At 38.5% G+C, this 72089-nt stretch overlaps 1 long non-coding RNA gene across 1 annotated transcript; it reads right to left on the minus strand.

Annotated features, from left to right (window-relative positions):
* Positions 1-6021: 6021 nt before the first annotated feature.
* On the minus strand, positions 6022-35492 carry LOC135227280 (uncharacterized). The gene is made up of 5 exons (XR_010317446.1): positions 35296-35492; positions 9158-9279; positions 8098-8187; positions 6566-6641; positions 6022-6422 (listed from the first exon to the last, which is right to left on the minus strand). It is a non-coding gene; the product is annotated as an uncharacterized LOC135227280 (long non-coding RNA).
* Positions 35493-72089: the final 36597 nt, after the last annotated feature.

A 72089-nucleotide genomic window follows, 5' to 3' on the forward strand; every position in this document is an offset into this window, starting at 1 on the left:
CACTAATATGGCTTCATTAACATAAAAAAGAAGTTCTGTTACCAAATGGGATTACATCCACAAGTATAGGGGTTTAGGATTTACACATATTTTGGGAGACACAATTCATAAATTCATAATAAAGTCTTTTGTCAATGTTAGGAGTTTTTTTTTTTTAATCATATAAACCAAAAACACCAAACCTGTTGCCATCGAATGGATTCTGACTCATAGCGACCCTATAGGACAAAGTAGAACTGCCCCATATGGTTTCCAAGGAGTAGCTGGTAGATTTGAACTGCTGACCTTTTGGATAGCAGCTGTAGCTCTTAACCATTATGCCACCAGGGTTTCCTTAAATTGTATATAAAAAAATTAAATCATATAGCTCTTTTGAATTTGAACAAACAATTTTTAACATCGAAGGAGCGATCCTAACCTGACACTACAGCTCAGTTCTCTATATTTTGAGATGGAGCTCACATCGACTCATTTCCTCTCTCGGCATTCTTCCTAAAAGGCTCTGTGGGCTCCACATTCCCCTTCTGGTTATTTCCTAAGTGGAGGAGTTAGGGAAACATATTTCATTCCCCCAAAGTCTTTTTCTCAGGGCCTTCTCACCTGTAGGAGTCTTGTCCCAGACTGTGTTCTCCAGAAGTAAATGCCGAGCCAGAGGTTGGAGCACAGGAATTATGGGTCAACACCTGTGGAGGAAAGCAGGATCGGGCAGAGGAAGAAGTCAAATTGCAATGCTGGCCAGATATCCCCTGGGAGCTCTGGAGTGTATATAATCCATCAGAGTTGTCCCATGACCAAAACGGCCAGGCCTTTATGCCCTTGCTGCAATCAGTCACTGGATGTGGACCCCACTGGAAGGGTGTGGCCTTTGCTGAGGAGGGTCTTTGCATCTGGGGCAAACACAAACGCTGGCAAGTAGAGGCTGTTTGCTGACAGGACTACCAGCAGCTGAGGTTACACTTCCTTCCTTGAAGGGAGATCTGGGCATCATATCTACATGTGCACCACAATTTTTTTTTTTAATCTGGGTCCCAAGATATGAACTGGGATAACAAGCCCAGTAATTTTGGGGGGACGGGGGAGGAGGCTGTCATGTGTTTTGTAGAATATTTAGCAGCATCCCCGGCCTCTGTCCACTAGATGCCAGTAGTACCGAACCAGCCCCTTCCACCCCAAAGTTGTGGCAACTAAAAATGTCTCCAGACGTTGCCAAATGTCCCCTGAGGACAAAATCATCCTTGGTTAAGAACCACTGTGTTACTTTCATAATTTAAATTACCTGATATAAGTTAACAGAAAGGAGGAAAAAAAAACCCCACTTTTTGCTAATATGAAGAATCTTTCTTAATTACAGTGCTAAAGTACTTAAGGAAGAAAAAAGTCTATGGTTCAGGATGGAGATTTCTGGGCATTAAATAACATTAAATGCCAATAGAATGCTACTTTTTCTTCTTTCCTAAGTGTTCTGTAAGTTCGCTAGGATAGTCTTTTTCTTCTCTCTTTTGATTATGGCTGTAGGTTGCAAATTTTATCTTTCCTCTTGCTTCCCTGACCTGGCTTTGTTATAATATTTCATGTAGCCCATGTAAGTAATACCCTGAGTAAAGAAAAAGAGGGAGAAGAGGGGGGGGGGGAACCTCAAGAAATTGAAATAAAACATTTTTATTTTTATTTATTTTATCTCCAGATGAGGGTGACTTCAACATATATCTAGGCATCGTTTTAATAATCGATCTAAAACTGATGCTGATTTCTTATATATATTTTCCACGGTTGCTCTTAGAGCAGCTGATGTTTTCTTCTTATCGAACACTGAAGAATGAGGTATGAGGAAACAGTGTCTTAGGTACATCTAAACACCAGACATTAAGTTTCCATGAATGTTTTCTTCATGACTGATGTGGAATTCATGATTAAGACTACAGAATATTTTAGGTATATTGCAATAATGGCACGAACTAGAAGCCAATATACTTTCCCAAAAGGGAGGCACAGGCTTTTCTCTGACTGGAAAATTCACATTTGAAATATCTGTGTGAAATACGTAAGTTACAATATTTTCCTTTTGGAGCAGGGGAATACCTGGCAGATTAGGGAAAAGAAAATTGAATTAAGTAAAATAACTACAAAGAATTTTTATTTGATACAAAATACATTTTCATTTCAGACGGACCCCCCCAGCTCTATATCAGTTTTGTTGTTGTTGTTGTTAGCTGCCGTTGAGTCGGTTCCGACTCAGAGAGACCCTATGTACAACAGAATGAGACACTGCCTGATCCTGCGCCATCCTCACACTCTTGTTCTGCTTGAGCCCATCGTTGCAGCCACTGTGTCAGTCCATCTTGTTGAGGATCTTCCTCTTTTTCATTGACTCTCCACTTTACCAAGCATGATATCCTTCTCCAGGGACTGATCCTTCCTGATAACATGTCCCAAGTATGTGGGATGTAGTCTCACATCACAGTTCTTGCTTCTAAGGAGCGTTCTGGCTGTACTTCTTCCAAGACAGATTTGTTCATTCTTTTGGCAGTCCTTGATATATTCAGTATTCTTTGCCAATACCACAATTCAAAGATGTCAATTCTTCTTTTGTCTTCCTTATTCATTGTCCAGTTTTCACATGCATATGAGGCTATTGAAAAAACCATGGCTTGGGTCAGGCACACCTTAGTCTTCAAGGTGACATCTTTGCTGTTCATCACTTTAAAGAGGTCTTTTGCAGCATATTTGCCCAATACAATACATCTTGACTGCTGCTTCCATGGGTGTTGATTGTGGATCCAAGTAAAATGAAATCTTTGACAATCTCAATCTTTTCTCCATTTATTATGATGTTGCTTATTGGTCCAGTTGTGGGGATTTTTGTTTTCTTTATGCTGAGGTGTAATTCATGCTGAATGAACGCTGTGGTCTTTGATCTCCATCGATAAGTGCTTCAAGTCCTCTTCACTTTCAGCAAGCAAGGTCATGTCATCTGCATAACGCAGGTTATTTATGAGTCTTCCTCCAATTCTGATTCCCTGTTCTTCTTCATATAGTCCAGCTTCTCAGATTATTTGCTCAGCACACAGACTGAATAGGTGTGGTGAATGAATGCAACCGTGATGCACACATTTCCTGACTTTAAATCATGCAGTTTTAGAAAACGTAAAACAAGTTAACAGTGAATTTTGAAACCTTAAGTATTTATAAAATTTAAAATGGCCTTGCAGTATTCGTCCCTGTACAACTGTCAGCCAGTACCTTTCTCCTTCAGGGATTTGTGATTCTTTCTCAGTATTATCAAATCCCGTTAAATTGATTGGTATCGTGAAGGGTGTACAGTGATGTGGCTATAAGGCTAATACAAGACACCTGCTTAAATTCTTGAGCTTAAAATTCTGCTGCCAGAGTAAGGACCTCTCAAGATATTTGAAGTTTACAACAAATCCCATTTAAGACTTCTTGAGAATAGACAATAAGACCATTCTGATAGAAATAACAAGACATTTTTTCTTGCCTCAGTACAACTCACTTGTTTACAGCTGGCACAGGGTAAAAGCTCAGGCATTGTTATTCAAGGATCAAGCAGGTGATTGCTCAAAGAGTCTGAGTCTTCATAGCATTGGTGCAGAGAAAGAGACCCAGCCTACTGAGTATATTCTGCAAAGGGAGTGGGTTGGGAGGCAGGGAGGTGATGTCCCAATGCCTCACAGATATGTTTTTGTGGAGTGATTAATTTGTGTCAGCCTGTGGGCCATGGACCTCTTGGAGAATTACTGCAAACATTGTTACTAAATGAACAAAAGCACAGTGACTGTTAACTGGGAGTGTAATAAGCTTGCCTAAATTAGAAAGGGTCCTCATTCTGAAAAAGGTGGGACTCCACAGAGATTTGTGTAAGCCTAGAACATTATTAAATTAGAGGAATAAACATAATTTCTCTTCTGTCTTTGTGGAGAGCTTGGTAAGTATGGGAATCTGCACAAGAGGAGTTTTTTTTTTTGGATAATCCAATCAACTAATGGCCTCAAGTTATGATGGTTCAGTAACGTTTGCCTTCTTCCCTGGATAGTGCTACAGATAGTCTCTAACTCTTTTCCCACAGAAACATTGTAGACCTAAGACAATGAAAATCCATTTGGCATGATGAAAAGTTTTTTTTTTTTTTTGGAAAGTGTCTCAGCAAGGATGGGCTGGTAAATTTATTTACAAGGGATTTGCAACGACGGTATTGTCTGATGCCTTCCTGAATGTGGGCTCTGGTAACTTGTACCAGCTGCTGCACTGCCACCCTCCCCCGAGACCATCCCTTTCAATAACACCTTAATTTTTTTTTTTTAATACAGAAAACACATTCTGTTTTTTCCTTGAAATATGATTTTCTTAACAATATCCAGTTTATGTTGCTTGTATTTTGAGTTCTTCTGAAATTCTTCAGCCTCTTGGGTTGTGTCATTCCTAGGGCCATTATATTTTAGGTCAACATTTCCTTGATGTATAATATACATACAGAAAAATACATATATCATAAGTGCAGTGGGTTTTCACAATCTGAAAACACCCATGGGACCAGCACTGGATCAATAGACAGAAAATTACCAGTACCCAGAAGCTCACCACACTACCTTGCAATCACTAATGACCATCCAAGGGTGACCACTGTTCTGACTTCCGTTGGCATAGAATAATTTTGTTAAGGCTACAATAGTTTGAAAGGAGCTCTGATGGAGCCACAGTTAAGCATTTGGCTGCTAACCGAAAGGTCAGGGGTTCAAACCCCCCCATTGACACTATAGGGAAAGACCTGGTAATCTGCTTGCATAAAGATTACAACCAACTAAGACAGTACACAATACTGAGGAAGTCCTCACAGCTTGTCCAAGGCAAGGTCATGGAAGCTCTACAGGTACATCCAAACTCCCTGAGTGACCAAATTACTGGGCTAAGGACGCTGGGGACCATAGTCTCGGAGAACATCTAGCTCAATTGGTATAACATAGTTTATAATGAAAATGTTCTACATTCTACTTTGGTGAGTACCATCTGGGGTCTTAAAAGGTTGCTAGCGGACATCTAAGATACTTCACTGGTCTCACCCCATCTAGAGTAAGGGAGAATGAAGAAAACCAAAGACACAAGGGAAAGATTAGTTCAAAGGACTAATGGACCGCAACTGCTACAGCCTCCACCAGACTGAGTCCAGCACAACTAGATGGTGCCCTGCTACCACCACTGACTGCCCTGGCAGGGATCACGGTAGAAGGTCTTGGACAGAGCTGGAAAAAATGTGGAACAAAATTCTAACTGACAAAAAAAAAAAGGCCAAACTTACTGGTCTGACAGAGACTGGAGAAGCCTTGAGAGTATGGCCCCCAGACACCCTTATAGCTCAATAATGAAGTCACTCCTTAGGTTTACCCTTCAGCCAAAGATTAGACAGGCCCATAAAACAAAATGAGACTAAAGGGGCATACCAGCCCAGGGGCAAAGACAAGAAGGCAGGAAGAGACAGGAAAGCTGGTAATGGGGAACCCAAGGTTGAGAAAGTGAAAGTGTTGACATGTTGTGGGGTTGGCAACCAATGTCACAAAATAATATACACATTAATTGTTTAATGAAAAACTTGTTTGCTCTGTAAACCTTTATCTAAAGCATGATAAAAGATTTAAAAAAAGATTACAACCAAGAAAACCCTGTGGGCCAGTTCTACTCTGTCATATGGTGTCGCTATAAGTTGGAATCGACCCAACAGTGCTCAACAACAACAAGAAGATAGTTTGATTCTTCAGCATTTTGTTTCTAAATAGTAGTGTTGATATCGACCTTTCTGTTTTCCCATGGACTGCCTGTAGGTAGAGCACTGGCTGAGGAAGGTCTATCTCAACTGAATTTCCCCAACAGAAGGAGTGTACTCTGGGCAAACAAGAAATAGTAGAAGGATGGAACATGGGAGAAAGTGGAAGTCACAGGAGAGGGCTGAGAGAAGGACTTCAAAGAAATGAGATGTGCAGAGACCAAAGAAAAAACTTCTTTTTTCAAACCTTTGCTTAGGAAAAGCCCTGGTGAAAATAGTTCTTTCTTTTCACAACTTTCCTCTGGAGATCTCTGTATGGTTCTTATTGTTGACTTTGCCATTTGTGCTTGTTGAGGAAGATCAAGTGTTGCTTTCAGTACAAAACATCTTGGTGAGTATTGGAGTCATAAATACTGAGATTTGTAAGAACATTGTGCTCACATGAGTATTTTATTTTAGTGCATTTCTAGGCCATGACTTTTTCTGGGCTGGACAGGGCCCATATATTCAATTCACCAACAGATCATTAGTCACTAACAGGACGTACAAAGATCAGTCAAAGAATAGGATTGCATCATTAATGAGGGGATGGAGGGTAAGTAGAAACCGATGTCCACAGGTATGGATTCCTATTGACCAGTAACAATTGCTGAAAACAAAAAACAAGCAAACAATCATTGGATACCTTATAGGAACACCCATCATCTCTGACTTGTTAAGGGCTGAAGTAATTTTGTTTTTCTTTCTTTAAGAAACATTAGTCTAGAAGGCTAACTAAAAGTGGTGACTTACCCAGCTTAAGCAAGGGTGGGGGGCAGAACCTTCTTATCCCCAGTACAGTTCTTGGAAGTCCACTTCATAGAGGAGCCTGAAGGAAATGCCACAAAAGCTCCAAATGCTTCCTCTTTTATTTTAGACAGCTCTTTACCCTTTTAAATGTAGCAATGGCCTATGGTATCAGAATATGTGACCTGTTAAGGCAACTTAAGAGAGTGTTATCGTAAAAACATCTTGGTAATCTACTTCCAAAAATTGGCCAGTGAGAACTCTATGGATCACAACGGTCCAATCAGCAACTGATCGTGGAAATAGTACAGGCAGCATTTTGTTTCATTTTACATGGGTCAGCTAACAACAACAACAACATTGATTAAATTGTGCTCGTCTAAAAGTTATCTTGTAGTCCTAACCCCTGGAATTTATGAATGTGACCTTGTTTGAAAATATGGTCTTTGAGGTGTCATCAGTTAACATGAGGTCATACCGGAGCAGAATGGATCCTAATCCAATCTGAGTAGTGCCTCCATAAAAGAGAAGAGACACAGAGAGACAGAGGCCAAGATGGCTGACGTATATATGCCAAGGAATGCCTGGGACTACCAGAGCTAAGAGAGATAAGAAAGAATCTTTCCTAGAGCCTTCCAAGGGAACATGGCCTGACTGACACCCTGAATTTGCACTTCTAGCCTCCAGAACTGTGAGACAATATATTTCTGTTGTTTAAAGCCACCCACTTTGTGGTGCTTTGCTATGGCAGTCCTGGGAGACTAATAATATGGAGCTATTGTCGCTCCTACTTTTACATGACCCCTTGCATTCTTTCCAGCAGAGCTTGGATTTGAACTGGAGCCAGGTGAGATGGAGAGCTCTGTGCCAGCTAGAAGTGGGTTTGGATAGCCTATGAAGTCTTGGTAGTCCCTGGTCTGGGAATGTTAAGGGCTCTACTACTACCCAAAAGATTGGCAGTTCAAACTCATGCAGAGATGCCTAGGAAGAAGGCCTGGTGATCTGCTTCTGAAAGGTCAGAGCCCTGAAAACCTTATGGAGCAGTTCCATTCGCACACCTGAGGTTGCCGTGAATAGGAATCGACTTGATGGGAATGAACAAGAACAACAATAACAAGGTGGTAGGCCTGAGCTTTTCCCTTTAGGTCCCTTCTGAGCCCTGGAAATCTCACTGGGACCCATACAGAAAGAATTTTCTAGAGGACATCCACAATTACAGCTTGCCTTATATCATGCTTTCTTCTCTTGCACCTCAGTTCTCTCTGCATTCTCATTTTTGATCCATAGGCATTTTTTCCCCATTTTTGCTCCTACTCAAAGTCCTATAACTCTTATCCCCAATAGGTTTCTTTTGACTTCTGATCTGACTCTGTTCACCTGGTATTCATTTTAGCTCCCAATTGTGAAGTTAGATCTACCAAGGCTAAGCTCTTTGTTTGGCAAGTCCTTGTTTCTATATCCTGTTTATTCCCCAAAGGGATAATTCAAGCTTTACTTTAGTGCTGAGCAATTTTTCTCCCTCCTCCACCCCTCCTCACCTTTTTCTCTTCCCATCTGTGCCAGTTTATTAATTTATAATGCAAAACACTAACGTCAAGTTTCCTGGAGTGCTTATTTTGTTAGATTCCCTGTAAATAAAAGAAAATTTGCTTAGTGAACTTGAAATCAGACATACAGGAGTCAATTGTTATTTGATTGTTTGATGGCAGGAGGCTAAGAAGCCATTCGTTTCAGAAACAGGAAGTTCTTTCTACCTGGATCATATGCCTCTGCTTAAGAATCCTCCTACCATCTTGAATGGCACTGGTGTTGTGTGTGTTCTGTGGAGCTTGGGGGCCCTCCTTCTGGCATAGTGCAGGCAAATCTATATGGCTTAAACTGCGGCTTTAAATGTTCTTTCTCCTTTTCAAAGTCTTCTTGTTTCTCTGCCTTTTTTTCCTCCTGCTTTACTAATGCATTTCTACACGTCCCTCCTTCTTCCTCATCATCCTATCTCTCATTTCTTCCCCTGAACTCGCTCTTATTTATTTCTTAGTCCTTTCTGTTCACTCCTGGAACTGTACCTTCTCTCTGTCCTTCTGTCTTCTGCTTCTGTTTTCCTATGGTGGAGACTATTCACTTACCACAGGAAACCAGGTCATTATTGATGAATAAAGACTGGTATCCTGCAGAATCTGTTTCTTTGACCTTTCCTGGAAATACGAAAGTGTTGTCTCACCATTATTTCTTAATATCCCTGGCTTCAGCAATGTGGTGGAGCCCTGGTCGTGTAGTGGTTAAGAGTTTGGCTGCTAACCAAAAGGTTGGCAGTTTGAATCCACCAGGCACTCCTTGGAAACCCTATGGGGCAGTTCTACTCTGTCCTACAGGGTCACTATTTGTCGGGAATCGACTTAATGGCAACAGGTTTGGATATGGGTTTCAGCAACATGGCAGGGACCAAGGTACATCAAAGGCTTTTGGACAACCTTAGCTAGTTGTTGGTTGTGGAAGTGACCCATACAGGTGCTCCTTCAGAACTTTTATTGCGTCATTACTTCTTGGTGTGTTATACAATAATGTTTACTATAAAAAATTGAATTAGTTTATTTATCTTACCAAAGTGAGGAGTAGGGTAGGGTAGAAGGTGGGACATCTTCCTATGATCTGTTCTCAATTAGTCCACTTAGAACTTGTTCTCAGAACATTTTTCTGTTTTCGTGAGTAAATGAGTAAGTAACCTGATGGGAAAAATGAACCCAATAAGAATTAAACACGTTTTTAATGATATTGTGGTTTAATGATATTGTTATATTTTGCTTTCAGTTGTCCAAATGCCACATGTTCATTAACTAGAATGAAGGCAGTAAAAATGAATGAATCTAGAATGAAAAATTGGCAAGGTAGATATTTTAAAAGAAAACCCCTGTTTTCATTCTTAACAATGTGAATTAACTCCAATTAGCTGTTTACAACACATCGCCAAGTAGAACTCCTACCACAATTGTTTTAAGGAACACCAAAGACTCATGTGTTAGTGGTCCTGTTTTTTCCCCCAAGGAGAAGGTGAGAGTGTGTTTGTGTCTGGTTTATCATTCCCCCTGTAATGTAGCTTATACTGATTTACTCGGTCCTTGCTACTCCAAGTGTGCTTGTGGATCAGCAGCATAGGTGTCACCACGAGCTTGGTAGAAATGCATACTCTCAGGCCCCACCCCAGGCCTACAGAATCAGAATCTGTGTTAAAGCTTGAGAAAAACTGGCCTAGAAGATCTTATACAAAGGTAATTTATCACAAAGGTAAACTTTAGTCTATCCGTCATGGAGTTATCTCAATTCTGAAATTAGTGGGGTCAAAATTAATAAGCTTTTGTTGTTTCATTCCTATTTATAATTACATTTTACTATCTTGATTTTACTTCAAATTTTTATCAACTACTATCTTATTTCATAGGCTTATGCTATGGACCATTTTAGAGAGAAACATCTACTAAAAGCTGGAGTCACACTAAAGTCCTTTTTCAACCTATGCTGTATGGCTGGACTTTATCCATAGGATTCTCTCGAGGGAAGTTTTGACATCTTGGCATTTCCTTTCCTCTAGAGTATTGTATTTTTTCCTCTAATTGTTTGCTGGGTAATTTCCTCCAGCTCTCAGTAGAAAGCTATGTATCTTCCTTTTGTTTCCTGAATTAAGAACTTCCAACAGACTTAAACTTAGAGATCTCTCTTGATATATGTTCAATTGACTATATATGGAACCTATCTGATGAAACAGAAATTTCCTAATTACTGTAAAAGATATTCAAAGACCAATTTCAGCTTTTGTTTCAAATACAAATTTATAGGATGGTAAAAAAAAAAAAAAGAAAACTTTGCTTACCATGGTACACACCTGAGATTTCTTGTATTGACTTTGTCTTTTATCTTTGTGTTCTGAACAATAGATTTAAGAGATTCAAACACGTGTAAGCCAAAAACTATAAGGCAAAATAAAAACAGTACAAGTCGCATTTGCCCGACATCACTTTGAAAGAACAATTTATTGATCAATATGGGAATCCAGGTTCTCTCTTTCAAGATATATAATATTGTAACTATCTGTATGGCATCTTCAGCCCTACTTATTTATAAATACTCCCTGAAGTAGAAAGAGTTCAGGCTTACCACTTTATAAAAAGAAAAATTTTCGGCATTAATTTGTGTATGAATCTCAAATTATTGGAAATTTGGAATATAAACTCTTTGAAGGCATACATTTTTATCTGTCCTGTCCATTAGTATATTCTCCAGCACCTAGAACAGTGCCTGGCAAGTAGTTTGTGTGCAATAAGTATTTGTTGAATGAATGAAGAAATGAATGTGCTTAAAAAAGTAAATTTTCTTCCAAATTAATTTAAACAGTTGGGATTCACCTCTTTCTTTTTAAAATAATTTGTTTTATTTTTTGTTCTTGTTGAGAATACACACAGCAGAATTGGCCAATTCAACAATTTCTACACGTACCATTCAGTGACATTGATTACATTCTTCAAGTCCTGCAATCATTCTCACCCTCCCTTTCTGAATTTCTCCTCCCCTATTAACTTGAACTCACTTCCCCTAAGTTTCCTATCTAATCTTTCGAGTTGCTTTTGTCAATTTGATCCCATATAGATAGTCCTTAAAACAGCACAATTCTCAAGGCAGACATTCTTTATTAGTTAAGTTAAACTGTTGGGATTCACTTTTTATCGGTAACACCTTGCTAAAAGCATCTTTGAGTAAAAAGATTCTCCCTGGAAACAAGATCTATTTAAAGTCTTATTTAAAATAACTAAATGATACAAACTAGAGATGATACAATTATTTGAAGTGATTTAGGATTAAATGAAATAATGTGTGTAGAAATGGTCTCAACCAAATGCCCAGTGTACCTATATCTCATTTGTTACATGGCTTTTAAAGCATGTCTTTCCTAAAGTGCCTCTTCTTCGTCTTCCTTGATCTCAGCTTCATCATATTGACTTCTGGTAAAAAAAAGTTATTGCTCTGAGAGATCTTTCCACATTCCTTCTCTTTACTTCGTGGCTCTGAACCAGAACCAGTTGAAGTTGAGTCAATTCCGACTCATGGCAACCCCATGTGTGTGAGAGTAGAATTGAGCTCCATAGGGTTTTCAGTAGTATATTTTTTGGAAGTAGATTGCCATGCCTTTATTTTGAGGCACCTCTGAGTGGACTCGAACCTCGGTCTTTTTGGTTAGCAGCTGTGTACCTTAGCCATTTGCACCACTCAAGGAGTCCTTCCTTGCCCAGAGAGGAAGCTTATTGTCCCTTTTAACTTCTACTCTGGTGCCCTTCTCTCCACTTGGTTGGCTGGTGGCATGGCTAAGTTTATCTGATAGGTCCACGACCCCAAATATTTTCTCTCTTTTTTCTTCTATGAGAGGACGTACCCTCTGCTGATACTTGGTGTGTAGACAGGTAGAAAAGAAACAATGAAGTGAGCTTTTCCTTTTGGGGATGCTCTGGAGTCAATGTAACTTCTGTTCTCCCTGTTTTTCTTCTGTGTTCCAATGGCCCACAAACAAACCTGGCCTTCTCATACCACAGCAAGTTCTATAGCTTTTAAAATGGGTTCATTATTTTTAAAATTTATTTTATAATCTTAAAAGAAAAAGGTAACTCTGTTTGCTACTTCATTTTATTGCAAAATTAGTTTTCTGGGTATGTGATGATCAGCCCTACTTTTTTTTTTTTTGGAATGGCCTAGGAACCTTACCAAAATGTCTAAATTAATTCCTATGGAAAAATATATTGCTAATGTATTAGCATGACTTGCTAATGAACTTATGTAAGTCCATAAGCTGGGGACTATAATACATAGAAAAGCATATTTGTAATCTAAAACCATAAAAATTATGGAAAGAATTGGAGCAAAAGATAATCATTCTTTAAACCATTTTAAAAACAATTACTCTGTTAGCAAAACAAATTATTTGTAGCCTTTAACATAAGATGTGCACTCACAAGCAAAGTATATACGTAGAAGCAACCTAGCAGAGTGACAAATAGGTGTGGGCTCTATAGTCAGAATCCCAATCCTGCCACTTACAAGGTTTATGATATTAGCAGGTCATTTTACCCCTTGACATTTCAGTTTTCTCTTCTGTAGTATAATAGGTAATAATATAACTTACAGACTTATAACAATAGAACTATTGTGGGAAGTAAAATAATGCACATAAAATGTTAGCATAGTGATTACCATGCATTAAGTGCTACATAAATATATGTTCTTGTTTCCTTATCTATATCCAAATTTTATATCTATTTAAAAATTCAGTTGCTTTTGAATGAATCTAAAAATCAATATCATGCAAAGCTCTGTTTATAGTTTTCCATCGTGTGCCTTGTGAAACCACTGTATGAGAGGGGGTTGCTTAGCTGGAGAGGCAGCTTAGCTCACCTCAGCATCCACATCTTATTGAAGTTTGTCCTTTTCTATTTGATGTCAGGTGCAACAGATGACCCTGGAAAGGAAGACAGATGCTTTCGTAGGTGATAAACCAAAACCTGAACTCATTGCTGTTGAGTTGATTTTGACTCGTGGAGACACTATAGGCCAGAGCAGAGCTGCCCCATAGGGTTTTCAAGGAGTGGCTGGTAGATTCAAACTGCTGAGTTTTTGGTTAGAAGCCAACCTTTGGGTTAGCAGCCATAGCTCTTAACAATTATGCCACCAGGGCTCCATGTAGGTGACAGTATTGGTAAATCTGAAGCTGCATAGACACATTCCTTATGGGAGCTTGGAGTCTACTGGTTATATATATTTGTTATAATACTCTTAATAGTAAACTGCTCGTATCATTCCCATTTTGCATATAAATACAAGTAGCTTGAACCTTGTGGTTACAATACATCAGTTGTGGATCAAATTTTATAACTAGAGCATTTTGAGTCCTAGTTATAGAGGCAGATCCCAGTGGGGACAGCTAAGAGGTTCAAGGCACAGAACTGGTTGAGACATGGTTCAGGCAAACAGTTTATGCTACAATAATAGTCAGGGTGCAATCAGGAGATGGAACCAAGCCAATTATTTGAATAGTGAAAATTTAGTATAAAAAATTGTTATTTATTATTGAAACATTGAAAAGTCAAATGAGAACAGTAAGTTATCTCCACGGTAAAAATTGCAGGTAACAACTATCACCCCCCTGACTGAGTGGGGCTAAATGAACAGAGGGAAGAAGTAATTAAAACCTAAACACTGATTTTTCATAAGTATATCACCAGACCTTTCTTTTGAGGAACCGTTGGGTGAATTTGAACCTCCAACCTTTCAGTTAGCAACCAAGTGCATTAACTGTTGGCACTGCTCGGGGTCTCCATGCCACACCTAGTTTGGCATATTTTTCAATTCGAGTCAGCTGAATTAAAAGTTTTGGTCATTTACTATGTTTTTTTTTTTTGGCATTATTCTAGGGCCTGCAAGTATAACAAATAAGACAAGTATCTTATGATTCATTAGGAGAGACCAAGACATACGCATGGATGATTTAATCTGGTAAGTACCAAATAATGGATAATTATCTAATGAGAAGGAAGGAGATTAATGTCACCTGGACATGTCTGAGAAGAGGTGGGAAACCTTCACAGAGCACATGAAAACATTCATCTAGGGTGTAGAAATTAGTCAAGATTGAGTTGAGTCTTGAAGGATAAGTAGGATTTTAACAAAGAGGCTAAAGCATGAAAAAGCATGAGATTTTCAGTCATGAGAAAGAGTTTGCATGACTAGAAACTTGGGAGAATTGCATGAAAGGCTAGAGATGAGACGGAAAAGGAAAATGTGAGCCACATTTTAAAGGATCTTCAATTCAGCATTAATTGAACATTCACTAAAGTCCAAGCATGGAGCTATGTTCTGAGGGTACAAAAATGACTAAAAGTCAGTACCTATTTTCAACGCACCCTGAATTACATGAATGAGGCAGATACGAGTTGGATAGGCAAGCATCTCAGGCAGACAGAATTACATTAACAAAAACACAGAAGCATGAAAATGCCTGGTGATTTCAAGGAATAATGTTAACCAGCACTGATGGATGTGTGATAGGGATGGCTGGAGATAAGTCTTAAAAGGCAGCTGGAGATTAGGTTAAGAGGGTATTGTATGTCATATTTGGAGGTTTAGATTTTATGCTATGGTTAGCAAGGGTCTATGAAGATCCCACCACCTGTCTTTCAGTTTGTCATAATTTGGTGGCATGCATGTTGCTATGATGCTGGAAGCTATGCCACTGGTATTTCAAATACCAGCAAGGTCACCCACAGTGAACAGGTTTCAGTAGAGCTTTCAGACTAAGACAGGCTAGGCAGGAAGACCTGGCAATCCACTTCAAAAAAATTAGCCAATGAAGACCTTATGAATCACAACAGAATACTGTCTGATATAATGCTGGAAGATGAACTCCCTATGTTATGAGGCACTATACGATAGCTGCAACAAAGGACTCAAACATACCAGTGACCATGAAGATGGTACAGGACTGGGCAATTTTCATTCTGTTATACATAGGTTGCCATGAGCTGGAGCTGACTCAATAGCAACTAACATCAACAACATGACAGTTGAAAGTGGGGATTAACAAGGTTCATATCTGATTTATAACTGATAATTTTGGTGGTAGTACATATGCTGTGATTTTGTGGAAATGTGGGAAGAGATATTAGAATCCAAAAGACCAGATAAAAGTTATTGAAGTGGTCCAAATAAGAGGTTTTCTGATCTAAAGCATGTGCTTTGAGTGGTGCGAATGGTTAATGCACGTGGCTGCTAACCAAAATGTTGGTGACCTGAGTCCATCCAGAGGCACCTCAGAAGAAAGGCTTGATGACTTACTTGCCAAAAATCAACCACTGAAAACCCTGTGAAGCACAGCTCTACTCTTTAACACATGGGTTGCCGTGAGTCAGAATTGACTTGATAGCAATGGGTTTGGTTTTGTTTGGTCCTGACCTTAGAGAGAAGATAATTTCAGGAGGGATGGATAGGTCAACAACGTCAAATACTGAAAAGAAGACAAAAACTGAAACAAAATCAAACAAGAACCAACAACAACAAAAACACTTCTAAACTAAGTTCCTTGAGGTCAGGGGCCATACAGGTGTTTGTCACATATTAGAGACCCAATAAATATTTGTGGAATGAATGAATGGATGAACCTTCTGGATTTGACTTAAGGGACACATACTGCTTCTGTTCTCCAGTTTATTCTTGCTTGTATTTATGAGTACTTATTATTCAAATTGTAATTCATATTAGATATGAGTATTTCTCTGGTTTTCAAAGACTAGAGACAAAAGTAATCTAAAAAGAACATGATTATAATTTTCTAATTAAAAAATGAATTATTCGGCATGAAAAAGGTTTTTTCCCTTCATAATTTTAAAATAAATGATATATTATGCATTAGACAATGGAAGACGAAACAGCACATACTTAACTTCCTGTGTCATCAGCAGTATGTTCCTTTTGACCTTTACAAGTTAAATTCAAAAGTTAATTCAATTTTCCCACTAACAGCTATTAAGGTTCTGAGGCAAGAATTTAGGTTGGATTCAGTAAGACTTTAATGAGTTGGAAATGGATCAAAAAACATTTACTACTCATTTTAAAAATGCTCCTGATATATCATGACTTTCTCTATAACAATTTTGTAGTCTGTCCTCTAACAAAATTAAATCCTATTAGCAGATCAACTGCTATATTAATTTGAAAGCAAATAAATCTTTTTCAAGGGAATTATAGAAACAATTTATTGATAATTTTAAAAAGACATTTGGAAAGAATTTGACTTAATTCTTTCATTAAAGAATCTTCAAAACTTCTACAAACCTAAGTATGATTTTTGAATCTCCATTCATTTGTGTTCTTCTAAGTTGCACTTCAAAATTCACATGCAACAGGATGATGTTTAGTTTTATATTGTCTTTGAAGAAAAGGCCTATGAAAGTGAATAACAGACTATAATTTTAGTTGGTATATACAAACTAATTCAGAGAAAATTCTGTTTTTGAACATTACATGTACATATATACCTATATGTAAAATTAGAACAAGTCCATGGCAGCCAAAGTATGACGCTGGGTATATATCGCACCTGAATTTAGAGACTATCTTAAGAATAAATTTGAAATATTGAACACTAATGACTGAAGACCAGACGAATTGTGGAATGACATCAAGGATATCATGCATGAAGAAAGCAAAAGGTTATTAAAAAGACAGGAAAGAAAGAAGAAACCAAAATGGATGTCAGAAGAGACTCTGAAACTTGCTGTTGAACTCAGAGTAGCTAAAGCAAAAAGAAGAAACGATGAAGTAAAAGAACTGAACAGAAAGAAAATCTCAAACGGTGGCTCGAGAAGACAAAGTAAAGTATTGTAACGACATGTTCAAAGACCTGGAGATAGAAAACCAAAAGAGAAGGACATGCTCAGCATTTCTCAAGCTGAAAAAACTGAAGAAAAAAATCAAGCCTTGAGTTGCAATACTGAAGAATTCTACCGAGAAAATACTAAAAAATGCAGGAAGCATCAAAAGAAGATGGAAGGAATACACAGAGTCACTGTACCAAAAAGAATTGGTCAACATTCAACCATTTCAGGAAGTAGTATATGATCAAGAACCTATGGTACTGAAGGAAGAAGTTCAAGCTGCACTGAAAGCACTGGGGAAAAACAAGGCTCCAGGAACTGACAGAAACCAATTGAGATGTTTCAACAAACGTGGGATGCAGTGCTAGATGTGCTTATTTGTCTATGCCAAGAAATTTGCAAGACAGCTACCTGGCCAACCGACTGGAAGAGATGAATATTTCCACCCATTCCAAAAAAAGATGATCTAACAGAATGAAGAAATTATCAAAAAATATCATTAATGTCACGCACAAGTAAAATTTTGCTGAAGACCATTCAAAAGCAGTTGCAGCAGTACATTCATAGAGAGCTGTCAGAAATTCAAGCCGAATTCAGAAGAGGATGCAGAACAAGGGACATCATTGCTGATGTCAGATGGATCTTGGCTGAAAGCAGAGAATACCAGAAACATGCTTACCTGTGTTTTATTGACTATGCAAAGGCATTCCACTGTGTGGATCTTAACAAATTATGGATAACATTGCGAGGAATGGGAATTCCAGAACACTTAATTGTGCCCATGAGGAGCGTGCATATAGACCAGAAGACAGTCCTTCAAACAGAACAAGGGGATACTGCATGGTTTAAAATGAAAAAAGGGTGCATCAGGGTTGTATCCTTTCACCATGCTTATTCAATCTGTATGCACAGCAAATAATTTGAGAAGCTGGACTGTATGAAGAAGAACATGGCATCAGGATTGGAGGAAGGCTCATTAACAACCTGCGATGTGCAGTGACACAACCTTGCTTGCTAAAGGTGAAGAAGACTTGAAGTACTTACTGATGAAGGTCGAAGACCACAGTCTTCTCTATGGATTACACCTCAGCATAAAGAAAACAGAAATCCCCACAACTGGACCAATAAGCAACATCATGATAAACGGAGAAAAGATTAACTTTATCAAGGATTTAATTTTACTTGGATCCACAATCAATTCCTATGGAAGCAGTAGTCAGGAAATCAAAGGACGCATTGCATTGGGCAAATCTGCTGCAAGAGACCTCTTTAAAGTGTTAAAAAGCAAAGATGTTACTTTAAGGACTAAGGTGCGCCTGACCCAAGCCACAGTGTTTTCAATGACATCATATGAATGCAAAAGCTAGACAATGAATAAGGAAGACTGAAGAAGAATCGATGCCTTTGAATTATGGTGTTGGCAAAGAATATTGAATATACCATGGACTGCCAGAAGAAAGAACAAATCTGTCTTGGAAGAAGTATAGCCAAAATACTCCTTAGAAGCAAGGATGGAGAGACTTCATCTCACGTACTTTGGACATGTTATCAGGAGGAACCAATCCCTGGAGAAGGACATCATGTTTGGTAGGGCAGAGGGTCACTGAAAAAGAGGAAGACCCTCAATGAGATGGATTGACACAGTGGCTGCAACGATAAGCTCAAGCATAACAACAATTGTGAAGATGGCACGGGACTGGGCAGTGTTCCATTCTGTTGTAAATAGGGTTACTATGGGTAGGAGGCAACTTGAGGCATTTAACAGCAACAACAACTAATTATAGGTTAGTAGGGAATACAGAAGACTTTTTTTTTCCTTAGTGATTTGAGCTACTCTCATAGGTTAGTTTCCCTGGAAGCAGACTCAGAAGGAAGCATTTGTGGCCAAATAGTTTATTAAGTACTTCCAGGAGTCACACCCTGCCTGTCAGTTTGTCCTACTGTGGTAGTTTCTATCTTGCTTGAGGCTTAAATCTATGTCATCGGTATTTCAAATACCAGCAGGTCATGCACGGTGGACAGGTTTCAGTGTAGCTTCCAGACTAAGACAGACTATGAAGAAAGACCTGGTGATCCACTTCCAAAAACTAGCTAATAAAAATCCTATGGCTCACAACACAATACAGTGCTGGTAGCTGAGCCCAAAATACACAGTGGCTGAAACAATGGACTCAACATACCAAGGATCATGAAGATGGTGCAAGACGAGGCAACATTTTGTTCTGTTATACCTAAGGTTGCCATTAGCTGGAGTAGACTCAATGGCAATTAACAACAACTTCCACGTGAAGCTGGTAAGGGACTAGGAAAACATAGGCAGGGAGGGGAGGAGGCCACGCAAAGGTGGGATTCTCGGCAATGCCTTTCTTGGCCTTAGCCTGATCTTGTAGGGAAGCTCTGCGATATAATTTATACCTCAGAGTGTTCTGATTCTAGTCAAAGAAGCTGGGCCCTCCTAGTTCAGTACCATCTAGTTTGCTAAGGACTGGGGTAGGGATGCGGCGGGTGGAGGGGGGAAGGAAGGGAATATATTTCCAGAAACTTTCTTCTGCTGTATGTGGGCAAAGCAGTGCTTACAGTAGCCTGAGGGCAGACCTCTGGAGACAGTCTCAGGTGCTGGTTACTGGAAACAAAAGGGGTGGGTGTGGGGATGATAGGTGGGGTAGCCCAGAAATGGTAAAAGGGATCAGAGGTGATCTGGGTAGAGAGCCAACAATAAGTTACAGGTACTTTATGTAGTTGAAACCCAATTTCCCTGACAATATTACAATTTCCAATTTTCACTGATTTCAGCTCAATTTCTAATCTGAAAGTCCACACAGATGAGGTTTTATGTAACTACGTATAGTACATTTGTTGCTTAGTTGTAAGTTAAAAGCGTCCTCTTTTCTCTATAGACAAAACCAGGTAGAAAATCATTTAGAGACACTAACTGGTTAGAAGGAAATGTTCTTCACTGCTCCATTTTTAGAGAGTCTCTCTTCCTGTCCTAGTACAAACTATTCCATGTGACGTATTTCCGTAGTAGAAATAGGAATGTGATTCACCAAAATAACTTCCATATCACATTTGACAAGTGACCATTTTTCTCATTTAAAAAAGTTCATTTTTTTTTTTTGGTTTTGTTTTGTGCCCCCACTTTTTTTTTTTTTTTTATCTTGGACTCGTTAAGATATTTGTGATGTGAAGATAAAGAAGTCATGTAAGTGAATATGGTGATGTTTTAGGTCAAACCTACTTCTCAGAAATTTCTAAATCATTAATTTCTCTCTATTAAGTGTATGCGAAGTTAATGGTGGAAAAGCTTTTTCATGGTTTGGAGAAATTGCTGGGCAAGTTCTAAGAAGCAGTTTAAATGGTGCATTAGCTTTACTTTCATGGCAAGGGGGATATTCGAAACTCCTTTGGAAAAATTCAAATTTTGATGAAAGAAAATATCATGTCAGAGATCTTAAGGTAATAGTATTTGTTACTCCAAACGAGGGCACTTGGGTTTTCCAACATTTCACTATTTCATTGCCAACCCATGGTCAACAGGCAAACCATGCTGGAGACTGACAGACGTTTCCATCACAGAAAGGAAAGACAATCTTCTTCTGCCTTTAATTACACAAAACAAACCTAAAATGTAGGCTGACTTACCTTTCAGGGCAATTGAAAAATTGCCTTCTAAATATGACATTCTTTCCTCTTCCCCGACTTTACCTTTTCCTACAGTTTATCCATCCATGCATGAATGAAAGGGAGGAGAAGGAAAGAAAAGGAACTGAGTTTTCCTGGAAGCAAGACCTTGTCTTATCTACCAACAGAATTTCCCTAATTTGTTTTGTGAAGGTAGTTTAATCACTTATCTGAAGCAATGCATTTTTTTTCTTTTTTATCTGTAACTATTTTTTCCCACTTAATGATTTTAAAACACATCAAAAGTCATAGCCTGTTATTGCAAAAAAAAAAAAAAAGTAGGTGAAAAGATATTTAGGGATAAGGCAGAATGAAAATGATTGTAAAGACGCAGAGGATATGCAGACAGAGAAAATGGTACCACGTATCTAAAATGAGTGACACCTGGACAATTAATTTAACTTCAAATTCCTGGCATTTAAGGTGAAAAAAAGCACATTTTGGGATCTCTTCTAATTTACCCTTAAAATCAGATCACTTTGACCCAGAGGAATAGACCACAAACTGGAAGGAACTTGGCCCAGTTTATACCCACCAATTCTGCCCTTTTCTTTTTAAATTCCAGTTATAAATCACCAATTCAGAGGAAGATTTACAGGTCAAATGTATTTCATCTTAATACTTGAAGATTGAGCCCCAGAAGTGATGTGACTGCTAAAGAAGGAGTGAAATAATGGGTATGGATTTAGATGGCAACCTCCTCCCTCACCTTCGTCAACCTCCTAATTTCATAAACCAAACCAAACCAAGCCAAACTCATTGCCATGGAGTTGACTGTGACTCATGGTGACCCCGTATGTGCAGAGTAGAACTGCCATCCACAGGTTTTCTTGGCTGTAACCTTTTGGAAGTAGCTCGCCAGGCCTTTCTTCTGCAGTGCCTCTGGATGGGTTAGAACTGAAACCATTCAGCTAGTAGTTGTGTGTTTGATCGCTCATGCTACGTGGGGAGTCCTTTTACTTGCATGGTGTTAGAAAGGACAGTGGTCACACTGTGCTCTGAAGCCATGGTGGGACAGTGCTGAAGGGACGGAGAGGGGGAAGTTAGGCTGAGGTGACCATTGTTTTCCTCTCTGCCCTGGTCTCCACGCTTCATGGCTTTTTGACCTCAGTGCCTTTCCTTTTTCTCATTTCCTTGTGGTGATTTTTAAGGACCTTTGAAGAGGGAGATACTTTGACGACCACGATGTCGACTTCTGTGGCCAAATGGCAGTTTGACAACAGACAAATCCCTGTCCATTTTGAGCGTCAGTGTCTGTAACTGTAAAGCAAGGAAGCCAGTCATCGTCTTCTTGCTGCCTCATAAGATTTGAGGAGATAGTGTGCCTGGAATGTTTGAGACGTGCAGAGATCAGGAGCTGCATACCAAAGTTATCTACCTATCTCCTGCAGAAGTCACGAACTAAGTAAGACAATATGTGAAACATTTTGAGTTCCATGAAACACAAACAGCATATGCATTTGATCTATTATGATTTATCTTACATGTAGCTATAGCAGCCTTTACTTCTTAGTAGATTTATTTGTTTGTTCGCTAACTTGTGTAGAAGACTCCATGTGGGCAGTGAATCAGAAGCGAAAAAAAAGAAGGTGTTTGAAAAAATTTCCCAAAGAAATAACACAATCACCCAATAACTATTGCACATTCCTTCTGCACACCATCAGCAGCCTGTCTGTTGTGATTTATATTTTCCTTTGGATGAGAAAGGAGGTGGGAGAGGTGGAAGTGAAGGGAGAAAGCAAAGAAAGAAAGATGTCAGAGAGGTTTATAGTCAAGCAATTCCTGGTCTCCTAACACTCAGCATGCTGGACGTGCTCCTGAATATTAATATAATGAAATGTTTGTTTTTGAAATGACTGATCAGTGAAATGGATTTGAATTTCTCTTTGCTACAGAATAGATAGCCATTTATTTGCACTTTCATGGAAACCTATTTTAAGAAAAATGGGCCTTCTAGACCAGTCCCTTCCACAAAAAAGAAAATTTTTTTTTTTACAGCACATCTGAATTCCAAAGCACCATGAAAAATTGCTGTTTATTAAATGTTTAAAGTTTATTTCAATTAGCATATTACTTTTAGCCAGGCTAGCAGAAAACAACACAGACTAATCTAATCAACAAAAATATTTTGTGGGGAGGTCGGGTAGCCCACACAGTCAAGAAAGAGCTGAACTAACAGTCTTTGAGGAAGACAGGAACATCTCCAGCCATGTGAAGAGCAGGACTTGGATCTGACTGTTGATGGGGACCATCGCCTACATCAGTTTCTGGATTCTGCTCAAGATTCAGTTTCTTGGGAAAGAATATAATTGGATCGTCTGACTCAAGTGCCCACTTTGATAGTGGTGGTGGTGGTGGTTGTGAAGAGGGTCCTGGGATTGGCAGTCCCACCAGAGACATATGGACTTGGGGAGGGGCAATCCCCCAAAGAAAAGAATGTTGGACAGATGAAATCCCATATGCTATAGTTAAGTGGATTTCTTAAAATATGTGGTAGGTACATTTGATAGCATACTGGACTCCCTGGCAACTTTATGTTATGGTCATATCCATTGCTTAAAGCTTATGGAAAGGAGGCAATGTGGTGAAGTGGTCTGTATATTTGTGTTCTATCCTTGTTTGTTCTTGAGTTTCTTGTTGATTTGAGTTACAAAATTGTATTACCTATATAGTGTATGACATGCCATCATATTCTTTGAAACAAAGTCTAGTTCTTGTTTTACTTCATTTTCCCTTTCATCCCTAATCTCCTCTCTTCCTCATTCTTCACCCCTAATCTCCACTCCCATTCTTCTCACCCTGTTAGACAACAGATCTAATATTTTTAATATATGTTCTTGTATATGTAAATATATGCTTTTTTTTTTTATACCTGTATATATACACATAGGAGGATCCCTGGTGGCAGAGGGGTTAAGCACTTGGCTACTAACCAAAAGGTTGGTGGCGTGAACCCATCAGCCACTCTGCAGAAGAAATATGTGGTAGTCTGTTTCCGTGAAGACTATAGCTTTGGAAACCCTGTGAGGCAGTTCTACTCTGTTGTATAGGGTCGCTATGAGTCAGAATCTACACAATGGCAATGGGTTTGGTTTTCGGGGTTTTTACACACATACATTTTAAATGTTTGTAACTGGTATTATGCTACTGAATTCATTTTGTTTTTATATTAAAATAGTTTTCATGCCTTATTATATCTTTAAGGTCTGTCTACACTGGATCTATTTTGATGTTTCTAACCATCTCATGGAATTTCATAACAAGTGCCCACTATTTATCTATGTATTTTTCTATTCACTATTTATCTATTTGATATCATTAATATCACATGCAAGTAAAATTTTGATTAAGATAATTTAAAAAATGGTTGCAGCAGTACATCCACAAGGAACTGCCAGAAATTCAAGCTGATTCAGAAGAGGATGTGGAATGAAGAATATTACTGCTGATGTCTGATGGATATTGGCTGAAAGTAGAGAATACTAAAAAGGGGTTCACCTGTGTTTTATTGACCACGTAAAGGCATTTGGCTATGTGGATCATAACAAAGTATGAATAATATTGCAAAGAATGGGAATTCCAGAACACTTAATTGTGTGCATAGACCGAGAGACAGTTATTTGAACAGAACAAGGGGATACTGTGTGCTTTAAAATCAGAAAGGTGCATGTCAGGGTTATATCTTTTCACCATACTTAGTCAATCTGTATGCTGAGCAAATAATCTGAGACGCTAATTTTATAAAGAAGAATGGGGCATCAGGATTGGAGGGAGGCTCATTAACAACCTGCCATTTGCAGATGACACAACTTGCCTGTAGAAAGTGAAGAGGACTTGAAGCACTTACTGATGATGATCAAAGACTACTGCCTTCAGTGTGAATTACACCACAACATGAAGAAAACAAAAATCCTCACGAATGGACCAATAAACAAAATCATAATAAGCATAGAAAATATTGAAGTTGTCAAGGATTTCATTTTACTTGGATCCAGAATCAATGCCCATGGAGGCAGCAGTCAAGAAATCAAAGGACACATTGCATTGGGCAAATCTGCTGCAAAAGATCTCTTTAAAGAGTTAAAAAGCAAAGATGTCTCTTTGAGGACTAATGTGAGTCTGACCCAAGCCACAGTATTTTCAATCACCACAAATGCATACAAAAGCTGGACAATGAATAGGGAAGACCAAAGAAGAATTGATATATTTGTATTACGGTGTTGGTAAAGAATACTGAATATACCATGGATTGCCAGAAAGAAGGGGCAAACCTGTCTTGGCAGAAGTATAGCCAGAATTCTCCTTATAATCGAGGATGGCAAAACCTCGTCTTGTGTACTTTGGATATGTTATCAGGAGGGACCAGTCCCTGAAAAAGTACATCATGCTTGGTAAAGTAAAGGGTCACCAAAAAAGAGGAAGATTCTCAATGAGATGGATTGACACAGTGACTGCAGCAATGGACTCAAGCATAGCAATGATTGTGAGGCTCACAACTGGGCAGTCATTTTGTTCTGTTGCTCATGGGGTTGTCATGAGTTGGAGCTAACTCAACAGCACCTAACTACAAAATTTATCTATTCCTCTAGTGATAAATAAAGTAGTTCCAAATCCCACTGCCACTAGCAAATTACCTGCTTGTCCATGTTTCTTGTAGAACTTTCAAGAGTCCCTGTGGAATATTTTTCCATATTGGGATTTTTGTGGTTGTGTTCCATCGAGTGGATTCCAACTCTAGCTACCCTATATGACAGAGTAATACTCCCCTGTAGCTTTTCCTGAGCTATATAACCTTTACAGAAGTGGATCACAAAGCCTTTTCTCCTGCGGAGCCACTGGTGGGTTTGAACCACAGATCTTTCAGTTAGCAGTTGGGCACTTAACCATTGAGCCACCAGAGCTCCTTGTATTGGGTCGAAGATATAAAAATTCATGATTTCACTAAGTGCTGTCAGATTGCTTTCCAGAAAGATCTTACCATTTTCCATTCCCACCAGGTTTGCGTGGAAGTTAGTTTGCCTATACTGCCTATACTCTCATCAAAACTTGATATCAAATTTTCTATTTTTTTCTGCCAATCTAGAGTATAAATGGTATCTTACTCTTATTTTATTTTGCATTTAATTGCTACTGTGTTTGAAAATGCTTGTTAGCTGTTCATTTCCCTCCTTCTGTGAATTGCCTATTCATATTCATTGCTGATTCTTCTATCGAGTTACCTGCCTTTTTCTAGTTGATTTGATGGAGTCTCTAGATATTAACTGGAGCCCTGGAGGAACAGTGGTTAAGAGTTCAGCTGCTAAACAAAAGGTTGGCAGTTTGAATCCACCAGGCATTCCTTGGAAACCGTATGGGATGATTCTACTCTGCCCTATAGGGCGCTATGAGTCAAATAGAAAGGATGGAAATGGGACAGCAGGACCAAATATTAGTTACCATGGAAATTTTGTTGTTGTTGTTAGCTGCTGTCCAGTCGGTTTCAACTCATAGCAACCCTATGCACAACAGAATGAAACACTGCCTGGTCCTGCGCTAGCCTCACAATTGTGGCTGTGCTTGAGCCCATTGTTACAGCCACTGTGTCAATTCATCTCTCCAAGAGTCTTCCTCTTTTTCACTGAGCCTCTACTTTACCAAGCGTGATGTCCTTCTCCAGGGAGTGAGAAGGATATCATGCTTGGTAAAGTATGATGTAAATTTTAAATTTTAGATATTGAAAAATCTCAATGATGTATTTATGTTGTCTATTTTGTCAAAAAATAATAAATTTTGATTAGTTAAGTGTCTATGTGGTTGTTGTTGTGTGCCGCGAATCAGTTCTGACTCATGGTGACCCAATAGGACAGAGTAGAACTGCCCCGTAGGGTTTCCAAGGAGCAGCTGGAACTGCTGACCTTTTGGTTAGCAGCCTGAACTCTTAACCACTACGCCACCCGGGCTTTCCCCATACACACACGTACACACACGCACACATAAATACGTGTATTTTGCCCCATAGTTTGTACCTTCCTTATCCAATGATCATCAAGATAGTCCCCTACATTTTCTTTATTTGCTATAGTTTTACCTTTCATATTTAAGTCTTTAATTCACCTGAAAGAGACTTTTGTTTTTCACTTTATCTTTTTTAAAGTAAACTTATCTCTTCAAAGCCATCAACTAAATTAGACATGTTTTATCTTACTTCTTTGTGCTGTCAACTTTTTAATAGAGGTGGTTACACAAATCTTAGACTATTCTGAGATTTCTGTTCTCTTCCATTGACATCTGTTTGTTTTTATACCAATCCCACACTGCTTTAAATTATAGTAGTTTGTGTTACATTTTAATATCTGGATGGTAAATCCCAACTCTTTGCTTTTCTTTTGTCAAAGTTGAACTAATGGCCAGTTAGTTATTCATATGAAAAGAAATTAAAAGTGCCTATGTATATTGTTCTCTCTTTTTTTTAATAATGAACATGTTTTATTAACATAATCAGAAAAAACAATAAGGCTATTTTCAATGTGGAAATATAAAAATATTCATAAAAATAAATAAAATAAGCAAATATAAAACAAAAATTGACTTGACTATTTACGAACCTTGATTCTTCCATTTAAATATTAGAAAGAGTTTGTCAAGTTTACAAAAAAAATGTGCTGGAATCTTTATTGACGTTATATTGAATTCAAGAAAAATTTCATGCAGATTTGATATATTTATAATATTATACGGTACTATAGGGGAATCTGTGAATACTGGAATTTGACAAGACTGCCTTGTTTTTCCAGGTCTCTCAAGTTTTCTGCCTTCCCGCTTTTCTTTTGCTCCTTTTAGTGGAAAATATTTGAGTTTTCCATCTCTGGCAGGTTTCTACCTTATACCATTCCTGACTTTTGAAGGTTTTACTGTATATATTCATTTAGTTCTGCTCATTTTCAATTCTTAAAAGAGGTTTAAAGATTTTGTACCTAAAGTCTGTTTCATCCTTTGTAGGATGATTTGTAGATATTTTATTATTTCTATTACTATTATGAATGTTATTTTAATTTCTAGTTCGGAGGTATAGAAGAATGCTTTTCACTTTTATAAAGTGATCTTTAACTTGTAATTGTACTGAATTGTTTATTAGTTCATGTGGTATTTTTATTAGTTCAAATGTTTATTTTTAATGTGGATTATCATATCATTTAAAAATAATGATAGTTTTGTTTTATTCCTTTAATTCTTTTCACTCTTTTTCCTTTTCTTTTCTGATTGCAATGGCCAGGGCTACCAGATACCATAATGAGAGGCAAAGTGAGCAACTTTACCTTGTTCCAAAACTTAAATGAATGTATCTAAAGTTACTTTGTAAAAAAAAAAAAAGAGATTTGCTGAAGTCATTTGGATTATTGTCTTTATCAAATTAAGGAAGTTCTTAGCATATGAAATTTAAAAAAGTCATGTTTAACTCTATCAAATTATCTTTTTTGTGACTAGTGAGGTATCTTAATTTTTTTAGTCCATCAGTTATTCAAGATTTTTATATTATTCATTAATTATAATATTCTGTGTGTCTACTTAATTTTTTTCTGGTACATGGGACTATTTCTGAGAAGGATGTGTTAAAATATCCAGATATAATTGTTGACTTCTATTTTTTTCTAGTAGCCCTATCAATTTTTGCTTTATAAAATGTGAAACTCCGTTATTTATTTCATTTATGTTCTTGATCTACTTTTTTTTTTAAGCAGCATATACTGCCCCCCTTTCTCTTTTGTGATAGTTTTTAGTCCAGAGTTCTATTTTGTCTGATATTAAATCTCTACACCAGGTAACACCTATTTTTGTAAATAAAATTTTAATTTCAGGACAATTTTAAATTTATAGAATTAGTGCAAAAATAACACAGAGAGTACCGATATACCATATATCCAGTTTCCCCTATTATTAACATCTTACATTTGTATGGTACATTTGTCAAAATTAATGAACCGACATTGATACATTTTTATCAATTAAAGTTTATATTTTATTCAAATTTCCTCAGTTTGTCCCTAATGTCCTTTTTCCATTCCAGGATTCCATCCAAGAATTGGTAGTCCTGTCTCCATAGTGACAGTTTGTTTCATGGTAGTGACAGTTTGTTTCATGGTAGTGACAGTTTCTCAGACTTTCTTTGTTTTTGATGTCCTTGATAATTTGGACGTTTCCTGAACAAGTGTTTTGTAGAATGTCCCTCAGTTGGGACCTTTCTGATGTTTTCTCATGATTAGACTGAGGTAATGTGCTTTTATGAAGAAGATCGCAGGGATTAATTTCCATTGTCATCACATAATATCAAGGGCAAATTTTTTTTTCTTCTTTTTTTTATTATTATACTTTAGATGAAGGTTTACAGAACAAACTAGCTTCTCATTAAACAGTACGCATATTGTTTTGTGACATTGGTTACCAACCCCACAATATGTCAACACTGTCCCCTTCTCGACCTTGGGTTCCCTATTACCAGCTTTCCTGTCCCCTTCTGCCTTCTAGTCCTTGCCCCTGGGTTGGTATGTACTTTAGTCTCCTTTTGTTTTATGGACTTGTCTAATCTTTGGCTGAAGGGTGAACTTCAGGAGTGACTTCATTACTGAGCTAAAGGGTGCCTGGGGGCCATACTCTCAGGGTTTCTCCTGTCTCTGTCAGGCCAGTAAGTCCGGTCTTTTTTTGTGAGTTAGAATTTTGTTCTACATTTTTCTCCAGCTCTGTCTGGGACATTCTGTTTTGATCCCCATCAGAGCAGTCAGGTGATGATAGCTGGGTACCATCTACTTGTGCTAGACTCAGTCTAATGGACACTGCGGTGGTTGTGCTCCATTAGTCTTTTGGACTAATCTTTCTCAAGGGCAAATCTTGTCAATATAACTTAACAAAGTTGATGTTAGCCTTGATCACCTGCTTGAGGTAGTGTTTGTCAAGTCTCTCCACTATAAAGTTACTTTTTTTTTTAATCTCCTTCCACATATTGTACTCTTTGAAGGAAAGTCACTACTTACAGACTGTACGTAAGGAGTAGGAAGTTAAGTTCCATCTGCTTAAGAGTGGAGTATCTACATAAATTATTTGAAATTCTTCTGCACAGAAGATTTGTCTATTCTTCCTATTTATTCAATTATTTATATCAGTATGAACTCATGGATATTTATTTTATACTTCGGGTTATTAATCTAGGAACTGGCCCGTTTATTCTAAATTATCAAAGGTATGGGCATAGAGTTATTTATAGTATTCCTTTATTATACTTTTAGCATTTATGGGGTCAGTAATGATGACTCTTCTTTCATTTCTGATAACTGGTAAATTATGTCTTTTCTCTTGGTTAGCCTTCCTGTTAGTTTCCTAGGGTAGCTGTACCAAATTACCACAAACTGGGTAACAAATTTATTCTCTCACAGTATTGAAGGCTAAAGTGAAAATTCAGGGTATTAATAGGGCCATATTCTCTCCCAAGGGTGTAGGAGAAGATCCTTTCTTGACTCCTTCAGCTTCTGGCAGCCCCAGGTGTTCCTTGGCTTGTGATGGCATAACTCCAACCTCTGTCTCCATCTTCATGATTGTATTTCCTCTGTACCTATCCGTCTGTCTGTTTCTTCTGCTCTTACAAGGTCACTGGTTGTATCGAACTAGGGTACATCTTACTCCAGTATGACTTCATGTTTACTTAACTGATTACATCTGCAAGGATGGTATTTCCAGTTAGGGTCATATTCATGGAACTGGAGGTTAGGACTTGAACATAACTTTTTGGGGAACACAAATCAACCCATAAGAGCCTGGCTAGAGGTTTATCAATTTCATTGATCTTTTCAAAGAACCAGCTTTTGTTTTTATTGATTTTGTCCATTGTTCTCTTGTTCATAAAATTCTGCTCCTTTTTTTTAAAAAATTTCTGTTCTTCTGCTTACTTTAGGCTTAAATTTCTCTACTTTCCTCAGTTTCCTTTGGTTCAAACTTAGGTTATTGATTTTAGAACTTTCTTCATTATATATATAAATATATATATTTGTAGTGCTATAAATTTTCCTTGAAGCACTTCTTTTGCTTCACACCACAAATTTTGATAAATTGTACTTTCATTTAGTTTTAAATATTAAAAAAAAATTTTAGATTTCTTTTAAGATGTCTTTAACCTATGTTCTGTTTCGAGGTGTGTTGTTTAATCTCCAAATATTTTGGAATTTTCCAGCTATCTTTCTTTTATTGATTTCTAGTTTAATTGCATTGTGGTCTGAGAGCATAATTTGTATGATTTATCTTCTTTTAAATGTATTAAGGTATGTTTTAGGTTCCAGGGTGTGGTTTATTTTGATGAATGTTTCGTGTATATTCTGCTGTTGTTGGATGGCGTAGTCTGTAAATATCAGTTAGATCAAGTTAATCGATAGCGTTGTTCAGGTCAACTATATCCTTATTGATTTTCTTCCTGTTTAATTTATCAGTTACTCATGGGGGTTGCTGAAGTCTCCAGCTATAAAGTACATTTGTCTGTTTATCTTCTCAGTTCTATCAGTTTTTTTTTTTTTTCTCATGTATTTTGAAGTTTTGCTGTTAGGTACCTACATGATTAGGATTGTTTTGTCTTCTTAAAGGATTAATCCCTTTTTATTATGGAGTCCCATCATCCCTGATAATTTTCCTTGTTTTGGAATCTGTTTTGCCTGAAATTAATAGTATCTCCAGCTTTCTTTGGATTAGTTTTAGCATAGTAAATATTCCTTTCTTTTTCATTTTTTTCTTTCCTTTACTTTTTTACCTTCCCTTTACTTTTTAAAAAGTGATTACTGGAGCTTCCTACTCTGCCATGTTCCCATAATTCCTCCATTCATTTATTTTTAATCTACCTATGTCTTTATATTAAAAGTGAGTTTCTAATAGGCAAAGTATAATTGGGTCTTGCTTTTTATCCACTTTGAAAATATCTGTCGTTTAAATGGTGAATTTAGACCAATGATGTTTAAAATGATCACTGATATATTTAGATTAATATCAAATATGTTTGCTAGTATTTGCCACAAATATTGCCAGGAGGTTCTCTTACTACTTTCTCTGGATTTAATTCAGCATTTTATATGATTCCATTTTTATCTCTTTAGTGCATGTATTATATTTCTTAAAAAAAAATGGTGGTTGCATAGAATTTACAGTACACATTTTTGATTAATCTAAGTCCATCTTTAAATAATACTATTTGGCTTCACATGTGGTATTCCCAATTCCTGCCTGTTGTCCCTTGTGACCTTGCTGTCATTCATTTCACTACGATATCATGCAACACATTGTGATTGTTACTTTAAACAGTTATTTTTAGATCAATTAAGAATAATAAAAATAAGAGATTTTATTTTACCTTCATTTATCTCTTCTTTAGTGCTCTCTCTTTCTTTATGTAGGTCCAAGTTTCTGACCTACATTATTTTCCCTCTGCTTGAAGAAAATCTTTTAATATTCCTGCAGGGCAAGTCTGCTGTCAATGAATTTCTTCAGTTTGTGTTTGACGCAGAGTCTATTTTTCCCTCATCTGCTGAATATAGAATCCTAGGCTAGCGCTTCTTTTCTTTAATGGTAAAAAAAGAAGGAACAAGGATCTCAAATTGCTAAATGCTTCTTCTGTTTGATCAATGCATGTAAGAGTAGAAATATTTGGTGAATATTATCAGATGATCTTTGAAGCCAGTGGTTCCTCCATTGACTGTCTATTCTTAGCAATTTTTTTCCCTTGGGATTTCCTGCTCCCTAGCTACATATTTTCAGTTACCTAGATTTGAATTCTTAGGAAGAGGCAATCTGAACACTACATTTGTCCTTAGTGCAGCAGTGACATTTCACTGGGAGTTATGGACCCTGTTGTCCCAAATAGGCTATAGGAAATAACCCCCCCAAAAAACTCATTGCGAACAAGTTGATTCTGACTCCTAGTGATCATATAGGACAGAGTGGAACTGCCCCATATGGTTTCCAAGGAATGGCTGGTGGATTTAACTGCTGACCTTTTGGTTAGCAGGCAAGCTCTTAACCACTGCACCACCAGGGTTCCATAGAAAACAAATGAAGACAGAAAAAAAAAAGGGCCCTGCCCTCCCCATCCTGTGCCTCCAAGGTCACAGAGCTTCAAGGGCAGTAGGTATGTGGAGCAATTTAGCAAGAGGCCAAGCTCCTTCTGGAGTGAGAGGAGGGAGGGTTCTAGAGATGGAGCAGTGATGAATACTAGTATCCCCGCTCTAAAGTTCCTGTAGCCTACCTGATTAACCAAGTGGTTCATCAACAAACCTGAACGTTGTGATTTGAAAAGCTCCATTTTCATGCTAATTTTGTGTTTATGTGACTATGCCTAGTATTTGTAAATTTTCTACAATTGCAGGGGCTCTGGCCTGAGCACATCTCTACAGATGGAAGATTCACTGTGATGTAATAGAAAAACCCTGGAACAGACATAAAAGTGTCAGAATTTGGACTCATCCTCATGAGCTGTTTGACCGAAAAACAAACAAACAGCCTTTATGGTACTGGTTTCTTTAGTTTAAAAATGCAGGGTTTTTGTTTGTTTGTTTTAAACAGTGGGGTACCCCTCCCCTTTTTCTCCAAATGAAATTGTAAATAGAAACTTAATACATAGAAGATTTAAAGCCGACCTGAGGTGCCAATTAAGATACCTCTTCATTCCTAAGGCAGTCCCTGCACCACCTCTACAGAACGACAGAACTCAGAACATAGTCTGAAAATGACTAGATTATCTCTGTGGTTCCTGGGCTCTGCTCCCAGAGGGTCCGATTCAGAACAGTTGGGATAATGCCCAGGAATTTGAATTTTAAACATCCCCTTCCCCAACAACTGATTCTGATGTAGGCCTAGATGTTTGAGTCACTCCTGAGAATCTAAGTTACTTTAGCTTTCTGACATTTGGTTTGCTCATCTGCAAACACGAAGATTAAAATATCATCCTTCTTCAAAGTGGTTTTGTGAGAATCAGAGAAGACAACGTATACAAAATTATGACTTTTAAAATGACATCTATTGAAAAAAAAATTGAAAGATGACTTAAATACCTGACTGTAGAATACTATATTCTTCTAAAAATAACTTGACATTAAAGTGCAGTCCAGATAATGTGAAAAAGTCTGACTACAAAACTTCCATATTAAGGTCTTTCAGAAAGAACATGTCTTAATTTGGGTATTTTCCTTCTGTTAACATAAGGAATGTGACAAACATGTAAGCTAGTTGATTAAAGTGATAAAGCTCTTAAAAGAATCATACTAATTTTTTTACAAGTGTTCTTTTAGAAATTTTATATGTAACGGGAATAAAAAGCAGATTTTGTCTATTAAATGTATGCTCATTTCACAGCAGATCTTCAATTTGACAAGAGGTAGAGGATCTACTGCTAATTTTCATTGGAACATTCCTTCCTTTGGATGAAAGACATACCTGTGCATATTTGAAGAAGTTTTGTGCTATCCTAGGTTATGTCTAATCTGATACTCAAAAACATTTGTTCTTTTCAGAAGTCTCTGGGAACTTAGTTGCCTCATCTACAAAACGAGCAGCCGGACAATCTCTAGGTCTCTCATCCTAAGGAGAAGATTTTGTATTTTGTAAACAGCATCTAGACGGGATAAACCAGAAAAACAAACCCGTTGCCACCAAGTCAAACCTGACTCATAGCAACCCTATAGGTTACCTCAGAACATTCGTGTAGTCAAGAAGAGAGTGAGACTATTATTTGACTCACAGTCATGTTAAAATTTATTTTTGCAGCAGCCAAAATTTTCTGATTATGTGTAGAATTTTCTGATTCAACATGGTTACTATTAACTAACTTACAACTGGAAGATACACTCAGCCATAGGTTCAAAACGAGGCCTTCCCAATTCTGATGATTAGGTTTGGAAACCGTTGCACAAGAGAACCATTGGTTGAAAACAATTATGTAGCATAATTCGAATCAGCTACTCAAGAGTAGCTATGAATAAAAAAAGTGAGTCTAAATACATGTTGCATCTATTGTGTGTGTGTGCATGTGTTTTGCTAATGGAACATCCATTGTCTTTAATGGTTCTAATAACTGTTCACATGTGGGTATTTAAAAGAAATTGCGATATACCTATACTGCTTGCTGCTACTGAAATTCGAACTTTTATCAAAAAGTCATGCCAGGTTTTTTTTTCCAGTGATAGTTTCCTTTTGATTTAATCTTTAAAAAATAAAGCCTTTCCTATAGTTTTGTAGCTCTGAAGAATTCATATTAAATAGCAGTATACAAATGAGCAGGGTCCTATTCTATCCCAAGATAGAATCAAATGAAAATACTTTCACAGTTTAGTCAATGTACCTAAAGTTCTCAAACCTCCTCTGACTTACATTAAATTCGTGGTGCATATGAAAACGTATACTTCTATACAACTCCCTGTTGATGCCACATACTAGGTGCAGAGGGGCTCGCTATTTCACCTTAATTCTAGAATTACTTTTGCAGGTGAAGGGGAAGAAGATTTTAAGGGAAATAAAATAGAAAAAAGTGGAGAATAGAAAGTTGCTATTGAAAGAATTTATTGCATTATAAATCACAAACCTTCTTTAAGCCCTGGCATGTTGAAAAAAGACTGATAAAGCGTTTTTCAGTGGATATTTAAAAAAGTAAATTACCTTTGGATATCTTGTCTTTTACAGCCTGGACATCTTCCTTGCACCTCTGGCTTTGAATGTCTCTTAACTGGCTCAGAAAGTGTTTTTGTTGGTTAAGAGACAGCTGGCCGCCTTGACTTTTACGTCATTATGTTCTTCTGAGCTCATTGTTTTGATTGTAACCAGTGTTTAAGCTCCCTCATTCTAAACCCAATACAAGTATGTACCATGAGGACTCTGGTAATTTCTTTGGGTGGCACAAATGTTTAGGCACTTGGCTACTAACCAAAAGGCTGAGTGTTCAAACTCATCTTGAGGCACCTTGGAAGAAAGGTCCAGCAATCTGCTTCCAAAAGGTCACAGCCTTGAAAAATCTTATGGAGGGCAGTTCTACCCTTCAACAAATGGGGTCGCCATGAGTCAGAATTGACTCCATGGCAACTGGTGTGGTTTTACTTGTGGCAATCAAAACCGAATCATAAAATGTCCCCTTCCTGCACCTCATATGTGTTATCACAGGAATTATAAAGGAAAAGCTTTAATCTAAGAATTCGAAATATATGTAGTATTTTCCATAGCTCATTATCTTAGAGATGATGTTAACAAGAAACAGAAAACCTCTGGCGGCAGGTTAAGTAAAGGGAGTGCGTCTCCTGGTCTTTCACTGGGAGCTGGAAAGTCAAACTTCCCCTCTCTTCCCCTGCCCATGTCATTATAAATCTAATGTCTTCAGCTAGGTCCCAATTCCCAGAAGAAGAATCTGATTGGCTCAGTGTCATGTAATCATGTGATCAAGTCACCCTTCTTAGGGCTGGGGCTGATGGGGAGAAGATAGTACCAGAAATGCTGTGTAGTCTGGGCAAAAGTGACTGGTATTTCTAGTCAATAATTATTGCTACTTTTGAATTTGTGGTCTTTATATCTATTCTAAATCTTTCTTTTTTGTTCTAATGTGCTGCCAGGGTTAAAACATTTTTTAAATCAGATTAGTTCACCTCACTAGCATCTTTCTTTTTATTTTTTTCTTTTGTGATGATATTCTGGTTTTAGACGAGATTACCCTAAATGCTTTCATTTCCCTCCTCTTCTCTGCTTTGTATGGCAGGGGACTGACCCCTGCTGCTGTATTGGCCAGCCTCCCATTATTGCCAATAAGCAGCAACCACAAGAAAGTGAAGAATGGGTTAAAGGGAGAAGCATGGGTCTTCCCCTCTCTCTCTTGCTTCCTTAGATATCATCTATATTGGTCTGTTCCTTCTCTGCGGACCCAGCTCCCATAGGCCATTATGGTCGCAGCTTCCTTGGTGTCCCCAGCTCCTGGCTTTTATAACTCCTCTTCCTCTCTTTCTATTTTCAGCTTAGGGGTAGTAGCAGCTTCCTGTTATTGCCCATCACCAAGTCGGTCTCCCTGTGTCCCCCTCCTTTATCACCCCTATCACCTATGTAACCTGTTCCTGGTTCATTAACTTAAATTCCCGCTGGTTTAAACACTTACAGTGGTTTCTATTTTCCTTGGGGATCGAGACTGCAATAGACTGATTCCTATCAGTCTAGAGCAGATTTTGAACAAAGTGTGACATGGACAGCACAGGACAAATTCTACTTGTCTCTTGTACTTTTAAAGCATTTTTTTCTACTTCTGTTAATAACCCTATCTTTTTTTTTTTCCATTCTAGTGGTGGAAATATCGGGTCAGTGGCTATATCTTGATTATTTGCAAGCATGTTTTGTTAATCATTACTAGTTACTAAGGCCTTATCTGTTTTGAAAAAATTGTTTTCCATTTGCTTTTTTTTGGTTCCCAGTGTTTTTTGGTTATTACTGTACTTGTATTTCACTTCTCGAGTTTTAGTAAAACCAGGAATCAAGGGTGGTGTGTGTGGGTGTCTGTGGGTGTGTGCAGTGTACACCTAAGCATGCACACAAATAAAAGATGTTTTATGTATTTTCTATAAGCACTAGCCCTCTCCCTGTTTTATTTGTTTCCTTGCTTGATGTGTAGACCATTAAGCCTAAATCAATACTTACCATGGCAGTCTATAACTCACAGAAGAGAAACAACATTGTGGCCTCCAATGTCATTTTAGACAGTGTTCCAGGATTCAACCCACTTTTACAAGGTCTTGCATATCCATTCCCAAAGCTACAAACTCAGCTCAAGCCTTTGTGGCTCACTTGGCTTACCCCAGTAACATGCTGAATAGTGCTCCTGCCTCCAAGCTTGCATTCATTTACTGACTCCATCAACAAAAGGCATAGAGAACCTACTATGTGTAAAAATAGTACTTATTGGCAAGGACAGACACACCTGTGAGGTATGGTACCTGTCATCAGAGAGTTTACAATTTAGAAGAAGAAAATAGGCAAAGACATGATCACAACAGAGTTTGGTAAAGTAATAATAGAGACATAACACTATAAACCCTGCAATTTTTCATGAATGCCCCCAGGTAATTAATTGTGGATGAGTGTGTGCCTACTGTGTGAATAGTTATAGCAAAAGATGATGAGGACCTTAGCCATAGGCAGTGTCTTTAAGATTAAGCTTCATAAAGCACAGCTCAGATCAAAACCCTTCACTGGATTTGCATTTACTACTAACTAAGCTGAAAAAGAGTCCTGGTAGTACAAATGGTTAAGTGCTTAGCTACTAATCAAAAGGTTGGTGGTTTGAACCCACCCAGCAGCTCTTTGGGAGAAAGAACTGGTGCCCTGCTCCTGTAAAGATTACAGCCTAGGAAACCCTGTGAAGAAGTTTTACTGTGTCCCATAGGGTTGCTATGAGTTGGAATTGACTCGACAGGACACAACAACAACACTAAACTGAAACCAAATTCCTTGCCTTGGAAACTAAGGTCATTCATGTCCTGACTTCTACCTCTCTCTCCAACTTTATCTCATTTTATTCCCGTAAGCACATGGTACAACTTAGACCAGGCCACTCACTTGCCACCACATCTCTTCTCTTCTTATGCTATCCTGACTAACAACTCCTTTCAATATCTACCTGCCAAAAATCTTTCTTACATTTTATGGTTGGGCTCAAATAACCGTTTATCCACAAGGATATGGGGACTTCCCTGAACACATGCAATCTCCTGCTTGCCCCCTTTCTTGGAGCATCATATACTTCTCTCTTGATGTTTTACCAGCATGTTCTCATTTGTACACTCTGCATATATATTTGGTCTTCTTTACTAGAAGAAGCATGACCTCAATAAACACATTTGTTGAATGAGTGAAAGGATGAGTCCTCCCTCTCTGTGAGGGCAAGCTAGATCTTGAAATTTGCTATTGAGAAAAGATAACTCTTAAGGAAGCATAAATCTCTCTGTCCTACCAACCAAAAGGCCCAGGTTTAACAGTGCAATAAAAACCATGCTCTCTCTGTTCTATGGAAAAAAGCAAGTCATTGTTTAGAATATTGCTTGTTGTCTCCTAGGTTCCCATTATGGTAGTGCATGACACTCCAAAAATATCCTGCATCCTGAGCTACAATTAAGTGGTAGTTGTTTTCCCCTCTGGCTATTTGGGTTCTAGCCTGTGTCTAGAGATTCTGTACCTTGAGACTCTGGAACATCAAGTCAAAAATCTTCCCTTTAAAGAGAAAAGCAAAGAAGGCCCTGTCTCTGGGTGTTCTATGGGAAGGAAGCAGGGAAATGTGGAGCCGCCACTTGAAAATGGCAAAAATAGACACACACCTACACATTCCTTGTGGCCTCTAAAATTCAAGCTGGGCTGATACAAGAGTTGTTCTTGAACACTCATTATGTGCCAGGTCCTATCAGTGTAAGGTGGGGCCTCAACCTAATCACTTCTGAGTTATAAAGAGCAGCATAGACACGAAGACAAGACAGCACAAATGGGGGAATGGAGATGCCATGTGAGACTCTCCCAGAAACTGAGGAATACCAGGGCTACAGAAGCTGAGAGAGACAAGGATCTCCCCCCAGAGTCAACAGAGAGAGACAGAGAGCCTTCCCCTATAGCTGGTGCTCTGAATTCAGACTTCTTACCTCCTGAACAATGAAAAAAATTAATTTATGTTCTTTAAAGTCATTCACTTGTGGTATTTCTGTTACAGCAGCATGACGGAACTATGACAGTTGGTGTACAATGAAGATGAACTGAAAACATGACAGAAGAAGTGAAGTGAAAAGGTACAGGCCGTTGGATTGGATGATGGTGAAGTCACTGCTACCTCCTGAAGTCAGACTGGAAGGGAATTCCCTCTAACCTCAGCCTGGATTACTATTCACTCTCCTGGGTGGTCTGTAGGCATCTCCATTTGTACTAAGCTGACTTTTCCAGGAATTACTATTTAGCAACCCATGGCCATAATTGTTACATGTAACATTCTATATCTATGATTTTTGAGTCACTGGCCCTTACCATTTCCTGAGCATACTATCCATTCATGTAACAAAGCTTTTATTTGTACAGAGCTTTCTGTATGCTATATGGGTTGGTCTTGGTAAAAAAGGAAGCTCGAAGAGTGTTTAGTGAAATGGAAGTATTTGTTCACTCTGAGAATATAATATCTGATTTCCCCTCCCTGTCATCTGAAAAAGAGACTACTTACAGGCTAAAGATAAATAGAGTGAAGAAGAACTGTAGATCCTCAGATAAATACAATATGCAAGAGGTCAAAGCACTCAACCTAGTACACAGACACTCCCTGCAAATTAGACAGATTGGATTTTTACCTAAGGGAATGAATGTTTGAGGACATTTAAAACAGGGGTGGTGAGTGGCCTTTTTATTAAAAGAAACAAACAAGAAACGAGAATGTACCATAGAAGTTCAGAGTTTGAACGGCCCCAGGGATCATCAGATTCACATTGCCTTTCACAGATAAGGAAGTTGAGATTCACTAAGTGGCCTTAAGATCACACAGTTAAGAAGCTGGGGAGCACAGACTAAAATTCCTCTGTCTAGACTCTCTTCCTATCTTGTTCCTTGGTTACCATAGCAAACTACCTCCTACCAACTCACCAGACTCTCCTCCCATCTCCCCTGAAATAAAATACTGAACTTTTCAAACGTTTCTAATCTTGGCTCTATGAAATTTATTTTGAGATATTAATACCAGTGTCAACTTCTTGATGCATATATAATAGAATAATTGGATGGGTTAAGAACATGGTTTGGGAGCGAGGTTGACTCTCTGAGCTCCTATTATATAACAGGTACGATGATAGGTCCCAGGGATGCATTGTTGAGCAAGGCACCTATCCTGTATTCCAAACTAAACCCGTTGCTGTTGAGTCGATTCCAACTCATAGTGACACCATAAGACAGAGTAGAACTGCCCCATAGGGTTTCCAAGTAGCACCTGGTAGATTCGAACTGTTGACCTTTTGGTTAGCAGTGTAGCTCTTAACCTCTATGCCACCAGGGTTTCTTCCTGTATTCCAAGGGTAATGAAACCGGCTTCTTGTTCTGCCACTTAGGAGCTTAACCTTGGGTTAGTTACCTAACTTCTTGGAGCCTCAATTTCTATGATAATATCTCATATAGTTATTTGTAAAAAGGTATGTATGGAAGTCCTAATACACTGCACAGAAGAGAACAGGAGCCACTACTAGTGGCTTCATTTTATGGATGAGAAAGTATAGTCCAGAAAGATTGAGTGATGTACTGAAGGTCACACAGGTGGCAGCAATCTGATTCAGCCACAAGTCCTCATTCACATGGCTGGCGCTCCATGAGCACGCTCAGGATGCACCATTTACTTAAATTTTGTTGAATAATAGCCTGTGCCATAGTTGCCTTTTTACATTCCAGTGTCTTGGACAATGGAAGCAGATGGCTGAATACCAAAGATTATTTAACATGTGCTAAGAGAAATTTTTTTTTAAGAGAAAAAGAAAAAAACCTAAAATTTTCAAATTATTCATCTTTTATAATGAAGAGAACTCTAGAAGGTGTTCAATGCATACTTCCCATTTGGTCGCTTAAAGTGTTTGTATTGGCTTTCTTAAAGGTTGTCTGGTATTAATTGTTATAGGATGCTTACTAAGTATCAGAATACCATCTTATCAAAGCACATTCCCAGAGCTTGCCATTTTAGATTTTTGTTTTCACTATAGAACATATTAAATAGTGTGTACCCTTTGGACTGGCATAGTGGGTTTGCTACTATGTAAAGGAAGGTGAAGAGGCTCCAATTCCATAGTATTCAAATGCCTTCAGAAAGATTTAAATTTCAGGGAAAATGAAATTTTGGTAAGTACTCATATTTTTCTGTTATCCTAGTCCAAACTTCATTTTAAGAGAAAAAAGATAAAATCTGTTACCTCTTCCAGAACTGAGATTTAGTGCACTTGCTGTGGCCAAGGCTAGAAGAATTATCCTCATCATTACAGTTCCACCTCTCTTCTCCTTCTTTGACCTCGTTAGCCATTTCTTCCCCTGGATTTCTCCACCTCAGGATCACAGGAGAGCTTTATTACAAATGCAGACTCCTAGGACTTATCCAGACCAATAGAATATGATCTTCAGGGGGTGGGATGAGTAGGTTTGGGAGAACCCACAATTTAAACAAGCTCTCCAGGTGATTTTTCCCCATAATAAAATTTTGAGAACAACTACAGGTGTGTCTGTTTATTGTCTTACTTTGAGTTTTTGTTTTAAACCAGTGGCTGCATGTAAAAATCACTTGGGAGCGCTTTGGACAAATACTGATGCCAGAGCCCCACCTCTAGTGATCCAGAAATAACTGGTCTGTGAGGGAGCCCAGCCATCGGTATTTTCTCCAAGTGATTTTCATTTGCAGCCAGAGTTGAGAACTGCCGTAATCTTCTAGGATTCCCAGCTGATGCTCACACACATCCTTCCCCTCTCCCTCCATTCCACCCTGTTGCCATCACTTTGCCATCACCTATTTACTGTACTTGCCTCGTACATTCCAGTTGTAATTGTTTTGCATTGTACACCCCTTATTCCTGACAGATGGGATTCACAGGCCGTTTGGCATGTGAAGAGGGATACTGTAAAGCACAATGAGCAGGAAGTAACTCAGCATTTAATGTCTGCATTGCTTGCTTGTAACATCCAGGAAGGTTATATTCCAGTCACCATCCTATAATTCAAATGATGCCCTTTGCACCTGGTTCTGTGATTCTGGTTATGGAGTAGACACACCTTAGGTATAAAGCAACAGAAAAGGAGTTGACCCCAATGCTGCTCATGTTTTAATTTACTATTATGAAAAGGGGGGGGGTTGTGTTTCAGAAGAAACATGATTTGACCATTTCTTATATCTCTCGTAACCTTAGGGAACTTAGGTAGAATATTGGAGTTGGTCCCTTTTCTTCATCCCACAATATCTGGAGACTTATTTTCTCTTTTAGATTTCAGTGATCATGGTTTCATTCATTATTTTCATTTAACAAATATATATGGGGAACTATTGTAATGAAAATAAATGATCTATGACTACATGCTACAATATGGATGAGTCTCAGTAACAAAAGCGAATATATTCTATGGTTTATATAAGTAAGAGCAAGTTCAAAATTAACTTATCCTTTTATAAAATAGGATTGTGATTACCCCAAGGGGTATATTGACTGGAAGGGGCACAATATCAAGGGGAGGGGGACCTCTGGGATGCTAGCAATTTTCTATTTTTTAATTCGGGCACTAGATAGTGCGTTCAGTTTGTGAAAATTTATTGATTGTAATTTGGACACGTTTTTGGAACTTTGATAGTCTAATAAAATTTTTAAAAACTATGTAGAGTTTTTTTGTTTGTTTATGTAGAATAAAATATTTACTCAGCACTGCAAACCACTAGGTCTTCCGTGGTAAATAATCATACATGTATCCTGTCCTTACAGCATGTACAGTCAGGTAGGGGATACTAGCAAATTAGAACAAATACAATATTATAAGGTTTCCTTGAGGAAATGACATCTAAGATGAGATTTGACATGTTGAACAGAAGTAGGCTTGTCTAAGGTATGAGGAAAGGAAGAGTCTTCCTGGCAGCAGGAACCATGGGGACGAGGCTCAGAGGATGAAAGAGCGTGGTGTGATGGAGAGGCTTAAAGGATTTGGCATGACTGGATGGAGCGAGTAAGGGAGCAAGTGGTGCAAGATGAGACTGGAAAGGTAAGCAGGAGCCAGATCAAAAAGAGCCTCATAAGCCACTGAAGAAGTTGGACATCCTACTGAGGTCACTGAGGAACAAATGAAAGAGACAGAGCAGTGTGCAGTCTTGATCAGATGTGTCTCTACAGGGAGGCGAATAGATAGGAGAGGACAAGGCTGAAGGCCAGCATGCCATTTAGGAGGCTACTGCAATTCAGGCAAGAGATACTGGAAGTCTAGCTGTGATGAAAAGAGCCCTGGTGATACAATGGTTAAGCACTCAGCTGCTAACCAAAAGGTTGGTAGTTAGAACCCACACAGAAACCGAGCAGCTCCACAGAAGAAAGACCTGGTAATCTGCTTCTGTAAAGGTTATAGCCAAGAATACCCTATGGGGTAGTTCTACTGTGTTGCATACAGTCACTGTGAGTTAGAATCGATTTGATGACACCCAACAACAACAAAAAACTAAGATGGTCACCACCTGTCAGTTTATTGTGCTGCGGTGGCTTGTGTGTTGCTATAATGCTGGGGGCTATGCCACATTCAAATGCCCACAGGGTCACGCCTGGTGGACAGGTTTCAGTGGAGCTTCTAGACTAAGATAGACTAGGAAGAAAGGCCTAGTGATCTACTTCTGAACACTAGTCAGTGAAAACCCTATGGATCACAACAGAACATTGTCCAATATAGTGCTGGAAGATGAGCCTCCTAGGTTGGAAGGCACTCAAAATACTCAGCGGCCATAACAATGGACGCAATATATCAACGATCATGAAGATGACGAAGGACCAGGCAACATTCTGTTCTGTTGTATATGGGGTCGCCATAAGTCATAACCAACTTGAATACAACTAACAACAGTATCTATGATGGTGGCAGTGGTAGAAGAAAGGATTAGGGGACATGCAGAAGACAGATTTGTCAAGATTTGAACTAGTGAGGGAGAAGGAGGAGTCAAGGTTTGAACAGTTAGGTGGATGGTGAAGACTGGCAGGAAACTGTGAGTTCAGTTATGAGCACAGAGAGACTGAGATTATCTTAACTCCAAATGAGAACTCTTTTTACCAAGATGTGTTTCCTTGCCCTGCCTCTAGTTCTTCCTAAGAACAAGGGCTACTTCAGAGCAACAGCACTCGTGGTGAAGTGAAAAGAAGCTATTTGGTCCATTCCCTAGGCAACATAAGGCAAGTGTCATAACCACTAGGTTTCTCAGCTTCCTTTCCTGTAACATGATGACAGTGAACAAGCCCCGCCTACCCACAGGGAAGTAGAGATGATGAAATGGAATAACAACTGTAATCATGCCACCTAAATGCAGGGAGTTATTATTCTTGTTATCATTTCATCATACTCTGTGAAGGTCTTGGAGAGCATTTCCTAATAGAGAGAAAGGATTTTGTAAAAATCCTTTTTCACATTTCCCTATTATGACTGATGTTAGATGATGTAAAATGTCTATTTTCTAACTTACGTTCACAGGAAAAGTGTATATCATATATCATATCTGTGAAAAGAAGACTAGAGTTAGATCCTCCTTCATTTTTACCTCTGAGATGGGATCTTTCTGTTCTTTACTTTGCCATTTTGGCATTTTGTTTCATCCTGTGTTTCCAAGAATTTTCTCCTGCAAATTAAGTATATGCTCTTCTTGGAGCTGTTACCAGTATATTTTAGCTGAATAACTGGTACCACCATCCCACAGGCTGTATATGCAGCCTTAACCTATAATACGAAAATCAATCCTGAACCTTGACCTCTTCGATTGAAAGATTGAACGACTGCCGATAGATTGTGCACTTCTCCCTCTCTCTAATGAAGAAAATCATTATGTTGCTTTATGATTATTCCCAAATTTTATTAGTTGTGTGTCTAAGGAAAGAAATGAAAGCCTTTCTTTTATCATGTATTGCTTCAGTATAAAAGGTCAGACTTATGTTTAATCGTGTGTTATTCACAATTTAAATTACAAATCACAAGTTAGAAATTACTTTTATGACTGCCTAAGGTTTTGGTGGTGTAGTGGTTAAGTGTTACAGCTGATAACCAAAGGGTTGGCACGTCAAATCTGCCAGGCGCTCCTTGGAAACTCTGCTGTGCAGTTCTACTCTGTCCTATAGGGTCGCTATGAGTCGGAATTGACTCGACGGCACTGGGTTTGGGAAGGTTTCTAAGTTATATTTATTGTATGGTATTTTTTACGAGGAGCATGGAGGGAGAATTTGATTCAACATTGTACTCTCTCCCGATTCTGAAATAATTTTCTATCATTAATTACCATTATGAAGGTTCTTTATTTTTAATGTTAGGCAAAATATTGATAACTACTTCATAGAAATGTTAGTTATTAGAATCATTTCAATCAATTCCAAGATACAGTAAATAACTTGTTAGAAAAAAAGCCAAGCTATGAAATTTACTACATTTTTAGTTTACTTTCTGCATCTATGTGGATTCAAGTCCTTCCTAAATATTGAATTTGTGCAATGATCTTTATGCCCAGGGATCCTTGATATATTTCAAGCCATTTATTTTCTCACATCCATCTTACAACTTTTGAGTGCTTTCCTTACCTGTGCCCAGACTATATTTTAATGCATTCACTGAGTTTTTTATTTCACTGATCATACTTTCCATTTCTAGGATTTCTGGTTAGCTGCTTTATAAATCTACTTGGTCTGTTTTTAGCTTAATAATTATGTCATTTCCTTTATTTCACTATATCATTTAGAATAATCTTAGGTCATTTATTACCTGTAACTTTTGGGTTGTGAATTGTTGGTTGCATCAGCTAATCTTCTTCTCCAATAGTTTTTTCCTTTCAATCATTTGTAGATTTTGAACTCTTTTGCTGCTGGGAACTCATTTTCTATGCAAACTTCCCACGTGCCCTGGCCACATGGTGAAACCCAGTTTCCCCATGAGAGACACTCTCTTGAATCCTCCTCTTTTTAGACCTGCCTTCTCTTCTCTTTCCAGAGGCACCCAGTGCCACTGATTTCCAAGCCAGTGTACTCTCAAGCTCTACCCTCTATTTTCATTTTATCCATATAGCTGTGGATAAGAAAAAACCATGCTTGAAATCTTTACCTGAGTGTATTTTAAATTTTGCTTGCTAAAAGCAGAGGACTTGAAGCACTTACTGATGAAGATCAAAGACTTCAGCCATCCATATGGATTACACTTCAACATACAGGAAACAAAAATTCTCACAAATGAACCAATAAGCAATATCATGTTAAATGGAGAGAAGATTGAAATTGTCAAGGATTTCATTCTCCTTGGATCCATGATCAACACCCATGGAAGCAGCAGTCAAGAAATCAAATGATGTATTGGGCAAAGTTGCTGCAAAAGACCATTTTAAAGTGTTAAGAGGCAAAGATGTCATTTGAACACTAAGGTGCACCTGAACCAAGCCATGGTGTTTTTAATAGCTTCATATGCATAAGAAAGCTGGACTATGAATAAGGAAGACCGAAGAAGAATTGATGCTTTTGAATTATGGTGTTATTGGTGAAGAATATTGAATATACTTTGGACTGCAAGAAGAATGAACAAATCTGTCTTGGAAGAAGTACATCCAGAACACTCCTTAGAAGGGAGCATGGCGAGACTTCATCTCACATACTTGGGACATGTAATCTAGAGGAATCAGTCCCTGGAGAAGGATATCATACTTGTTAAAGTAGAGCATCAGTGAAAAAGAGGAAGACCCCCAAAGAGATGGATTGACACAGTGACTGCAAAAATAGGCTCAAACATAGTAATGGTTGTGAGGATGGCGCAGGACTGGGCAGTGTTTTATTCTGTTGTACATAGGGTTGCTTTGAGTCAGAACTGACTTGATGGCACCTAACAATAACAATACCAAGAGCATTGTTTATGACTATTGGGTGGTTGGTTGCTTTATTGTTCATACATTAATTAAGCACACATGTATTGACTGCACACTATACGCCAGGCTCTTCTGGTCATTGGAGACACAAAGCTGAGCAAAATTCATTTAGTTGAGGAGATCGACAGGTAAACAATTATCATAGATTCTGATAAACACTGTTATAGAATTATGAACAAAGCGTTCCGGAAGAACACAAAACAAAACCCATTGCCATTGAGCAGATTTCGACTTGTAGTGACCCCACAGGATAGAATAGAACTGCCCCATAAGGTTTCCAAGGAGTGGCTGGTGGATTCAAACTGCTAACCTTTTGGTTAGCGGCTAAGCTCTTATCCATTATGCTACCAGGGCTCCATCCAGAAGAATACCAAAGAAAACAAAACAAAACAAAACAAAAACCCACTGCTCTCGAGTCAATTCTGACTCATAGTGATCCTATAAGACAGAGTAGAACTGTCCAATAGAGTTTCCAAGGAGCACGTGGTGGATTCGAACTGCCGACCTCTTGGTTAGCAGCTGTAGCACTTAACCACTATGCCACCAGGGTTTCCTCCAGAAGAATAAGAATAGGTGATAATAATTACAGTAGTAGCTTATGGGTGCTTGTTTTGTGCCAGATACTGTGGGAAAGATTTGATTTTAATAAAAACTCTGAAAGGCAATAACAGTGAAAGGCAGTTGTTGATATTCTAGTTTTATAAATGAGAAAACACAGTTTATCTCTTGAACGGAGGTTATATGCCTAGTCAGTGGCTGTGATGGTTAAGGCTGTGTGTGTCAGCTTGGCTGGGCCATGATTCTCAGTGGTTTGGCAGTCATGTGTTGTTGTGATCACTTCCATGATGAGATTTGATATAATGTGATCACCTCCATAATGGGATCTGCTGTGAGTCAGTTGAAAGGGAGTTTCCTTGGGTGCGTGTCCTGCATCAAATATAAGTGAACATTCTGGCAAGGCCCACAGGCTTTTTCGCTCTTGCTCAAGCCTGCAGCTGGTTCCTGTTTGTCTGACCTCTGGTTCTTGGAACTTGAGGTAGCAGCTTACCTGTGGCCTTGCCTGCTGGTCTTGGGATTTGTTGATCTTCACAGTCTGTGAGCAAGAGCCCTGTTCTCTGACCTGCCAGTCTTGGGTTCGCCAGCCCCTGCAGCTATGTGAATCAGGAGAAGCCCCTAGCCTGACTGACAGACTTGGGCCATTCCAGCCTCTACAACCTTGTGGGACATTTCCTTGATATAAATTTATGTATTTAGAAACCCTGGTGGCATAGCAGTTAAGAGTTATGGCTGTTAATAAAAAGGTCAGCAGTTCGAATCTACCAGGGGCTCTTTGGAAACTCTATGGGGCGGTACTACTTTGTCCTATAGGGTCACTATGAGTTGAAATTGACTGAACAACAATGGGTTTATATATATATTTATATGCTTTACTGGTTTTGCTTGTCTAGAGAACCCAGACTAAGACAGTGACAGAGCTGGTTTTTTCAAGAATGTTTCTCTTGACTCTCAACTACTTTTGATGAGGAGAAACTGAAGGTGTTTCACAGAGGAGATGGAAATTGAGCTGAGTCTAGGATAAGTAGACATTCGCCAGTCAGAGATGTGTTAGAAAAAGAGAAGAAGGCATGAAGGCATGTGGAGAACAGTGTGGTATCTGGAAACGAGGGGCAGCTTGCTGGTATAGGGGCATAGGAGATGTAGGCGCATGGAAGCAAAGGTGGAAGATGAGCCTGGAAAGGCAGAATGGGGACCAGGTCCTCAAGACCTCAGGGCTACTATAGTCTCTGGAACAGGTTGGCTCCAGCATACCCTTGGGATTGGAGAAGAAGAAAGGGTTTGGGGGAGGGATTGAGATTAGTTATATACTGTCGACTTATGTTTAAATAAGAATGTAATGTTAAGATATTGGCATTGTGTCATGGGAATCTGTCATGCCTGATAGTAGCACAGAGCTATGGACACATGTGCAGCCTGTGGCCACCATCCTGGTGCCGTGTTCACCCAGCAAATACTTCTTGCCTCACTGGACTGTCCTTCCTTCACTGCAAAGCATCTGTTCCAGCTTAGTATTGAATTTGATCACAAGGTTCCAACCAGCAACTTTTTATAAAAAATAATAATAAAGAAAGAAAACCTGTGTTCTGGGGAGTATATCCTTTACTTAATGACTTTAGGCACCCAAGCTAAAAACATATTAATAGTTTGTGATAACATATAGAGTAGTGCCAGTGCTCTATGGCATTTTATCATTTTCTTAGCATATACATATTTGGTTATTCTATAGGTAGAAATGCCACCCCATAGTACAACGTCACTCAGATAATATGCTATACGATGGGGCTTTTTCATTACGAAGATGACAGTTTCCCCAAGTTGTACAGCAAGTGATGTCTTGAGGCATTTGCTGCACTCACAAAGAGATTTCTCTGTTTCACTAGTGTGTGTTTAGAGAAAGTAAAGGTACGTAAAGAGTTGTTGCTCATTGTGGCCCTTTGTTAACGTAGATATTTACCTATCAGGTATGTGTGCACAGAGATTAAACAGAGGCCTCTTGAATATATCATTTCATTCGAAATCCAAATTGAAGTGTCTTGTAACTATCACAGGTTTACATGGATTTTTGTTCTGGGACTGTGCTTCACTATCAGCTGTCCCTTTGATTTCAGTGTGGGATAATCACTCAATTTTTGCATTTATTTCCATTCTGCCAATTAGCTTAAGTTGTTAGTGCAAATTTATATGTCCTGCTTCTTCTAAGCCCTTGCCAATTACTTTGGAACATTGAACACTTAACTGTGCTTGCTCTGGGGTACTAGCAATGAAATAGTAATTAACTGAGATAGTTGCCTCTTCCCTTAAAAGCTAGAGAACGGGATTATACTCCTTCAATAAAAAGGCTTAAAGCAACATAATGATAAGTAACTCTTTTGATAGCAAGTTTTTTTTATCATAGTTTACATGTAATTTGCTGTTATTGTTTTTTTAATATTAATTAAACACTTCTTAAATGAAAATAAGCCAAATTATGATTTGTCAGACATAATAAAAAGCTAGCAGATAAAATCTGGCTTGGCTCAGTGATGCACTACAATTTACATGACATTTTAAATGAATCATAAGATGTTAATCAAGCAGAAATCTTGACCAAATCCATGTAATCTGATTCAGTTCAGCTATAGATATGAAGTAAATGGAATTTTCTTTTCTAATTACATTTTCAAAAAATCCATTCATGTTTACTGAAAAACAGACTTAGAAATAAGTTTAAAATGCTTTAAAAATTAACATCATTTATCACCTTCACTATTTTTGTCATTTTTCTATGGAGAAAAGTGAAACGGGGGATGAATTATCTCAAATGTTATCTCAATAGTCAAGCTGAATTTAGGGGTAATCGGTGATCAATAAATTAGCAAATCTACTACTAATACACCTAGATAAATCCATTGCTGTCCAGTAGATTCCCGCTTATAACCACTCCATAAGACAGAGTGGAACTGCCACACAGGGTTTCCAAGGAGTGGCTGGTGGATTCAAACAGTCAACCTTTTGGTTAGCAGCTGTAGGTCTTAACGACTGTGCCACCAGGGCTCCAAGAATGCTAAGGAGTCAAAAAAAAAAAAAAAAACCAACCCCCTTGCCATCAAGTCAATTCTGAATCATAGCAACAGTAGGGTTTCAAAGGAATGGTTGGTGGATTCCAACTGCTGACTTTTTGGGTAGCAGCTGAGCTCTTAACCACTATGCCACCAAGGCTCCTAGAAACAGATTCACACATACACACACACACACATACACACATACACACGCATTGTCCAAGCCTTTGTGTTTAAGCCGTTTAGTATGGATCTAGTTCTTTTAAAATCCACAGGTGATATAAAAGGATTTATTGTGTTGTGTGACCTTCAGATCTTTGGCTTGGGGTAAAGACTGGGATGGAGATGAGGGAGACCTCCCACAGTCATACAGAGGAAGCCGTCCTCTAGCTGCCTAAAGGTATAGTACATTTGATGGAAGCAGTGGTTTTTACTCCTTCACTTCTTACAAATCTTTCAGTTTATTGGAAGATCGAATTTTTTTTAATGTCAATATATTGTCAATTTTACTGTAAATAAAAAAGAAAAATATTTTTTAAAGATCATATAGCCATTTTTTTTTGAGATACTATCTGGGTTTCATAAAATCTGGGATTATTACAAGGTATCTTAATCAACCACTTTTTCCTCCCAAGTTCAATGCCATTTGTTCTTTGGCAAGAGGCGATATCCACTGCTGGTGTTTCCTTAGGTGTAGCATACTTTTCTTTAGAATCTGGGTCTCTTTCTACAACTACAGTAGGAAAAGTGGCTTGTGTTAGTTTTGCATATCCCCAAAGCTTATTTCTTCTCTTTGTGAAACACTCTACATGGTTTACATTTTACTTCTGGCTCCTTTAGGACCCAAGTGTCTTTTCTATGAAGTTTATTACATAAAACCTAGTACAACTCTTGTGTGAATGTATCAAGACTGGATAGAAATATTTTAACTTCATACATATTGAAACTTAAGATTTATAGGTTTTTTTTTTTTATTAGAAAGCTAATGACTCACTTAGACATCTGTTTCTTCATTTTTTGTTTAGCGGTTTCCAGTTCTCTCCCTAAGTTCTGAGTCAGTGTTAACAAAAATCACTGTCGTGCTCCATCTTAATATAACACAAAACGAAATGTTAGATGTTAATTTCTAATGAACATCTCAAATTCAGCATATCCAAAACCAAACTTCTGATCTCCACCCCCATCCCCCATGCCCCAAGACGTCCCCCACTTCACAATCTGCTCTCTCCACGATCTTCCCAGTATCAGTTGATGGTGGCACCATCCTGCAGTTTCTCAGCACAACCACCTTGGGGCAATCCTATTTCCACTCCCATCCACCTCATCATCTTGGCCTGCCCTATCCCTCTTAGCTTGCTGGTCTTTTTCTTTTTCCTGTAGCATTTATTATCTTGTAAAATACTTCAAGTTGCTATGAGTTGGAATCGACTTGACAGCAATGAGTTTGGTTTTGGTTTAATACACTATACGATTTACTCATTTATAATGTATATTGTCTATCTTTTCTCATTAGAATGTACGATTCACAAGGGCAGAAGACGAAGGACGCTTGACCCAAAGGCCTAAAACAGCGCGTGACTGAACCATAGAAAGCAAAAAGTAAATATTTGTGAATAAATGATGTAATAAGCTATGGGTAAATTCCATAACAGGTTTTCAAGTTAGTTGTTTTTATTGCCTAGAAGTAGCTAAAATTATCAGATGTCAAGGAACCCCTTGCTGACAAAACAATTTAGAATAGTCTCAGAATTGCTATGCTTTCAAAGTAAGAATGAACTGGGCTGGATTAGGTTCCAGAGACATTCTGCAAGTGAAATGAACTCTAAGGTCTAGAATAATGATTTCTCATCTTCTCTATGTTGTTGGTAGCTGCCGTTGAGTCACCCCGTGCCTCACAGCAACTCTACATGCAACAGAAGGAAATGTTGCCTGTTCCCGCGCCATCCCCAAGGTTGGGTGCAATCAGACTGTTGTGATCCATAGGGTTTTCATTGGCTGATTTTTTGGAACTCTATCTCCAGGCCTTTCTTTCTAGTCCTCCACTGAAACCTGTTTAGCTTCATAGCAACAACCAAGCCCCAACTGACAGATGGGTGGTGGCTACAGATGAGGTCCACTGGATGGGAAATGAATCCTGGTCTCTGGCATGGAAGGAGAGAATTCTATTACTGAACCACCAATACACCCATCTTTCTAATCTTACTGTAATACTTTTGAGAATTAGTAGGTGTAGGGAAGGACATTCACTATGGCCTTCAGAAGAATACAGTTTATATTCTGGGGTCATTTTTATAATTTAGCATGGTCATCTTATTCAAAGAGCTCAGCTCTTATCCTCACAACACTCTCAGTAAATCTGGATGATTAAGTTCTTGCTTATCTTGGTTGCTGGCATGTATCACATGTTTATGCCATTCTCTATCCCTTGCAAGCAGAGCTGCAGAGCCTGGCATTTAAATTAACATAGCCTTTTTTGTTTCCCAGTAAGTTGGGAGCAAATACAGGAGGCAATGGCATGACAGGAGACAGAAAACATAAATTAAATGGACAGATCAGGGACCTGGAAAGACTGAAGCACAATTATGAGCAGACCTCTTCAAAAAGGCCCCAAATTTTCCCCCAGTGTCCCAGGCTTATAGTTAGAAGACCTTGGTCCTAGTTGTCTCTCTGTCACTTTCTGTCACTAATGTACTGAGACATTGAACAAATCACTCTTAGTCTCATTGTCTGTAACAGGGAGATACTGAGAGCTTGCTTTTTCTGTCTCACAAAATTTTTAAGATGACGCTATATAAAACATATAAAAATACTTCGAAAAGTTTAAGATGCTACACATTTGTAACGTTATTAATTTATCATTAATAAAGCTTTTGTTTAATATTTCCTCTCTGACAACGTACCCCTCTATAAGTCAAGATTGTACAATACGTAATTTCTTTAGCTAATATTATTTGCTTCAGTCTCATGTGAAATATTTCCTGGTTTATAGAATCTCAATCATTTTTGTAAAATATGATTCTTCTGGTAGCTTCTTCATTTGAGTATGAATGTAAATTACTCTGTTGGCAATCAGAATATTAAGTCTGGCTATTTCTGATCACCTTTTTTTGGCAGAAAAAAATATTGGAGACTGATGAAGATTGTATGGAAGGTTTGGAAGGCTTAGGCAAAGAGTGAGCCCTGACAAGAATGACTCTCTCAGGAACTAGCCCGTCAGGTGAATGGGCCATAAAATGAAGCCATGAGGGACACCGTGTTCTTGATGACAGTAGTAAATCTGTTTCACATAAAGTGAACTGTTTGTTTAAACTTTCCTATGTTCTCTCAGACCTTTGGTGCTAAGACCAATTCAATATAGAAATTAGCTCACCCAGAGTCTGCAGGACAGAAAGACTCAAAGAACAGATTGTGGCACCAAAATTGTATTTAGTAACACAAAGCTCTAATGAAATATTTGGTATATTGCTTTTTGAATCTCTCTAGTTTGAACAGAATTGCCCCGTCTTATACTTCTTTTCCATTATATTTCATCAATTATGTTCTTTTAGCCTAAAATTTGGAACAAAGTGCTCACCTGATAAAATCCATGTGTATTCAGCTCTCTATGATATTTTTTGTGGAAATTACACTGAGAAAATTGTTTAGCATCCCAAGGACGCATTGATTGTACTTATTCTCCTGGATATTTTGTGTTTTATTTTTATTTCTACGTGGACTCTTTTCTGCTACCTTTTCTCCAGTGGAGCTTGTTTCAAATAAAGCTGTCTGATCTAGAAAGATGTGGTTGCTAGGTAGCCAGAGTCATGATGGCTGATGTTACCAGGGAGGATAAAGAGGTGAGTCCCTGATTATAGAAGAAACCCATTTTTCATTCTGCTTGAAAATGAGTCGTCTTCATATACAGATGACAAGTTCACCAACTCAGTAGGAACATGACTTCAGAAAGAAATATGAGATTTTAATATGTTTTCTAAAAGTGATATAAACCTAAAGACATTTCTTCAGAGTAAATAATTGGGATTTATGTCCATCTCTATCTTAGTCTGTGGAGAAAATTCTTTTGGAAAAATCAAAATGGTACAAATCCCTAGGCTTATAAAACTAGTCTTGTCGCCTAGATGAGATTAGGAATCTTGTCTAATGTTTCTCTGTCTTCAAACTTGGTTAAGTAGCTGTCAACAAACATTTATTAAGATCTACTATGTACTAAAAAAGCCCAGACCCTGTTGGTGCAGTGGTGCTAACGAAAAGGTCAACAGTTTGAATCCACCAGGCACTCCTTGGAAACCCTATGGGGCAGTTCTACTCTGTCCTGTAGGGTCGCTATGAGTTGGAATCGACTTGATGGCAATCGGTTGTTGGCTGGGTTTTTGCTATGTAGTAGGCATTTTACTAATAACTTTTGAAACATTTTCTCATTTAACTCTAATGCAAGGTATTGCTATTTCAATAAATACTAGAAATTCTCTAGTAGGTGGAGAAGCTGGGATTTGAAACTTGTTCAGTATCACCTAAATTCTTTCTGTTAAAGGATGCCCTGTAATCCCATAGCTAATGAAAAATGGACTAAATATATCAGTATGACAACCTCATATAAGCAATGCCAGCAGCACTTTTTCTGTTAGTTTTACCGGTACTGTCGGGAAACCCATTACTGGTAAAGTTTAATCAAGTACTTTTAAGAGATCATTTTGGTTTTAGAAAAACAAAATATACTAAGCATTGCTTAGGTTTACCACTGGGAAGTTCGAGTGGTGCCTTATTATTTGGGCACCCTTTAAGGTATTTTTAGAGTCTGCACAATTTAACTCAGTTGAGTAAAACTTGCTGAGAAGATACTTTGTATATAGTATTGTGCTAGAATGGGTAGGCTGCCATTAGGAAACTTTCTGTATAATGCAGTCGGAATTCTAGGGAAAGGAAAGCATTCTGAATAGAAATCTTAAATGCTCCTTTGATATTTGAAATTGGCAAAGAGCCAGTCATATCAACCATATGTTGCAAAGAGCCAATCGTATCAACCATATGTCGCCCTTCAACTTTATATATTTTCAATCTCCAGTACCTCAGGACACTTCAGCAGAACTCCAAAGTAAAAACTAAAAGAGTATCTACAACTTCTTCTGAGATGATGGAGTTTTCAAACAATGTCACAAGTATCCACTAATGGAATAGGAACAAGGACGGGTGAAATTGACCAGTATGCTTTAAGAAAAGTTTGTTAATGATTTGATCCATATGTGAAGAAGGCATGGACCCAATCTGAAGCACAAACTGGTGCTCTATTAGCCTGAGAAGCCATGTCTTGTAGCCCAGAATATTTTTTAGAAAGCAAAAGTGAATTAAAAAGGGGAAAGAAATGTTCTTAGAGAGCAAGTTGCATTACCTGAGTGAGATTTATTGAGGCAATTATTGTGTCTGGGTTTTCAAAAGTGCTGGATAATTTTATGATCAGCACTAGCCACTTTAAGCCTGGTCAGGCGAGATACAAGAGAAAGGTTATTTAATTTTTTTCTGAATATGGATTTATTGTTCATGGGGATTAGCATTGAGACCCTTTTGGTGCTGTGCTTTTCCCTATGCTATTATTTTTTAAGAAATGAACATATTTAAGTTAGTCTTCTTTATCTGAATGGCTTTTTTGTTGATCACTGTAAGGGGCAAACCGACAAACCAAACCCATTGCTGTTGAGTTGATTCTGACTCATAGTGACCCTATAGGACAGAGTAGAAGTGCCCCACAGAGTTTTCAAGGCTGTAAATCTTTACAGAAGCAGACAGCCATATCTTTCTCCTGTGGAGCAGCTGATGGGTTTCAAATCACCGACCTTTTGGATAGCAGCCAAGTGCTTAACCACTGTGCCACTTTGCTTGCTGTTGTTAGGTGCCATCTAGTTGTTCCAATCTGATAGTGACCCTATGTACAACAGAGTAGTCTTAGTCATCTAGTGCTGCTATGATAGAAATACCACAAGTGGTTGGCTTCAACAAGGAGAAGTTATTTTTCCCACAGTCTACTAGGCTGAAAGTCCAAATTCAGGGAACTGGCTCCAGGGGAAGGATTTCTATCTCTGTTGCCTCTGGAGAAAGGTCCTTATCATCGGTCTTTCCTTTGTCTGGGAGCATCTCAGTACAGGAACTTCAGGTCCAAAGGACACGCTCCGCTCCAGGTGCTGCTTTCTTGGTGGTATGAGGTCCCCATGTCTCTCTGCTCACTTCTCTCTTTCATATTTCAAAAGAGATTGGTTTCAGACACCATCTAATCTTTTAGGCCTCATCAGTATAACTGCCATTAATCCATCTTATTACATCATTGTGATAGGATTTACAACACACAGGGAAATCACATCAGAAGATAAAATGGTAGACAATCATACAATCATACAAGAGAATCATGACCTAGCCAAGTTGACAGATATTTTTTGGAGACACAATTCAATCTATGACAATGATATGCTGCCCGGTCCTGTGCCGTGCTCACAATCATTGCTATGCTTGAGCCCATTTTTGCAGCCATTGTGTCAGTCCATCTGGTTGAGGGTCCTCCTCTTTTTCGCTGACACTCTACCGAGCACGATATCGTTCTCCATGATGAGTCCCTCCTGATAACATGTCCAAGGTATGTAAGATGAAGCCTTGCCATCCTCCCTTCTAAGGAACATTCTGGCTGTAGTTTTTCCAAGACAGATTTGTTCATTCTTCTTACAGTCCATGATATATTCAATATTCTTCACCATAATTCAAAGACATCAATTATTCCTTGGTCTTCCTTATGCACTGTGCAGTTTTTGCATGCGTATGATTTGGTTGGAAATATCATGGTTTGGGTGAGGTAGTTCTCAAAGGGACCCCTTTGCTTTTTAACACTTTAAAAAGGTTTTTTGCAGCAGATTTGCCCAATGCAAGACACTCGATTAGGTGGGCTAGCTCAAGTGTATAGCTTCTTTAATAAAGGTTGCTTAGAAACAATGTTCTGAGATTACTACCTTAATTGTTGCCTATCAATTTAACACTGCCAATCTCTATCTCACAGGGGGCGTGGGCAAACCTCTAAGTGGCTCCAAGCTTAGAGAGTGTGACACTGTGCATTAGACATCAGCCTTTGCAGCAGACCTGAACCTTGAGCACTGACAGAGATAAGAGATTTTTTGAAAGACAAGGCTTGTTTCCGAACATGTGGGTGCTCATAAAACATGACCATCAGATAGAACTGTATTAGTTTTAAATGTAGGAAGAGAAAGGAAGTATTCTTCCACACACTTTGTGATTTTTATCTATAAGCCAACTTTTCAGGAAACACTTTATAAACAATTTCAGGAGGATGCCATATCTATGTAAGTTTTTAAGAGAAAAAGCAATATTAAAATCATATATAATGTTTTATTGCTCAGAGGCAATGCCAGGATGGTGGTCAGGTGCTTCCTGTGGTCCCTTTTACAACAAAGACCAGAAAAAAACAAGTGAAGTGATTATATATGACAATCTAGGAGCCCTAAACATCAAAGACAAAGTTGAAGAACGGGACTGAGCTGCAGGGAGAGGGAGAGATGGTTCAGAAGCAGTGAAGAGTTGCCAGACCTGACCTGGCCGGTACCAGCACACTGGAGGCTGGATTGGCTGGTGCAAGTGGTGAGGCAAGGGGTGGGGCTTAGGACATGCTTTCTACATTAGGAGAGACCAAGTGGCAGAGAGTCAGCTCCAACCTCCAGAACCAGTGAGAAACAGCAATCTATCGGCAAAAGATAAGTACAAACATCTAACCTACCGTGTGGATAAAAAAAAAAAAAAAAACCCTCCTTTTGGAAAATACCTCTCTTGCATTTACCTGTTCCCTCCCTGCTCTGCTCTAGGTCCTGGTACGGCTTCAGACTGATGAGCTCCCTGGGTCAGAAGTAGGACTCATCATGTGTTCTGAGCCATTCCCTCGACTTTGGAGAGTGAACATATTAACAAGTATAAAAAATTCTCTGCCAGCTCCCCTAAGCTGGGAATTCAGGGCAGGCACAGCCCTTTTGCCTAGACACAGGCATAAGGGGTACATGGGCTTTGAATGCCTTTCACCTCTGTGTAGACCCATGTGGGCCCATTTCAACAGCTAGGCCCTCATTAGCGCAGTATACTAAGTATACATCTGTATCTGCTATAAGGGGAGCAGCAGATTAATGACACTTGACACCACACTGCTCATTAAGCAGGGTCCTCACCTATCCACATCAAAGGTCTGAGGGCTGCTGGCTCCACCCACTCTACCAAGCCACTTGTAACAAGAGTGCAAGAATAAGTGGTGACTCCTAGTCCTTACAGCCAACAGTACTGGGTGCCCATAATCCAGCTGCAAAACCCACATACCTACATGCTGTAGAGAACAGGGACACACCTTCCACCTAGACACTCAGAGGCAGCAGTCAGCCCTCTGCCTTGATCAGCACATGACCCCGTACTGCAGCCAGATACCTGTTCCTACTCCAATCACCCCTGCCTGTCTAGGGCTGTAGGTGAGAGCCTGCACCATGCATTTGGTGATCAATGACCTGGACACCTGAGCTGAATCCACACAATTAAAAAAAATAAATAAATGTTTGAGCTCACATACCTAGTAACAGCCCTAGCCACCTGGAGGCAGGACACGAGAGCTTCAAAGATGCCAAAAATCAACCTAGCTCACACGACCAGACTATCTGGGCATATCAAAACAAAACAAAACAAGAAGCTAGGACACAATAAGAAAACACAAAATAAACAAATATAATAACTTATTAACAGCTCAGAGAAAACAGTCAATATCAAATCAGATAAAGAGGCAGACCATGATGGCTTCTGCAAGCCACCAAAACAAAGAATTAGGAAACCTTCTGGAGGAAGAGAATTTCTTGGAATTACTGGAGGTAGTTCAAAAGACTAATATACAGAACTCTTCAAGAAATCAGGAAGATCAGGCAAAGCTCAGAACAAGACAAGGAACACACAGATGAAGCAATAGAGGAACTTAAGAAGGTTATTCAAGAGCATAATGATGGATTTAACAGGCTGCAAGAATCCATAGAGAGACAGCAAACAGAAAGCCAGATTAACAATAAAATTTCAGAACTAGACAACTCAATAGAAAGTCATAGGAACAGAATTGAAGCAATGGAAGTCAGAATTGGTGAGATTGAAGACAAAGCACTTGCCACTGATATATCTGAGGAAAATCAGACAAAAGAATTAAAAAAAAAAAAAAATGAAGAAACCCTAAGAAATATGTGGGACCCTATCAAGAGGAATAACCTACCACTGATTGGAGTAACAGAGTGGGGGGTGGGGAGGGGGTGGATATCAGAGAATACAGAGAGAATTGTTGAAGATTTGTTCGCAGAAAACTTCCCTGATATTGTAAAAGATAAGCAGATATCTATCCAAGAATCTCATCGAACCCCATGCAAAGTAGATACCAAAACAAAGTCACCAAGATATATTATAATCAAACTTGCCAAAATCAAAGATAAAGAGAGAATTCTGAGAGTGGCTAGGGATCAATGAAAAGTCATCTACAAAACAGAGTCAATAAGATGAAGCTCTGACAACTCAGCAGAAGCCATGCAGGCAAGAAGGCAATGGGATGACATATACAAAGTCTTGAAGGAAAAAAAATTGCCAGCCAAGAATTATATACTCAGCAAAACTGTCTCTCAAATATGATGGCGAAATTAGGACATTTCCAGACAAGCAGAAGTTTAGGGAATTTGTAAAAACCAAACCAAAATTATAAGAAATACTAGAGAGAGTCCTCCAGTTAGAAAATCAATAATATCAGACAACAACCCAAGACTAGAACACAGGGAAGGGCAGCCAGATACCAATCCAGACAGGGAAGTCACAAAAATAAATCAAAGCTGAAACACTGAAACTAAGGAAACAGAGACATCAATATGTAAAAGATTACAACATTAAAACAAAAAAGAGGGACTAAAAAATAAGGTCATAGATCTTTCATATGGAAAGGAAGTCAAGGCGATATAAAGACATAAAAGATTGGCTTAAACATAGAAAAATAGGGATAAATATTAAGGTAACCACAAAAGAAACTAACAGTCAAAACTACACATCAAAATAAAAAAAAAAGAACATACAGCCTCATCAACTACAAAACCAACAATAAGGAAAAAGATGAAAAGAAAAACAACTCAGCACAGAAAAGTAAGTGAAACAAAGAAACTGTAAACCATACACAAAAAAAGACATCAAAATGACAGCACCAAACTCATACCTATCAATAATTACGCTGAATGAATATGGACTAAATACACCAATAAAGAGAGAGAGAGTGGCAGAACGGATCTGTCTATGTGCTCTCTACAAGAGACACACCTTGGACTTAAAGATACAAAAAAAACCCCTAAAACTCAAAGAATGGGAAAAAATATGTATCAAACGAACAACACTCAAAAAGAGCAGGAGTGGCAATACTAATCTCCGATAAAATAGACTTTAAAGCAAAATCCACCACAAAGGGTAAGGAAGGACATTATATAATGATTAAAGGGTCAATACACCAGGAGGACATAAACATAATAAATATTTAAGCATCCAATGACTGTGCTCCAAAATACATAAAACTCTGACAACATCGAAAAGAGAGATAGACAGCTCCACAATAACAGAAGGAGACTTCAACACACCCCTTTTGGTGAAGGACAGAACATCCAGAAAGAAGCTCAGTAAAGACACGGAAGATCTAAATGCCACAATCAACAAACCTGATCTCACAGACATACAGAACACTTCACCCAACAGCAGCCAAGCATACTTTCTTTCTTTTCCAACGCGCATGGAACATTCTCCAGAGAGGACCACATATTAGGCCATAAAGCAAGCCTTAACAGAATCCAAAACATTGAAATATTACGAAGAATCTTTTCTGACCATAACCATAAAAATAGAATCAATAACGGGAAAAGCAAGGGGAAAAAAATCAAATATATGGAAACCAAACAACACCTTGCTCAAAAACTACTGGATTATAGAAAATTTAAGGATATCACAAAGAAATTCACAAAATCCAATGAGAATGAAAACGTGTTGTCATGGATTGAATTAGGTCCCCCCAAAAATGTGTGTCAATTTGGCTGGGCCATGATTCCTGGTATCATGTGATTTTCCTGTATGTTATAAATCCTGTCTATATGATATTAATGAGGGAGGATGGTTGGCAGTTGTGTTGGTGAGGCAGGACTCAATCTAAAGATTGAACTGCGTCTTGAGGCAATCTCTTGAGATATAAAAGAAAGAAGTGAGCAGAGAGACAAGGGAAGCTCATACCACCAAGAAAGCAGCACCAGGAGCAGGGCATGAGGTCCCTGAGCCTAAGAAGCTCTTCAACCAGGGGAAGATTGAGGACAAGGACCTTCCTCCAGAGCCGACAGACAGAGAAAGCCTTCCCCTGGAGCCAATGACCTGAATGTGGACTTGTAACTCACTGGGTTGTAAGAGAATAAATTTCTCTTCACTAAAGCCATTCACTAGTGGTATTTCTGTTATGGCAGCACTAGAGGACTAAGACACACATCCTACCAGATCCTTTGGGACACAGCAAAAGCAGTGTTCAGAGGTCAATTCACAGCAATAAATGCACACATCCAAAAAGAAGAAAGGGCCAAAATCAAAACATTAACCCTATAACTCGAACCAGAAGAAATAGAGAGGCAAAAGAAGCCCTCGGGTGCCGGAAGAAAGGAAATAATAAAAATTGAAGCAGAATTAAATGAAACAGAGAATAGAAAAACAACTGAAAGGGTTAACAAGACCAAAATCTGGTTCTTTGAAAAGATCAACAAAATCTATAAACTATTGACCAAACTGATGAAAGAAAAACAGGAGAGGAAGCAAATAACCCGAATAAGAAATGGGATGGGTGATATCACAACAGACCCAACTGAAATTAAAAGAATCATAAGAAAATACTATGAAAAATTGTAGTCCAACAAATTTGAAAGCATGGAAGAAAAGGACAAATTTATAGAAACACACCACCTATCTAAACTAATGCAAACAAAGGTAGAACAACTAAATAAACCTATAACAAAAGAAGAGATAATTTAAAAACTCCCAAAAAAAAAAAAAAACCCTGGCCCTGACGGCTTCATTGGAGAACTCTACCAAACTTTCAGAGGTGAGTAAACACCACTACTACTAAAGGTATTTCAGAGCATAGGAAAGGATGGAATATTCCCAAACAAGTTCTATGAAGCCAGCATAACCTTAATACCAAAACCAGGTAGAGACACCACAAAAAATGAAAGTTACAGACCAATATCCCTCATGAACATACATGCAAAAATCCTTATAAAATCCTTGCCAATAGAATTCAAAGATATATCAAATAATAATAATAATTCACCATGATCAAGTGGGATTCATACCAGGTGTGCAAGGACAGTTCAACATTAGAAAAATGATTAATGTAATCCATCACATAAATAAAACAAAAGACGAGAACCACATGATCTCATCAATTGATGCAGAAAAGGCATTGGACAAAGTCCAATACCTATTCATGATAAAACTCTCAGCAAAATAGGGATAGAAGGGAAATTCCTCAACATAATACAGGGCATTTCTACAAAGCCAATAGCCAACATCATCCTAAATGGAGAGAGTCTGAAATCATTCATTCCCCTTGAGAACAGGAACCAAACAAGGATGCCCTTTATCACCACTCTTATTCAACATTGTGCTGGAGGTCATAGCCACAGCAATTAGACTAGAAAAAGAAATAAAGGGCATCCGAATTGGTAAGGAAGAAGTAGAACCCTTCCTATTTGCAGATGATGTGATCTTATACAAAGAAAACCCCAAAGAATAGTTGGGACTAAATGGGCAGCTCCTGTCCGGAGGTGAGATGAGAAGGGAAAAAGGGATAGAAGCTGGTTGAATGGACTTGGGAAATCTGGGGTGGAAAGGAGGAATGTATAGCCACATTATAGGGATATCAACTAGGGTCACATAACAATGTGTGTATAAATTTTTGTATGAGAAACTAACTTGAGCTGCAAACTTTCACCTAAAACACACACACACACAAAATTGTGTTCTCCATAGATTAACAAATTTGGATGTTTTGAAGGAAATAATTGATGTCATGAGTCAAAATAGTAAGGTATTTCTGTAAGCTATGTATGTTGATAGAATCTGGGTATTATATCCAAAAAAACTTATTGCTGTTGAATTGATTCCACTCATAGAGGCCCTGTAGGGCTGAGCAGAACTGCCCAATAGAGTATCCAAGACTGTAATCTTTACCAAAACAGACCGCCACATCTTTGTCTTGTATAGCGGCTGGTGGATCAGAACTGCCAACATTTTGGTTAGCAGCTGAGCACTTAACCACTGTGCCACCAGTGCTCCTTAGGTATTATATGGATATGTATAATTTAAAAAGCACCCAGAAACTAGTAGGAGGCCTTGTCCATGTTTGAAGTCCCTGGGTAGTAAAAAAAAATGGTTAATCACTTGGCTGTTAACCAAAAAGTTGCTGATTTTAGCTCACCCCGAGGCACCTCAGAAGAAAGACCTGGAACAAAGGACTAAAGGACCGCATAAACCAGAAACTCCACCAGCCTGAGACCAGAAGAACTAGGTGGTGCCCAGCTACCACCAATGACCATTCTGAAAGGGATCACAACAGACAGTCCCGGACAGAGCTGGAGAAAAATGTAGAACAGAAGTCAAATTCAGGAAATAAAAAGTCTGACACAGAATGGAGGAAATCCTGAGACACTCTGCTAATCCAGAACTGAACCATTCCTGAAGCCCACTTTTCAGACAAAGATTAGACAGGCCCATAAAACAAAAAATAATACAAGCAAGGAACATGCTGCTTAATTCAAGGAAATATACCAGAACAAATGGGCAACTCCTGTCCAAAAGCAAGATGAGAAGGCAGGCAAGGACATGAGCTGGATAAATGAACACAGGGAAGCCAGAAAGGAAAGGAAGTGTGTGCTGTCACATTGGGGGGATTGCAACCAGTGTTACAAAACAATAAGTGTATAAATTTTTGAATGAAAAATTAACCTGAGCTTAAACTTTCACCTAAAGCACAATAAAATTTTTTAAAAAGAAAGAAAGACCTGGAGATCTACTTCTGAAAGGTTGGTCATTAAAAACTCTATGAATTAAAAGAATGTAAGATATCTTATTAATAATTTTATCTTGATTACATGTTAAAGTGATACTATTTTGGATATAGTGAACTAAATAAAATATGAAAAGTAAAAAAAAACTCTATGGAATGTAGTTCTACTCTGACACATATGGGGTCACTATGAGTTGGAATTGTCTTGATGGCAACTGGTATCTTCTATGAGATTTAATGTGCCTATGTAGAACAGGAAAGGATATACTCAATTCATTTTTAAGATATCTATTGAGAGGGCAGGGCCAAGGTGGTGGAGTAGTCAGATGTTTCCGGTGTTCCCTCTTACAACAAAGACCTAAAAAAACAAGTGAATCAATTATATATACGACAAGCTAGGAGCCCTGAACATCAAAGCAAAGTCAAGAAATCAGACTGAACCGCAGGGGGAGTGAGAGGTGGTTCAGAAGCAGGGGGCAGCTGCCAGACTGGACTCAGTGGGAACCAGTGCCCCACAGACCTGATCCTCTGGCGTGACTGCAGCAGGGCTGGCAGTAGCATTCGGGACATGGTTTCCTCAGTGAGAGAGAGCAAGTGGCACAGAGTCTACTCGTGCCTCCAAAATCAGCAAAGAACAGTTCTCTCGGCAAAGGATAAGTACTTGCGTCTAATTTATTGTGTGGACAAAACATTACCCCTTTTGAAGGAACTCTCTCCCACTTATCTCATTCCTCCTCCCTCTGCTCTAGCCCCCAAGCCAGCTTCAGTGGTGGTCGATTTCCCTGGGCCTGAGATAGGTCCTTCTGTGTGCTCTGAGCCATTTTCCCTACCTTCGAGAAGGAACAAATTAACAAATGGAGAAAAAATAATCTGCCAACTCCCCTAAGCTGGGAACACGGGGCAGAAGTGGCTCCTTACCTGGGCACAAGCAGAAGTGGTCCATGGACTCTGAGTGCCTTTCACCACTACATGGACCTGTGTCGGTCCATTTCAGTAGCTTAGGTCCTCATTGGCACAGTGCAAAGGTGTGTGTGCCTGAGGTCTGACTTCAACTGTTTCAGCTGTGTGGTGGAGAGGTGGGGTTTTGATGTTTGACAGTGCTCTACCTATTAAGCAGAGTCCTCACCTACCCACATCAGGTAGGCCTGAGGCCTGGTGGCTCCACCCACACTGCTTAGCCACACACAACAGGGGTCCAAGAATAAGTGGTGCCTCCCAGCCCTTACAACAAAAAGTATTGGGTGCCCATGGTCTGACTGCAGAGCCCGCCCACCTGTGTGCTGTAGAGAACAGGGACTTGCTTTCTTCACAGACATTTGGGGGAAGATTGTCAGCCCCCTGCCTTGTTCAGAGCATGCTACAGCCAGATACCTGTGCCTACACCAATCACCCTTGCTCCTCTAAGACTGTAGGTGAGAGCCTGCACCACACACTAGGTGACTGACTACCTCGACACCTGAGCCGAATCCACATAGGAGAAGTGAATGGACTCCTGGGCTCATATACCTGGTAACAGCTCTAGCCTTCTGGTGACAGGAAGTTAGAGCTTCAAAGGCGCCAGTAATCAAACTAGCTCATTGAGCAGCCTGTTTGAACCTATCAAAACAAAACAAAACAAAGCAAGAAGCTAGGACACAGTAAGCAAACATAAAATAAATAAATACAATAACTTATAGATGGTTCGGAGACAACAGTCAATATCAAATCACACAAAGAAGCAGACCAGCTCCCAAATCAAGGAATCTTCCCAACGAAGATATATTCCTGAAATTAGCAGAGGTAGAATACAAAAGATTAATATACAGAACTCCTCAAGAGATCAAGAAGGAGATCAGGCAAAATGCAGAACAAGCCAAGGAACACACAGATAAAGCAATAGAGGAAATTAAGAAGGTTATTCAAGAGCATAACGACAAATTTAATAGGCTACCAGAATCCACAGAGAGACAGCAAACAGAAATTCAGAAGACTAACAATAAAATTTCAGAATTAGACAACTCAATAGAAATTCAGAGGAGAAGAAATGAGGAAATGGAAGTCAGAATTAGCGAGATTGAAAATAAAACAATTGGCACCAATATATTGGAAGAAAAATCGGATAAAAGAATTTAAAAAATGAAGAAATGCTAAGAATCATGCAGCTCTATCAAGAGAAATAACCTACGAACCATTGGAGTACTAGAACAGGGAGGGAGAACAGAAAATACAGAGAGAATTGTTGAAGATTTGTTGGCAGAAACGTTCCTGCATATTGTGAAAGGCGAGACGATACCTATCCAAGATGCTCATTGAACCCCAAACAAGGTAGATCCCAAAAGAAAGTCACTGAGACATTATAATCAAACTTGCCAAAACCAAAGATAAAGAGAGAATTTTAAGAGCTGCTAGGGATAAATGAAATGTCACTTACGAAGATATCTGTTGAGTCCTCACTTTATGTCAGGCATTTCAGTCATGACTATGGATTACATATCAGAGAAAATGCTACTAAATAAAATATATGTAGGTATATATATATTATATATATATACACACACTAAACACAACATTACTATTGAGACAATTAGTCAAAATCAAATAGAATTATTTGACCTTGGTTGCCATGTCAAATCATTTGTCTATTCTAGAGATATAGAATATTGGTCCATCATAGCAAAGACCCAAGAAATCTTTTTTTTTGTGGAAAAATTTTTTTTCCTCTAATGAAGTAGAAAGATGTTAAAGCCCTTAAAAAAAAAAAAAAAAAAAAGAATTCAATTTCATTAAATGCCGTTGAAGCTCTGATTATAGTTACAATTTTTTTCTTTTTTTAATTGTGCTTTAAGTGAAAGTTTACACTTCAGGTTAGTTTCTCATACAAAAATTTATACACACATTGTTATGTGACACTAGTTGCTTACCCTATAATTTGACAGCATACTCCTCCTTTCCACCCTGGATTTCTCATGTCCAGTCAACCAGCTCCTGTCCTTTTTTACCTTCTCATCTCGCCTCTGGACAGGAGCTGCCTATTTAGTCTCACGAATCTATTTGAGCTATGAAGCACTCTCTTCAAGAGTATCATTTTATGTCTTATAATCCAGCATAATCTTTGTTTGAAGAGTTTGCTTCAGGAATGGTTTCAGTTCTGGGCTAACAGAGAGTCTGGTAGCCATGTCTCTGAGGGTCCCTCCAGTCTCAGTCAGACCATTAAGCCTGGTGTTTTTACCAGAATGTGAGTTCTGCACCCTACTTTTCTTCTGCTCCAGTGGGGAGGTCATTGGTGGTTAGGGAGGTCATTGGTGGTAGCTGAGTACAACCTAGTTATTCTGGCCTCAGGTTGATAGAATCTCTGTTTTATGTGGCCCTTTCTGTCTCTTGGGCTAACATTTTCCTTGTGTGTTTGGAGTTCTTCATTCTTCTTTGCTCCAGGTGGGTTGGGACCAATTAACGCATCTTAGATGGGTGCTTGCTAGGTTTTAAGACCCCAGACGCCACTCACCAAAGTGGGATGCAGAACATTTTCTTAATAAACTTTGTTATGCCAATTAACCTACATGTCCCTTGAAACCGTGGTCCCCAGAGCCCCGCCCCTGCTTCTCTGTCTCTCAGAGTGTTTGGTTGTGTTTAGGAAACTTCTTAGCTTTTAGTTTAGTCCAGTTGTGCTAACTTTCCGTCTATGGTGTGTTGTCCTTCCTTTCACCTACGGTAATTCTTTTCTGCTATCTAGTTAGTGAATACCTCTCTACTTCCCTCCCCACCCTCGTAACCATTAAAGAATATTTTCTTCTGTGTTTAAATCATTTCTTCAGTTCTTATAATAGTGGTCAATATTTGTCCTTTTGCAATTGACTAATTTCACTCAGCATAATGCCTTCTAGATTCATGTTATGAGATGTTTCACAGATTCATTGTTGTTCTTCATCATTATGTGGTAATCCATTGTGTGAATATACCATAATTTGTTTATCCATTCATCTGTTGATGGGTGTTGCCATGGATTAAATTACGTCCACCCCCAAAATGTGTATATCAACTTGGTTAGGCCATGATTCCCAGTACTCTGTGGTTGTCCTTCATTTTGTGATTTTCCTGTGTTATATATCATAATTTCTGCCTGTAATTAAAAGGATTAGGGTGGGATGTAACACACTTGTTCAGGTCACCTCCCTGATGCAGTGTAAAGGGAGTTTCCCTGGGGTGTGGCCTGCACTGCTTTTTATCTCTCTGAGTCGGAATTGACTCAACAGCAGTGGGGTTAGAGATTAAACGAAAGGGAAGCAAGCAGAGAGAGGGGGACCTCATTCCACCAAGAAAGTAGCACCGGGAGCAGAACGCACCGTTTGGACTCGGGGTTCCTGTGCTGAGAAGCTCCTAGTCAGGGGAAAGGTTGATAAGAAGGCCAATTGAGAGAGAAATCCTTCCTCTGGAGCTGAGTTTGGACTTTTAGCCTACTTTACTGTAAGGAAATAAATTTCCCTTTGTTAAAGCCGTCCACTTGTGGTATTTCTGCTATAGCAGCACTAGATGAGTAAGACAGGCACCTAGGCTGTTTCCATCTTTTTGCTATTGTAAACAGTGCTGCAATGAATGTGGGTGTGCATATATCTATTGGTGTGAGGGCTCTTATTTTTCTAGGATATATTCCAAGGAGTGGGATTGCTGGATTGTACGGTACTTGTATTTCTAGCTTTTTAAGGAAGCGCCAAATGGATTTCCAAAGTGGTTGTACCATTTTACATTCACAGCAGCAGTATATAAATGATCCGGTCTCTCCACAACCTCCTAAGAGACCTATTTTTAGGTTATCAATCACAAGAAATTAAAAAACTATTTCATGAGTGTTTGAAATCTTTGTTCTTCAGACACACACACGATTGTTGCTACTTTTTAATTTTTCCTATTTTAACAGGCAATGGCTACAAAATAAGGAAAGATCTATTTGCCTTGCATGATATGAAATTAAATCTGAGAGATAAACAACTTAAATTTTAATGCTTCACATTCAAGAGTGCAACTGTGCTAATATTTAAATAACACAATGCATCCATCCTTCAATCTTTTATTTAATGTTTTAGTTTTCTCTGGTTTTAGACTGTTCTAAGCTCTAAATTTATTTAATCCTCCTTTTTGTCCAAAATGCTGAGTATATTGCTCTAAACTTTGCTCCGCTATTAAAAAAAAAAAAGTACAAATATTACTTCAGGTTTATCTGTTATGTATTTAACCAGTTTAGGTCAAAGCTTTCTCATAAAGGCAGATAAAACAAAGCAAAGTTACTTGTAACCTTCTTTTCTTGCATTTGATAGATGCATATATAATGACTGCAGCATCAAATATCTACCAGTAAAGAAATTTTCTCATGTTTTTCTTACCTATTTCAATTGCTCCCATTCTGTAAAACACTGAAGGTGAGACACTCATTCTAGGATTTCTGTACGAATGCAGTGTATCCGATGAACCGCTGGAGTGTGACTAGAATGTATTTTCCTTTTCAAAAATGTTTTCTTCTTTTATATTGGTATATATTCTTGCTGGAACACCTCCTTTTCCCTGTAGAGTTTGCTATATACATACATACATGTATGCTTGCTTTGCCTTATGAGACAAGGTAGTGTAAGAAAAAGAGAAGACCCTTAAATTTCTTAACCACTAAAACCTTCAGTTTCTTTGTTTGCAAAATGTAACCAATCATATCCACCTTGTTTGGATTTTATGAAGATTAAATTAATATGCAAGACAAATAGACCCTGACAAATTGTAGGTAACACAACAGTGTCAGTCCTTTTCTCCTTGTTAATTGTTGAATACATTAGGCTGTTCGTTGTTATTAGTTGTCATCACATTGACTCTGACACTTAGCAACCTTATATATAATAGCATGAAATGTTACCCAGTCTTGTGCCATTTTCATGATCATTGATATGTTTGAGTCCTTTGTTGAGGTTACTGTATAGTGCCTTCCAACCTAGGGGGCTCATCCTTCAGCACTATATTGGACAATATTCTGTTGTAATCCATAAGGCTTTCATTGGCTAATTTTTGTATGTAAATTGCCAGGCCTTTCTTTCTAGTCTGTCTTAGTCTGAAAGCTCTGCCAAAACCTGTCCTGGTATGTAAAATACTAGTGGCATAGCCTCCAACCTCAAAGCAACATGACACAGCACAACAAACTGACAGATGGGTGAAGGGAATACATTAACAGGGCAAAGCAAATCATTCTTTATTTTTTCTACTAAGGTCCAGGGAAATGGTAAGACTATATTTTATTTTTTGTGATGTATAAGATTGTTAGAATAAACAGGATTTAGTACTAGAAGATCATTATGGTATTATTTCATGTGTTTATTTTGAAGTACTAAAGTATACTTATTTGAAACTTTTAATCATTGAAATTACTCTATAGTTTGACAAATTATTTCAATGAATGGAATTGGTTTAGAGTTTCGTTGTATTTTTTGGAATATCTTGTGTATAGCTCAAATATGTTTTTTTCACCATGAAAGTATTCAGTTCAAAGTTATCCCAGAAGGACTTCATGAAGAGCTATAACAGCACAACTCTCAGATGTAGCATTTCACATGTAATCTATTAAATATTTGATGAGTAGTAGGCATTTATGGTGGATAGTCTCCAACGATGGCCACCATCAATTTCTCCCTTCCCTGTACATGCAAACTGCCCCTTACACAAAGAAGTGGAGTCTTCCCTTGAATCTGAGTTGCCTGTAGTAACTAGTATGACCAATGAAATGTGGCAGAAGTCATGCTTTGGAGTCCCTGATTATGAGAAGTTTCACGTTTCTGCCTTGATTTTTGGGGATGTTTCCTCTTGGAATTCAGCTATCTTGCTGTAAACAGCCCAAGATACATGGAGAAGGCATATGTAGGAGCTCCAGTGGACAATGCTGGATGAGCTCCAAAGAGCAATCGTTACCAAATGCCAGTCTTGCATATCCAGCCCAGTCAAGGCTTCATATGATCCTAGCCCTAGTGGTCATCTGACAATAACCACGTAAGAACTCCAAGTTAGAATCAGCCAACCTGCAGGACCATAAGAGATTATAATAATAATTATTGTTTTAAGCCACTAAATTCTGGGGTAGTTTCTTATGCAGTAATAGATACCTAGA

The sequence above is a fragment of the Loxodonta africana genome, chromosome 13 (assembly GCF_030014295.1).
Source record: "Loxodonta africana isolate mLoxAfr1 chromosome 13, mLoxAfr1.hap2, whole genome shotgun sequence".
NCBI lineage: Eukaryota > Metazoa > Chordata > Mammalia > Proboscidea > Elephantidae > Loxodonta > Loxodonta africana.